This window comes from Phaseolus vulgaris, chromosome 2 (genome assembly GCF_000499845.2).
Source record: "Phaseolus vulgaris cultivar G19833 chromosome 2, P. vulgaris v2.0, whole genome shotgun sequence".
Taxonomy (NCBI): Eukaryota; Viridiplantae; Streptophyta; class Magnoliopsida; order Fabales; family Fabaceae; genus Phaseolus; species Phaseolus vulgaris.
In genome coordinates this window covers 46098300-46169979 of record NC_023758.2, presented here as the reverse complement: position 1 = coordinate 46169979, position 71680 = coordinate 46098300, and the positions used below count along the sequence as shown (strand labels likewise).

Genomic DNA, 71680 nt, shown 5'->3' with positions numbered 1-71680 from the left:
TAAAACAAATAGATTGCTTAAACAATTTGGATTGGCGATGAGCATGATGGCAATGGCCACATTGAATGATCGTGAGCCTACTCTTTCAACATGGATCATTTCATAGTCATCCTGATACAAAAACCTTGGTTTTATGTGCGATGTAACGGAGACACATCTAGAAATCCTATCATTTGTGGAAATGAATCTTATTAATAAAATAATAATTATCAAATTATACGTAATTATTGTATGTAATTATTGTACGCAATTATATGCAATTAATTTAATAATGATATAATCCCTACATAATTAGTTTATAATTTTGAGAGAGAAAGTTTTCATACACTTCTATATATTGTATATATTATATATTTCTTGTACATGAGATCATATATGACAAAAAGACACAAGTAACGAGTTCGATGGAAACCAAATTCAGCAATTGGCAAAGATTGTTTACTCATTCAACAATAATGGTAAAAGTGACCCGTTTATAGGTTTGTTTGCTCATAACTCGTCTATTAATTATGCTTTTACGAAACCATGAATTTTGGATAGCGGAGCCACCAATCACATTGCATCTGATTCACAACTTTTCACAATCACTTCATCATCATTTATACTTTTTTTCTCACTTCAAACATCTATTAAAAACCATTTTGCGCTGGCAACGGCTTGGAATTTATTTCGATGCGTAATTTTTTTATCAAAAAAGGTATTCAAGGTCAACGCACTTTGGTCTACATCCCTCAAAACAAAATGGAGTAGCAGAACGCAAACATAGACACATTTTAAACACAGCATGAGCCCTTTTATTTCAGTCTCATCCTATTTCAGTCTCATCCTATTTCAGTCTCATTTACCATTAGAATTATTTGGGGATTGTGTTTTAACCGCCACATATATCATTCGTTTGTCATCACCTTTATTAAAAAAAATAATAATCTTTTGATTCGCGCGCTCGGCAATGCATCTTCATTGGTTATCCTCTCAATAAAAAATAATACAAATTATTTGATATAGATGCACGCAATTTTTTTACAAGTCGATATGTCACCTTCCATCTGCCCTGCCAACAGCCTCAGCCGCAATCCTTACCTCATTACAAATTTTGCCCGCAATTGACATTGACTTACCCACTCATGTCCAACATTTACTATATTTTGATTCAAGCGGATTAAAAAACATAGTTATAAAATATTGATAAGTTTCAAGGGTTGGGATAAATTTAAAATTCTAGACATTTATTTAAAAAACAATAAATGCAAGGATCAATTATAAAAAAAAAATGATATTTAAAAATATCTATTGAATAGAATTATGTCTGAGAATTAATTAAAATAAAATGTTAATTTAAGGTGTCCATTTAAAACAAAAAAATATTTAGAGGTTACCCTATAACTATAACAGTTAGTTTTTTTTTCTATTGTTCTTACATGCTTATTCTTATGTGTGCAAAAGCAAACTCTTTTTTCCTAAGTATTCTTCAGTAATAATGCCTAACGTTGACATGATCAAAAACTTGAAACTTGTATATATATCTAAGATGTGATGTTTAAAGAAACTGATATTATTATTATTATTATTATTTTTATTCCTGTTCTTCAGTATTAAATATATTGCAAAGATTTTTTTTTGGAAAAGATAATAAAGAAATAATGGTGAGGCGTGAAGTGATGTCTTGCACGTTTCATTAGTGACCTATTTGATATAAATACTTTAATTTCATCATCCTTAGTTGTGGGAATGTAAGAGCCAGGTATATTCCACTATAGAACTTTTCATTTTTATTTAAAATATCTTTTCTCATTTTACTTGCAAATTCAATACATCTTTCGATACAATATACGGTCAAATATTTGTAGGGCTAAGCAAGTAACTTTTTTCTAACATATTTTAGTTTAAGTCATTAATTGATTTCATCTTTTTGTTACAATTCATTTTCTATATACTAAAATATTATAAAATAAGATTTTAAAAATGAAAAAAAAAAATACAATTAAAATGTCTCTTAATTTTTCAATCCTAAATTTTATTATGTTTTGATGTTTGTAAATCGTTATATGTTATAAAAACTACATATTTTATTATAAATTTGGAAATCATATTAGTGATATTTTTAATAGATTGTTAAAAAGTTATACTCGTATTTATATTCATTGAATTTGATGAATATTATACTATTTTTATATTAAATAACTATATTAGTTTGTGTGAATAGTATAGCATTGAAAATATGGACTCACTTGTATAGAAATTAAACAACAAAGTAATGGAAGCATCCATTTCAGGATTGTGTGCGAATTTAGTTATTTTTAATTTATAAAATCTTATTTTTATTATATAATATTTGTAGCAAACAAGAAGAAAATGATTGATGTCAATAAAAATTATCTTGAAGACATTAAAAAACCATTTATAAAAAAAATAAGTTTTAAGATTAATTGGAATATAATTAAATTTTAGATGTTCATTTTCAAAGATGAAATTACGAATTAATTGTATAAAATTAAAATTCAATATATTTATTTATGAATAGGATAAATATGGAGGATGAATTAAAACAAAATTGAAGTTTAGGATATTTATATGTAAAAAAAGAGAATTTAGAGTAGTTACTTTCAAAAACATGATACTAAAACAAAAGGACATATGTATATTGTAAATGTGTTTGAAATTAAAATAAATAAAAGAAGGATTATAATAATAAATAAAATTAGTTTTTCTCATTAGTTCAAACTTTACATCATAGTATAAACATAATTGAATATCATACTTAGTATAAACATAATTGAATATTTGAAATGATTGTTAGATTTTTTCAAAAATTAATATTTTTTTAAATTCATTATTAGTTTGACTGCAAACTCATATTAACTATTTTTAAGACGTCGATGAAGCAAATCTTAAATATAAACTAATTCCAATTATTTTCATACTATAAATATAAATATTTGAATAATCTAAAATTTGGATTAGATAGTTTAGTACATTAAAAAAAATATCCTCGGTTTAAAAAGGAATAATACAATATGAGATTGAAAAGCCTTAAATATTGGCTTCGTTATATTTCTAGTTTTACCTTGCTTGTTCCTGAGAGAGTTCGTTCTTTGCATGAGTGAGGAGGCTAATTTATAAAGCATTTGAAAATTACATAGTTAATGATAAATAAATAAGTTTTGGAATATAAATTGCAGCAAACAACACAGTATTATACCTGAAATGAATACAGATAGATAGATAGATAAAAAATTAAAACGAGTAATGGTAAGATAAATGTATATAATTTAAAGAAAATATTTAGAAATAAAGCAAGTTAGGATTTGTCTTAATAATAAGATTGAATGAATTTAAGTAGTAGTAGTTATAGTAATTGTAGGAGGAGGTTGTATTACTCAGCGTCACATAGTTACTTATGAGGCATTAGATAAAATGTGAAGAAAAGAATGGAAAAAAATGATATATGAAACTAAAGAAGTTGAAGAGGCAGAAAGAAGAAAGGAAAAGAAATTAGTGATTGCAGTAGTGATATGATTAACAGAGAAGGAAGAAAAAATGAAGGGAAAGAGAAAAGAGTTGGTTAGATGAGGAGGGTTCCCAAACCTGGAAAAAAATATAAAGTTAACCCAAAAAGGTGAATCAGTAACAGCAACCTTAAAGATCTATAGGGTTAAAAGGGGGAAAAAAGATGGAAAGGTGTGATAAAAAAATTAAACAGCGGGTGCAGACAATTTTCCAGCTTGGTCCAAGACAACAAGAAACTCGGTCCTGCTCCTCACAACCCTGTGAAACACCTCCCTAATCTGCTGCTGCATGGGTTCCAACCCTTCGTCCATTTTTTTACAAATTTCGGCAAACTCCTCAACGTTTTTCTTCATCTCATCCAAACGCTCCGTTTCGGGGGGAAACTGAAAGGACTCAGCGAACTCAATCAGCGACTGCCCCAGCTTCTCCATCCTCTGCATCTCTTCCAACAACCCCACGTTCCCCTTCTTCTCCTTCTTCTTCCACTCCTCCGCGATCTTCTCCTGCAACCCGATCATGGGCTGGGCCCAGCTCAATTGCCTCGGCAGGGGAAAGTGCGTCCCCAACCCATTCCTCTCCTGGCATGGAACCGCCGCCACCAAAGCCCACATCACGAACACCAGCACAGTGCTCATTATGTACACAGGCTGCGCCAATCCCGAAGACTCTGCGCCGCGAGGCGCCGCCAGATTCGACATCATCGCGTGGATCTGTTTCGACGCCGACCAGTTCCGCGCCATCGTCCACGAGAGAGACCGCACGCGGTCCTTGCTGCTAGCGCCGGAGCTGTTCCCGGTGCGCCGCCCGAAGGACCGGTTGCGCTCGGTCCCCTTCGCGTTGGCGTTGTCCTCGTGCAGCATGGCGGCGATGAGCGCGGAGAGCGCCTTCTTCGCGCGACGGACCTGGCCGTCGCCGAGCGGCGTCACGTCGAGCGCGGCAACGACGATCTCCGCGAGGCGCTGGAGGTTCTTGACGGCGTCGAGGCCGAGAGCGACGGCGTTGCAGACGTCGAGCGATTTGACGACGCGGTCGAGGAGCTCCGGAAGGAGCTTGTCGAGCGGCGGCTTGGCGATCTGGGAGGGGTCGCGGCCCATGAGAATAACGGCTTTGAACTCGGCCTCGCAGCAGAGAAACTCGTCGAGGAGGCGGCGGAGCCAGGATATGGAGAGGAGAGCGTCGCCGGAGGAGTCCTCGCCGGTGGTGGTGGTGGACAAGAGTTCGGAGAAGCGGTCTCCAACGTGCTTCTGAAAAAGTTCAAGGTCTTCCATCTCTTGGTCGTGTGTTCCATCCATGGACATGACTTGGTTTCGGCGGATGCTTATCCGGCCCAGGAATGAGCCTTGGTTCTCTGTTGTTGCAGGCATTTTCTGCTTTTGGAGTGGCTGAGGGGTCAATGAAGAAAACACGATGGTGAGAAAATAGGAAGAAGAAAAAGAAGAAGTCAATTGGGGAATAAAGGATAGAGCGTCAGTTTTGGAAGTTATTTACGCAGAGTTTTATGCCTCTCACCACACCCTTCCTCTTCTTTTTTTATTTCTTTTCTTTTCTTTTTTTAGTCCCTGTTGTCTTTTCTTTTCCTTTCCTTTCTTCTTTCTTTGTGTTATGCTCATTCCTTATTCTCCCACAATTACAACACTAAACCTGGAACCATTTATTACTCACGGTTACCATTATCTCATTTTCCTTCCACCTGTCACTGAAAGCAACCTAGATAATGAAATTAATCAGATAGATAAACGCGGCTCCATTTCTCTCACTCCATTCATTCAACTTCTTCACTTGACTCTCTTCTCTAGTAAATATTCCCATTTTTCAATAAATATATATTATCTTTATGTGCTACAAATAAAACTCTTGTTATAATATTTTTAGAATACATTATAAATAAATAAAATAATATTTTCTTTAAGTAAAAAAACATTTAGCTAGTTTAAAAAAAGATAAAATTGGTTAGCGCAAATGACAATCACTTGTATTCCTTAAACATGTCAACACGAGTTTAAATTTTGCTAAACTAAATTATTCAACCAGATATTTTTTCGACGAATATGCTTGAAATAACATTGACTTTCATTTTACAGTTTTATTTAAAACACACATGCAATACATTTAACCATCCAAGATCACGGCACATTCAAGTATTTTATTATAGGTTAGGTATATTTTGGTTTAGAAGAAAAACTAAAGTGAATTAAACTAAATTAGTTGTTTTCTTAGTAAATTGAACTAAACTATTTTATAAGTTTAGTTAATTGCATCATACTTTTTTAACTGAACTATTTTTCTTAAATTAATTAAATTATCTGAACTATATTCTCAATGCACTAATTAAAAATTAAATTAATAAAATACAGTTAATAGATACTTTTATGTTTAGGTTTTTATGTTGAAAAGTTTATTCAAGTGATAAATCAACATTTCACTTTTATTCTTAAAACATTAAGGATGACGTGTTATTCCTCTATTCCTTAACTTGTCTATTATTTTTCATTTTGATATTTTTGTTCCATATGTTTTCTTTATTGGTCAAGAACTGTGTTATAGTTCTTGCATGAATTCTTAACTCCAGATTCTTTCATGAGTTTAATGTCTTAAGGTACAAAACAGAACCACATCGAGTAGTATTACAAACTTTGGCTTCAACTCTTTGGATAAAAGTATTACATCACAATAAGTAATTTATCTTTTAAAATTGAGCTGTTCTTGTTTTTTCAAAACCATTTTTATATGTATAAGGTGAGTTATATCAGGTTTTAATGATAAACAAATATATAATTTGCACCCAAATGATAAGGTTTTAATGCATCAACTATTACCTATTTGACACTATATATAGATAAACAAATAACTTAGGTTAATGAAATGTGAACAATAACTTAGGTTAATGAAATGTGAATGAAGTTATTTTTAAGGTTTTAATTAGTGTACATTTTTATTAACTCTACCCCATAAAACCGGCTCATAGGATTAAGGTTTGCACCCACTTATATACAATAAAAGGCTCTAATCTCTAATCAATGTGGGATCTCCAACAGAAAATTCACTTGAGATATCTCTAGTCAATGTGGGATCTCTAACAGAAAATTTTCCATGAAAAATTCACTTGAGATTGTAGGACTGAATGTAAATAATTTCTTTAAATGTTATTCAAGTGTATTATTATATAAAATATATTATCATCATTTATGTTTTATTTGTTGGGTTCACATCATTTGTAAAATTATAAATGTGAGTATCATGTTATGAAACATAGACATAAAATTGTATGCAGAAAGTATAATTTTGACAAATATGATATCAATGAATAATTAAAATGGTATATCTCTGTCACTTAAGTACGTAGTTTGGATTTAAAGATGATAATATGGGTCAATCTCCTTTATTTTGGCTCACACCATATGAATGAATTAACATGCATAAGATTTACACGCAACATGTGTCCTACATAACTGCATGTCTAAAGCTCTAGAAGTTAATCACATATGAGAAAAAAATTCATCAAAGTTATTGCAAATTTTTCATCTCATATTTCAGTCCCTCTTAAAAATAATAAGGATTTAGTGTAAGTAATAATGATATTAAATTGATCAAGAATTTAAATATCAAAGATTTGTTATTTATTGCAAATAAATAAATAGGTGTACTAAAAAATATTAAAGTAAAATAATGAATAAAATTAAAAAAAAAGTTTTCTTTTATGAATTTGGAAAGGAGTGTTCTAAAAAACTTTAAAAAAAAAAGAGTTTTGATAGGTGTAAGAAAAAACATCCAAATATTATGTTCTATTTTGGGCCCATTATTATTTTTATCATATTTGTCATTTATCTGAGATGGGTTTTTTTTAGAAGACATCTAATAAAAATGTTTTGTGATTATTAGGGTTGGCCAGAGTCTCTGATATTTTCTTTTATTGTGATGACACATATTTTTTTACGCATCAATAATATTCGGTTAGTTTATAAAATAATTATTTGAGAATGAAGTAATTTTCAATTTAACACTTTCATTCCATTACAAATTTATGTATATGTTAAATTAGTTATTTTCTACAATAATTTTCATACCAACTCTGAAGTGTGATTAAAAGATAGGATAAAAAACTATTTTAGGTTGTCAGTGCTTGAATATTAAACATTTTATTTTGTAAAAAAAAATGATCTTTTAGGACAACCCTGTTATCCTATGCATTTATCCTTATTTTTTAAACAAATCTGTAATGTACCAGTCTTGGAGGAGATATTTTGTGGTATGAAATAAACTATTATAGATAATTTTCTATTTAATAATTAAGAACTTTTCAATGAAATGCTTAACTATTATTTCGTAATAACTGATATTCACTCTTTAGAAACCTCATATAAAAAATCAATTATTTAGGTTCTATTATTTTTCGAGATCAGAAGTTTAGCGTATTATTCTCTAACGACAAAAATGAATCATTACCCTAAATAATTGATTATTAGTCTAAAAGCATACATATGAGCTCTTTGAGCCATTATAAATGGAAGAAACATAAAAGAAAGAGAGAAAATAAACCTGGTGAGTATGAAATAGGTTTTTTCATTCGTAATCTTTAATGATTAAAAGATTAAATTGTTTACTTGTTATTGTTATTGTCATCATTATTGTTATCGTGTATATTTTATCGTTGTCACTCTTTTTGTTATTGTTGTTTTTTTATTGTTTTGTTATTTTTGTCTCGTTGTATCATAAATGAAGTGCAGAAAACAAATATTTCAAATTGTATAATTCATAAGTAATTTTAGACTTTTGAGTTGTAAAATCAACAAGTTATTTTGTATTAAAAAACTTTCAAATTGTATAATGCAAAAGACATTTATAAATTACAAAAGCTTTTTTTTTTTATGCAAACAATGAATTTCAAGTTATATAATCTGAAAGTAAAAAAAACTCATGAATTACACAATTTATAAATAAAAAATACTTTGGATTATACAATTTAAATTTTTTTTTTCACTTTCAAATTGTCCCATCAATAAGTTATTTTTTACAATTTTTTTAGATTGTACAACACTCATCAATTACACAATTTATAAACTTTTTTTAATATAAAAAATGACTTTGAATTGAATAATAAAAAAGTTAAAAAAAATACAATAAAACAATCTAAATTTCAAAAAAATTCTGAATTACACAATTTAAAAATTATTTTTAAATATAAATTGAGAATTTTCATATTTATGGAAGTGCATAAGGAAAGTATGGGGTGTAAAAGAAATACCCTAGTCCATACTTGATCATAGGCCCACTATAAAATGTACTGCATCATAAATTGGGCCACCGCGTCCTGACAAAAAAAGATAATGAAGTTCATCAAAAAATTATGATAACTGGGCAAGAATTTCCTGTGTCAAGTAGTTTTTTTTTTCCATCATATGTACTCGTAGAAATCTCTGTTATCAGTAAATTACTATAAAAATTGATTTTTTTTTCATAAAATAATGAATTTTATCAGTTTAACTATTAAACTATAATTTCATATTATCATAACTATTCATTTAAGTAAAGTTGATAAACAATAATAAAATAGTTAAATAAACTTATATTTTAATAATTATATATAGTTTTTTTTATTAGATTATATATATATATATATATATATATACATATATATATATAATAAATTTGATAACAGTTATGTCTTAAAAGGAATATACTTTTATACAGAAAATACAACGAATTAAAAATTTCTTTGATTGTCTTTATTACTTGGAACATTAATTTTTTTTTTTAAAAAAATAACTAGTCATATTCTATACAATTAGTATAGAAGTATATAAAATATTTGATTTTATATAATTAAATAATTAATTAAAATATAACTTCAATATAATATATATCTAATTGTCTTTTTTTTATATAATAAGTAAAACTGAATAAAATTATATATATAATTATACGTATAAAATAGAATAATAAAAAATGTGGACATACTACTCCTGGTGGCATATTTAGAATGCATTCCACATTTCAATTCTTCATTTCATGGTTTAGAGGAGAATATAAGTTTTTTTAATATTTGACTTTAACAAAATTGATATGAATTGAGCTGTATAAAATAATAAATATGTTTTAAAAACAAGATTAAATTAAATTAGTATATAAATTTAATTTTTGAAAAATAAAATGAATTTTAAATAAAATTATTTGAAATAAGTTGAATTATAATTTTTATGATTGGAAAATATATGTAAAATAAAATATTTATTGATAATAGTTCAAACAATCTAATAATTTAGCTAATTAAAAGACCATTGAAAGTAAATTAATTTGATTTAGTTTATTCTGATTACAAAGTAATTCAATTTATTTCATTTAAGCCACTACATAATTATGTTTTTGTGGAAGTATTTTTAGAGTCTAATTTAATTTTTATATATATTAAACTCATTTTATACAAATTTTGTCACCCCTAAGAAAATCATTTAGGCAATATATTATGAAAAAATAAGTTCAGTATTGATAATATGATTTAATTATTATATAACCAATCATAAATAATCATTTACATTAATTTAATTTATTTTTATGGTAAATATTTTAATATTATATAAATAGTAATTTGTATTGGTTACTGGTATTAAATTAATAATATTTTCATTACAAGATCATTAAATTTATATATGATTTTTTTTTTAATTTTACGTAAGCCCTTTAAATAAACTAGGCAATTCTAATTTACATTGACCATTCTTACAGGCAAAAGTACCTTCAAAAAATCGACAAATATTTCAAAACTCAATGAAAAAATAATTAAGCTTTATCAAATCCAACACAATTTGTATTTTGAAAAAAAAAATTGCATTCACACATAATATTTTATTTCCAGTAATTTATTATACTATATGTAATTGGTGCAAAATTATTTACTTGCTTCCATCAGGACAATTTTTTGTTAGAAAACACATTATATATTAATCACTTTTAGTGGAGTATCTTCCATTAATCACGTTTCTTTTCCGTTCACAAAACTTTGAATGTGAGCTTTTATTTAAATAAATAAAATTTAGTATCTTTTCGATTGATATTGTGTTTCACATGCAATTTAGCTATTTATAAGTATTTGAGATTCACATCAATCAACGGATTATAAAAATATTTATAATATTAAGTTAGATTTAAAATTATTTTTAATAATATAATCTATTTGTTTATATATCTTTCAAAAAAACAATCACTTATGATTTTTAATACGTTTAATAAAATAAAACGCTTTTCTATTTTCTATAAACAGCTTGGAGATACTTATCATAAAAAAAAACGACAGAAAGGAAAAGCTTAAAGATATATATTTTTTCAACTAATAAAACACATTAAAAATTCCTTATATAAAATCATTTGAAAATAAAGAAGTTTTTATTAATATTTTTTTAGAAAGAATAATGTTGTTGTAATTTGAAAGGTTTTTGGAGTTGGAATTATGAAAATATGGTAGAAAAAGGTATAATGATTGTTGATATTAATAGTTTGCAAGAATTTGAAGTGAGATAAGAGGAGCACTCATGTTGGGTGGACCACAAGCAGAGAAGCAGTGACTTAAAAGTGGAATTGGGAATGTATTCAAGGCTGTGATTTGGATAATAGGATGTACAACTTCATTGTCATGTCACTTAATCACTTATAACCACACACAACCAAACACTAAAATCACATGTATTTCTCTAAAGCTCAAAAGTGCTTTTCCTCACTCCACACTTTTAGATAAATGGGAATCAATTGTTCATACACCAATTTATTTTTATATTCAATACTATGAGGTTTAGATCAATAAAACTTACAAGTTGGAAATTTTAAAGACAATTATTTTGATAGCCTTGATTTTCAGGTGTAACGAAACATCCCTTGATGTGGCAATTGAACGATAGGAACATGAAAAAGCCTATTAGTTATGGAGGTGAGATCATGGTGCTATTACACAATGACACTGCCTCTAAAATCAGTTCCATGCAATGAACTCTCCTTCATGCTAATATAATCATTTTGCATATAAATTACTGAAGTCCAAGATGCTTTCTTTTTCTTTAAAATGATTGGATAAGACACTATGTTGCAATGTGCATGTGCATCTGTCATATATAGTAAAAAATAATTATATCAAAATAAAAATATTTTTTTTAATAAAAAATGAATTAATAAAATAAAGGTATTTCAATAATAATTCAACTCTTATATAAACATCTTACGTCTTAGCTCCATGCTAAAACAAAAACATACAACTTAAACAAACAAAATTGTCTTCCTTACTGATCTCCTATAAACCGCATCCCACAAAAAATCAACTAACAATTTCTGACAGATCTCATGCATACCAAAGGCTCAAGACACCAATCAAAATACGAAAAAACCTACACCACAGATTTTGGATAGTGTCCATGACCATACCTTAAGTTGCACCATTGTGAAAATTTCAATGTGGTCATTATGCCATTTTTAAAAATCTTCCTACTTTTATGGTTCCACACTCAGCTACCACGGCTACCCACACACAACCCCACATTTGGTTGACCCTTTTATTCGCCCTGCTAATCTTGAAATTTAAAAAAGGCATTTTTGGCTCTCAATGATCCGTCGGAGTTACCCCATCCACTCGCAACACTTGGATCATACTAACCAGGCAACTCTGCACGTGTAAAAAAAAGTGAGACGTAGTTTTCTCTTTCTCCTCTCACAGACAATAAATGCAACTATCCATCCCGATCCCTCTTTTTGCCAAATTCGCTCTAGTCAAAATTTTGTCTTTCATAACCCTTCAAACAATAACAAGAGTTGGCAATTGAGTTTTAATCTTCTAAAAACCCACATATAAATCCCTTTCTTCCCCTGGACATCTTCTTTAAAAAATTTATATTGCAGATCTATGTGAAATATACACCACTTCAAAATTCATTTAATATTCATAACACACTGATAAATAATGAGTTTTCAAACTTAGTATTATTTGCAGATCATGATTTTGAAGAAATATTATGAGTATCATCAAGATGTTATTTAGTAGAGTGATCTTTATCTAAGTGTTATACAATAAATTAACATCAAACAACATTTTTTCCATAAAGACAAAAAAAAAATACAGGAGAAACAAGACATTTTACATAAACAAATCGTAATTGATCAAACTAATTTTAAGAATTTTTTAATTAACAAAATAAAATGAAACATTAAAGATGCAAAAATGTTTTTGGATATGTAATATTGATGGAAGATTAAGACATTTTATAGTATATAAGTGTATGCGTATAATTCTTATTTTATAAATCAGTTTTATAAAATTAAATTAAGTTTGAAGTTCAATTCTTAATATAATGTCAAAATCATATAAAGTCTATATTAATAATAGGTATGTTGAAGATCTCACATCAATTAGAGATTAAAACATTTTATAATATATAAATGAATGCAAACTTTACCTATAATTTAATTTTATAAAATTTAATGATTGAACTACACAATTTTTAAATTAAGAATAAAAACAATTTTCTAAAATATCCTTTTCTCACATATGTACTAGCTATCACAAAATTATTAAATATTAATTAATTTAAAGATAAAAAATAATTAATCACTATATTTATTACAAAGTGGACTTTAAGTCTAAGTCAACCCCATAAAACCAGCTCATCTCCAACACACCTAGGCCCAACAAATACTCGCTAGGATAACCTCGAAATAGCTCTAATACCATATTACGAGGTGGACTTTAAGCCTAACTTAACCCCATAAAACCGGCTCATAGGGTTGAGGTTTGCACCCACTTATATACAATGAAAGACTCTAATCTCTAGTCGATGTGGGATCTCCAACAATATTTATATTTATTAAGTTATATATTATTTTATAAATTAAAAAATTATTAATATTTAAAATAGTTTATATTATTAATAAAATTTTATAAAATAATTTTTAAATTGACATTTAAAATTAATTACATATTTTAAATTATAAATTAGTCTTCAAATAAGATTATTCTAATAATTAATTATTTATATTACATTAATTTTTATATAAGTTTTACCTTTTAAGTCTCAAAATATATATAAGTAAAACATAGAGAGATAACCATCAAAGATAATGATAGTTACATAGATTAAATCACATAATTTGATTTAATTATTAAATCATTAATTATAGATATTATTTATCATGATATTCTTTTTCAGAAATTCTCCAATGTCCTTCCTTATCTCACTCAGTACTCTCTTTACTTTTCCTGTGGTTATGTCCAAACCACCTAAACCTATTTTCACACATCTCTCAAGTGTTTCTTTTCAATATAGTTTAATTTCTTCGACATTATTATGTGAAAAAACGTCTATTTAAACATTCTCATTTTCTTCATCTTCTCCAGTTAAATTCAAATTCAGACATTATAACTTTACAAAGTATAGTTGAATATATGAATATATGATAAAACAATGTATTTAATTTTGGTAATTATTTTGTCACAATTCTAGATATTTTACTCATCTCACTTACTTGCTTCTTACGTCTGTTTATTAATTTGCTTATTATTTTCCCAACATTTTGTAGTATAGATTTCATATAATGAAACTTAGAAAACATGAGAAATTTTTCTCTCATTTTTACTTGCAAATTATATTCCTTTTATCGTTTGATAAAATTGTAATTAATGTAATCTATCTTATTTCTACTTAAGAGAAAATCCTTTGTTTTGTCCAAAGTATCATAATGTCTTATATAATTTTTAGCACTAAACTAAATTGATTTTTTGTTAAGCATATAACTCCACAGGTTTTCTTGTATGGAGGTAAATGTTGGTGAGAGTGACTAATTAGGACAATTGTTATGATATATTTTATTGAATTCTGTTATTTTTTTAGGTTAAATAGATAGATAACCTATTTTTTTTAATATAATTGAGATAGTTAATTTTTTCTACTTGAATTTCTAGTTATTTCACATTATTAATTGATGTAGCTTACAAAAATATTTTATCCTTTCTCAATACGCCATGTTTAATTCAAAACTCTTATTTTTCATTCTCTATTATGATAAATTTAATATTTAAATTTTTGATAAAATAGTCGATATTAAAAAACATCTCTATTTTACCAAAAAATTAAGTATGCATCAATATGTTAAATTACTAAAACTTTTTGCATCAAAATACTCGTAAAATATGTGCTATTGGTACTCTAGTAGGACATTTGAAACGTTTTATTATTAATTTAATATGTAAAATAATATAGTTAAGTGAGAGTGTTGAAAGGGGAGAGGTGATTGATGCAAATGAACCACCACAATTGATGGAAAAGAAGAGAAAATGACATTTGCTTGTATGAATAGCAAGCTAAAACTTTGATAGTAATACATATATAAATGATTTTTAAAAGAGACCTTTGGGAGGAAATGAAAAGGGTAAATGATTATAGTTAGCTTTAAGGAGGAGCAATGGAGTGCAACTTGGCCCTACCACTTCCATTTCTATCTAGTAATTAGCTGTAAAAATCAAACACCTACAGCAACAGCATTTTATTCTCTTCACCCTCATGGATGAAATGTCTCTATTCCCCTCTCCAATTCCTTTTCAACTAATAAAATTAACCATATTATTTTATTTTATAATATATAAAAGAAAATAATTAATAGGCGAACTTTAAATTTAATTCAATCTTATCAAATTAGTTCATACCGTAAAATTTCTACTCATTATATGTGATAATCTGATAACGGGTGACCTAATAAAGTCAAGTGATCCAATAATGATCCGATTGTAAATAGATTTGAAATAACTCTAATACCATATTAAGAAGTAAACTTTTAACTCTAACTCAATCTTATTCAACCAATTCATACATTCATTTATATAGTATGGTAAATAACTTTTATTAATAATTGTTTCTACAAACTATATCTAGGTCCCTATGACATTGATACTTCATGCTTACATAAAATTTCACAAATATATAATTATTTAATTATATATTGAGTTTGTCCTTCAACTTTGGACGCATTCACATCCACTCTTTCCATGCAAAGGAGGTTCCATAGCCATTACTCCATGAAAAATGTGTCGGCGTTTCAGATAAAACCAAGTCAAAGTTCAACGAGAAATACAGCTACACAAAACAATAATACAAAATCAGATTGAAGTTCCATATTTTCAGTGAAGAAAAAAAAAAGATTGTGAAGTACTGGTGAAATTTAAAATAGAGAAAATGAAGTTTTATGATTTTTTTATAAAAAAAATAATAGAAACAGAGATAACTCAAATCTTATATAAAAAAATAGTTAAATCTCCTTACATTAAAAAATATAAACTTTTAAAACAAACAAAACAACGTAATCTAAAAAATACTACTCTATCATAGTCTACAAAACACACAATAACAAATCTCTACAAGTCCCCCATTTAAAGTTTTCTAATGGATATCAATTACCACTGTTTTAATGTTTATCATAGACTCAAAAGCTGCAATTCTTGTCATAAGCATTGCTTCTTTTTCACCCACGACCTTTTAGTATGATTAAATTTCATGTACTTATATGTATTTTTATTCTTATTTAAATTATTTGAGATTTATTAAATATTAGATATTCTTATTAGATTTCCCAATTCTTAAAAACTTCCAACTTAATCGTTGTAACATATATTTTTCATATATTATATTATTCCTTCATTTGTTATTTTTCCTTTCAATCACTTTTACTTTATTTTAAGTTAATTTATTAATTAGTTTCACCATATCTATGCAACACACATGCAGATACATATAATCTCTAAAATATAGAACACGTATTTATGTATTATATATTTATAAATTATATAAATTGACAATAAAGATTTATATGCACGAGTATGTTTTATTTTTTTAGCAAAAAGATACTTCTGATAGCTGGTTCAAAATGATTAAATAATCATAATAAAAATTTATACAATTCATTTAAGTTTTTAGAAAATTAGTGTATTTCTCCTTTTTTAAATTGTGTTAAAATCATGCTAGAATTGTAAAAAATCTAACAAAAATATTTTTTGAATCTGACACGTGTCATACAAGTGTCGATATTCGATACTTGTGTCTAATAACATACACGTCATTTAAGAGGCGAGTCCGAGCCTCATATCACCATACACTTTCAATTTAATTAGTTAATTTTTAAGTTTTCTTCTTCTATAGTTTGGCAGAATATCATATAGTAAAAATATGAAAATAAATATTTTTTATTTTCTACGTACCCTTAAAATAATTTCCCTTTAATTATAGAAACCCTCAACCTAAACCCTAAACAACAATTAATCATATGATTAAAGTGATCAATTATTAAATTAAATAAATAAGTGAGTGTGTCTAGGAAATATGAGTTATCTTTGTTTTTCTTTCCAACTGCCACACAGGTAATTAATTAATACCAATCACAAATACCAATAATTAAACTCATTCGGATGAATTTAAACTTTTCAACATATTATTGTAAAAAAACACTGTATATCACAAGTTTTCTTAATAACCTAAATTTAGTTGTTATTAAGATGAATTAAAATTAGTACGTATTTCTGGCTGAATTTCTCAAAGTAGATGTAAAAGGTATCGTACTATGATTAATATTAATATAGCAAAATTACCCGCTTAAACTTAAGACATTTGATTTGACCAATACTATATTGTTAAAGCCAATTTCATTATTATGTTTATTTTTTCCATTCCAACATTTTCTATCATTGAAAAGTCGAATGAAACTTAGATTGTGAAAATCATTAAAAACGTTTATATTGTCTAGTTTAAATAAAATTTGACCATCAATTTTTTTTTTCCGTGAATCCAAATTGAAAATAATAATTTGTAATTTAATTACCCGTAGGTTTAAGGTCCATTATTTATGATTTTCCTGCTATTTTGACCATTCTTAGTATTGCATATGAAACACTAGGGAAAAAGAAAGGAAAATACCCTTTATGAATAAAATACAGGCGATGAGTTGTTTTTGTAGACCATTTATATTTTCACGGTATCTTTTAAGAATATAGGGATCGTTTTATGTGCAAGACCTGTTAACTAATTCTTCGATCTATATAAAACACTTTAATAATATAAATATCAATTGTTATCTCATAATTCTTTTTGTAAACTATCTTTAGGGTTTAGGTTGGTCAGACAATTGATAAAAATCACATATTCACTTAAAAGTCGATCGATATAAATAAAATGATTAATCGAATCAAATCAGTGAGATGAAATATTAGGTAATATATTTTTAATTATATCCAAAATCTTAATATGATCCAATAACAAATGTTTCATGATAATCATATAAATAGTCACACATTTTGAGTAAAAAGTATGTCATTATCACGCATTAATTGCACCGTGATGGGAAAAACACACGCGGAAGCAACACACATAATCACGAATCAACTGCAGAAAATAAATAACACATGATTTAACGTGGTTCGGTCCACACGAACAACTATTAGGTTTTCATTCTATCTTGTTGAATATCAATTGCAAGTACAATGATCTCTTTAAATAGAGATTATAAAAGGGACACAATAATTAAGTTCACTCACTAAACATGTGTCTAGTCAGCCCAACCCAATTGGTCTTGCCTTCATACCCAACAATCTCCCACTTGAAACCACAAAACAATATTCACATGCGCTTCATTCTATTAGGTTTTCATTCTATCTTGTTGAATATCAATTGCAAGTACAATGATCTCTTTAAATAGAGATTATAAAAGGGACACAATAATTAAGTTCACTCACTAAACATGTGTCTAGTCAGCCCAACCCAATTGGTCCTGCCTTCATACCCAACAATCTCCCACTTGAAACCACAAAACAATATTCACATGCGCTTCAACTGTGTACAATGATTAAGCCCACTCACTAAACATGATATTTAGTCAACCCAACTCAATTGGTCTTGACTTCATACCCAACACACCGAACATCGGGTACCGAGATCTCACTTAAGCGTCGTCAGAGTGACTTATGCAAGTACCATCCGAGCTTGGAGCTTACAGCGACGAGGAGAGGAACAAAGGGAAAGTTGTGAAGTTATTTCGAGAAGAGAGGGGTAAAGGCGACCAATTGAAAAAGAAGACAATCGTTCTCTTGGTCCAAACCCCATTCGAGAACATGAAAGATTTTTTTTGTTCTGTTACAACCATATATATACCAATTTTGTCTTATTCCTAGTTTCTTGTGGTGTATAAGTTACTAGGACAAAATTATTGTTATCATTTTTTACAGTTTAGGATGTGTAATGTACCTGAATCTGTTAATGCTATTTGGGGGACAATTTGGATCGCTCTAGTAAGTGAAATTTGAAGGCACAGGAACAAGGTAATTTTTAAAGGAGAAGTGGTGGATGTTTCAGAAATATTTGCTTTTATTCAATTAAATGTTTAGTCTTTGGTCGCTTCTAAGGTACCCTCAACTTGTTTTTCTTATTCTCACTGGTGTCTTGATTGGTTTGATTGTATTTAATTTAGGATTGTTCTTGAATGTTAATTTTTTTCTACATGTTAGTTGAGTGTTTGTTGATGTATTGCGACGTTGGTAGGTTGGTAGGAGTCTTTATTTTAGTTTTTTTAGAACAAAAAATTCCGTTATTTATAAGGGTTGAATGACCTTTGTTGTTATTTTTTTCCTATCAATAGTTTCACTAAGTTCATTTGCACTGTAGATTTTGAAACTGTCGCAGTATTGTAAGAATTTAATAGAGAGAATTATTAAGAAAGTGTATGGGTTTAATGTGTCTAATCACGGTGTGGCAAGCATTAAATTAAAGTATTATTTTGATAAATTTGATTTGGTGTTGATGTAAATGAAAGTATAGTGATTAGGTTGGAGATAATATCGAAATAATCCTCCGAGTCAATATCAGAGAGATAAGCCACTTGCTCTTGATATCATCACGATGCTGTACAGTTGCAGCAGACAGGGCGAAGAAGGTGCATAAACAACCGGCAATGATGTTATTATACCTAGCCTCTCATTTTCTTCTCTACCCCTTTAAATATGTGTGGACACGTGTGTGCTGTATTTTTTTATCACTAAAAACTTTAACTTATAATTTGTTTCAAAGATGAGTGATTATATAACTACTTCTACCCTCACCTATTTATATTACTCCCATGTTGTTTTATTGGTAATATTGTTAACGTTGTCCAAATAAATAAGGTATAAAGTGTTTGTCTGGATACAAAAATGAGATCCCAGTCATGTAAGTAGAATTCAGATTTCCAAATATACATGTTACTTGTCTGTTTTGTACACACATTCGCCTTCCAACTTTGGATCTTCCATAATTCTCTTCAATGCCGGAGTCTTAGCATTCTTGTTTTACATAATAAAATTATTAAATAAAAATTAATTTTAAAAACAAAAAATAATTAGTTATTATATTAACTAAATTATATATTATTATAAAAATTAAAAAAATTATTAGTATTTAAAATAATTTTTATTATTAATAAAAAATTAAAATTAATTTCTAAACTGATATAAAGTTGATTGTTAAAATCTTGATAAATAATTAAATACTGATTTAAAAAATAGTTTATAAATTTTATTAATAATAGAAACTACTTTACATATCAATATTTTGTTTTATAAAATAATATTTAATTTAGTTAATATAATAATTAATTATTATTTTTTCTAAAATTAATTTTTATTTAATGATTATATTCAATATTGCAATCGCAACTTCTATGCAATTACAAGCATACATCCATTTCTTGAAATCGTTTTCATTCATTCGCTCCTTTCATATTTGCACTTGTTCTTGAATCTTCACTTTGGGCTTTTTTATGGCCCTTCTTGATCTACCTTTCATTAAATAGTTCAATCCTTGCAATTTTTACTCACCTTGCATTCTTACAACACATATTGTTTTATCTATCTATCCCTCATATTTCTCCGACCATGTATTTGAAATCAATAATCTTTTTCCGTAATCTTGTTGTATCCAAACCCAATCTCTATTTTCACTTTTAACAACAATGTCAAATTTCTTACCCCAAAGGCCTCCCACCTCTTTATTTTTACATATTTCATTCCACTTTACCTACAAAGTATTTTTAGTGTCCCTCCCTCATCCCCATAGGGGATTAGTATTTTCCTTTGTTCATAAATTGAAAGAATCTCACCATAACCCTTTTGTGTCCCACTTTATTCATCTCAAAATTGTTGTTAAGAAGTGAACTTTAAGCCTAACTCAACTCCATAAAACCGGCTCATGGATGAGATTTACATCTACTTATATACAATGAAATGTCTTAATCTCTAGTCGATGTGGGATCTCTAACACACCCCTCACGCCGAGGCTATACCAACTCGTGCGTGGAGATATATGTTATGGGTGATCCGATAACGACCCGATAGTGGGTGGTCTGATAAGCCCAACAAACACTTGTTAGGATAGGTTCGATAGGATAATTTGATAATTTATTATTTCCTTAATATGATCACTTTGTCTTAGTCTTTTAAAGAGTTTGAATTTCTTTGTGGACTCTCATTCAATATAACATATATTGTTGCATATTTTATATAATTCACTATTCCTCTTATCCATTTATTACAAAACTATTTTTGCATCATATATTCAAAAAATTCTCACATGATAGAGGCGTTTTTTCAAAATCTACCTTAATTATAATGCATTTCCTTTTTTTTTACTTCCTCTATTATTTCATTTGCCACCACTACATTGTCTAATAATAATCTCCTTTCTAAAAAAGTTGATTGTAAACAATCAATGACATTTGACAACATCTTTTTAAACCTCATTACTAAATTTTTTGATAAAATTTTGTACAAACAACCAATTAGAGATATAGTCCTAAACTCTAGATCTATAGATCTTGTGGGTTATTCACTTTGGAAATAAATGTTATGAATGATGTATTACACCCATTGCGAATTTCTCCCTCTACTTAAAATTCTTTTTAACAACTTTAACTAACACACCATTAATATTTTCCCATTAATTTTTTAAGAAGTTAAAATTGAACCTATCCATTATTTTTTTATTAAGTTAAAATTGATCTCATATGGTCGAAGCCTTTTGCTACTTTCACAATTCCAAACAACCTGTTTTATTTCATAATCAGTGAATTTCGTTGCAAGTCCTATATTTTCATCCTCCATTATTTTGAGACACTTACTCCGTCCAACCTAACACTACAATAATCCCCTACTTTAAATCTTTCAAAATATTCTTTTACCTTGTCCTTTACTATGTTCGGATCTCACACCACTCCTCGTTTATTGTTAAATCATTTAGCACATTCTATTTCTTCTCCATTTTATTATTATAGAGTGAAAGTATTTTGAAATCTCATCTCTCAGTTGTATTCATTTTTTTGTTTATCCAAGGTTGTTTGTTTAGGGCTTAACAATTTTAGCTCAACCAGTAATTCTAACTCTCTAATTTTATTAATATTCTTTCGCTTTAATGTCTGAATATTCCCAAATTCCAATCTGTTCCACTCCTTCAAACCCCATTTTAACTGGTTCAGTTTCTCCTTCCAAATCCTCATATCCCCACCACCCTCCATGTTATTCAACCACACTCTATGTACTAGTTAAAACCAAGAGGATCTTGCCATATGATTATGAATCTAAATGGCTTAAGCTCTAAATCAATGATTTTTTACTTTTATTATCACTAGAAAATAATTAAATAGAAACAATTTTAGATAAAAAAATAACTAGTTATTATATTTAAATTAGATAATATTTTAAAAATAAAAAAAATTATTGATATCTAAATTAATTTTTATTATTCATAAATAATTTTTAAATTGGTATCTAATTAGCTACCAAGATTTTACCTATATCAATTATTTAAATTCTAAAATTGGTAGTTTAAACCTTAGTAGCTAATTAGATACTAATTTAAAAGTTATTTATCAATAATAAAAACTAATCTAGATACCAATAATTTTTATAGTCTCTAAAATAATATATAATTAAGTCAATATAGTAACTAATTATTTTTTATCTTTAAAATTTGTTTATATTTAATGATTTTCATATAGTGTATATATGAATATGATCTAAGACTTCCCTGTCCAAAATACATTGTGTGCTTGTATAAACAACAGACAAAGTAGAGCCAGATAATATCTGAAATTGACAGTAACAATTGTTGTTGGTGTCGGTCGTTCTTCTCGTATTCACTCCCTTTCGTTCGATCGTTCATCTCTCGTGCTTAAGCTAATCAATTCTTCCACTCCTTGATACTCCAACTCCTCAATTTCTTAACACTCGGTTAAGAGTAAACATGCAGAAGGTTCTCTGACAATTAAGTAAATACTCTAGATTGAAAAGGTGTGATATAAAACTGATAAAAGCGTATCTTAGTCCTTCGTAGATGACTTATTTATAGTGTTTGGTAATTGACTATTTGATTCCTGGACTATATCTGACGCATATTTTAAATAAATTAGTGTTATCTGATTTCTCGGGATGTCACCCAAATTTATGAGTGTGATCCAGATTTATAGAGATTACTGTGATTTATATGATATTTTTTTATTTATCATTTATTATTAATTTAATCTTTAATGTAGTTAATCATCCCTTTAGTCGACCAATAAAACTGAATAACATAGCTCATTCAACTTTACATCCGATTAATGTAAACATCCCACTAGTGTTTGGTCAAACATCTGGTCAATCTTTGGATAATAATACTCTATCTAATCGATTTTTGGCTAATTCATAATTCTAATACCATGTATATTTCCTTGGTATTAGAGAATGTGTATTAGTTCCATTCTTTTTATAAACAAATTAAAGCCTGAACATCTCGTTCTTGTTGCACCTATCATCATTTTTCCCTTTCATTTTCACTGCACTAAAATCCCCTACTAATCCCAATGTTACCTCCCTGGTGATTATTTCATCCCACGTATTATTTCGTCTCCCTCTGATTTAATCTTCCGGTGAACAGCTTTATTTGTTTGCGCAGGTGTATGAGGAAGTTTGGTTAAGTAATTGGTGGAGAGGTACGTAGAAAGTGGCTACATACTAATGAATATATGGAGTTAAGTTGATGGAATGTCATTGTAGTGTTAGATGGAGATCTGGGTCCCTTGCGTGGACCCCACATGAGGTTCTGAATGTATGTCGGCTAGGGCATGTACTTTTAAAGGAGGGAGGAAAGAGAGTCTTTAACTATTGCACACACATTTGATCCAGGAAAAATACAAGCCACTTAGGGAACAAGAATATAAAAGAAGGAAAAAGAAGACGACAGAGCAAGAAGCCTAGAAATATGGGTCACCATTCTTGCTGCAACCAACAGAAGGTTAAAAGAGGACTTTGGTCTCCTGAGGAAGATGAAAAACTCATCAGATACATTACAACTCATGGATACGGCTGCTGGAGTGAAGTTCCAGAAAAAGCTGGTCTGTTCTTCTTTCTTTTTCCTTTTAACTAATATTTCTTCAAGACACTCAAACTTCTATTAAAATACAATGGATCAAAAAATAATATTATATTAAATCTAATCATTCAGATTCTCGAGTTGATGAAATTCATATATATTTCGTACTAATAAAAAATTCATGAAAAAAAATCTAATGAAGAATTTTGTTATGATTACTTTTTGAACTGATAATTAAAGTGTTGAACAAATCAAAAGGGAGAGAGAGTGTTTCTCAATCTTTAATTCCTTTGGGTACTTTAGAATTTCTTTTTGATCAGCTACTCTTGATTTGTTTATGATGAGATAGAACTGCCATCAATCCCTCTGAGTGTAGTGTTTGTGTTTATTTCTCATCTATGGTTAATTGGCTTTCAGGGCTTCAAAGGTGTGGCAAGAGTTGTCGCTTGAGATGGATTAACTATTTGAGACCTGATATTAGAAGAGGCAGGTTTACACCTGAGGAGGAAAAGTTAATTATAAGCCTTCACGGGGTCGTAGGCAACAGGTTTCAATACCCACAATTTTCAATCTTGTTTTCATCTTCCTGCATTTTCTGCCCTACTGTCATAATACACACGCCTTCTTCTCGCTCCTATATATATTCTGTAGTTGAGTTTATAGTTTAATAGCTCTCTATTAGGCCAAAAAAAAAAATTAATGGAATAAATATTGGTTATATATGTGTGATTAATTTTCATTGATTATTATATGGAGTAGTTTATAATCTGTGTATAAATGAAGGACTTATTATGATGATGGCTTATTAAGACATTCCTTGTCTATGGCTGATCTTTCTATTTCAGTTATATATGAGAACTTCAACTTTCTGATAAACAACTAACCAAATAAGGTAGGTATAAAAACAGCATTGCACTTCTAGTATCCATGATTCTGGCTAATAATTGTATTTGATCTACACAAACTATTTGAGCATATTTCTCAATTATCTTTATATACTGCGTACGTTCTTTTTTCACATACAACTACAAAATATCGTAGTCAAAGAGTAATGACAGAAGTTCTCCCGTTTTTTTCTATACATAAGCAGATTCGTTTCTAAGTAAAGGCTACCTGAACTAGCTATCGGCCTCTTAGCTGCAGTTTTAGGAAGTCAAGTGATCAATTCTTTCAGCCCTATATTTTCTTGTCCACCTTCCCAGGCTTACCATATATAGATGATATAGATCTGTATACTTCCTACAAAAAATTCGGCTACTAAAACGTTATCTTACAAAAAATTACAGTTCTTTTGGAGGGATGTGCTCTTGTATCTTGTTATTTATGGTATGTTAACATGTTAATGTTGAGTGATAAAAAACTTGTGTGTTGAAATTATTTGAAATGAAAAACTATATATCTTAAGGGTTTCATATACTCTTTTTCTCTCTCCTTCTTTCTTAACATGTCTAAACTTACATGTTTAATTATATATACATCTAAACATCTGGTATAGAACATATGTTTCTCTTGATTTAAACGGTGGGATTGTATTGATTCTTGAATCTGCGAAATGCAGATGGGCTCACATTGCAAGCCACTTGCCAGGTCGAACGGACAATGAAATAAAGAACTATTGGAACTCGTGGATAAAAAAGAAAATAAGAAAGAGTTCAGTGTCTTCAACCACTATTGCACAAAGTATCGATCAGAATTCTTCCCAGTTCAACTTCAATTCCAATCTGCTAGGCCACTTTTCTTCCAACCTAGATAATCTACAAACAAAACCACCACTTCAAGAAACCTTGTTTTCCTCAACATGCCCTTTGTTCATGTTTGACACACCTTCACTGGAAGGCCCAGCAACAGACTGCAACAGTGTACGAGCAGAACATTTTCAAGAGGCTGTGGGCTTGAGCACTGAAACATGGAACCTGAGCCACCATCAGGTTCAGGCACTTCCTCCTCTCACAGTGACTGTAGGCATGGACACCACAACTTATTTACCACCATTGATAGAGAACGTGGACAACATGGTCCCAATTGAGGTACAACCTTGTACCATGGAGGAGCAAGGAGATATAGCACTAGAGTGCTTGCAGAGGCATGGCTTAAATGAATGGGTGGAAACGCAGCAGCAATGTCCTAACTTTCTCTTTTGGGACGGTGTTGAAGGACATATTGGTGGGGAAGAACTGGGACCGAATTCGGCAAATGCGGAAGCAAACACACTTTCTCCTTTTCCTTCTTCTTTGTGAGATAAAAATGATTGTGGAAGATGTCCCCACTTTTCTATGACCTCTCTGACTAGCTAGGAAGACATTTTCATGAAATGGTCCAGGCCAGGCTTTGTGAATTTGCAGAGGATATGCACGTTTCTTTGATTGCTGATTTGTAAAGATTGTGAAATGTGATTGAAGGTAAGAAATATGTGTTGTATATGCAACCAGTGGTGATGTTTGTTGGGTGTTTTGACGTGGAAGAGGGAAAAAAAAATAAAGGTGATTGCAATTTGCAAGTAGCAGCAAAAGCTTTGTTTTGAACAGATGTAAAGCATCTTCCAATTGCTAAATATTTGACTGATTTTCAAATGATAATAATAATGCATGGGTTTTGCCCCATCAAATAATTCCGTGTCTTCTTTCATATAGATAGAGATGAAGATATAAAATGCATCTTTTTCTTTTGTTTCATCACAGATTTCTTGTTATTTATTAGGTAGAGATGAATCTTGGTATCAGCAATTTCGTTCTTTCGCTGTATAGTTTGACTGTGATGTGAGGTTGTCTGTGGAAGACAATAATGAGTTCTTGCTCTTTGCATTTACATGTCCTTTTTACGCCAACAACCTGTCTATGAAAAGGAGAAAAAAGTGAAAAAACATTGACTTATCACATGCATGTCCCCCAAGTCGCAAGTCCCAAAAACACCGAATGCAAAAAGAGAGAGAAAAAGAGATTCTGCCGAAGGCTGTGCATGCATTCATTACTTTTCCTCTTCATAGTGGCGGGTTAATTAGGTTTAATCAACAAAAATAACACCCTAAACCCTAAAATAAAATTATACATTAATAATGCAAAATAAGTTATGCTATATACTTTAAATTTACTGATTTTTATAATAGTTATATTAAAAATTATAATAACAATTTTCAGTTAGTTTATGATCTAAAGCTTTACATTTACAGCATATAGTTATTAACTCGATTTCATTACCGATTTCTCTATTTGTTTTCCTAGATTCAACATAGTACCAATTTGTATATTAAACATTAAAATTAATCAATACTCCAATATAAGAACTTTAATAAATTTCACAACGAGGATATATATTGGCACAGTCAAATACTATAATTTTTATCGAATTTTGAATACGTTTCATTCTTTATAGCAAGATGTTTTAAGTTAGTACTGAGCGTATGTTTAGATAATAATTTGACCACCCAAATCTTATTTAGAAAATATAAATGAAGTTAGTTTTATATACAAATTAATAGCTTGTTTGGAAGAACGGTAAGGCAAATATGGTTATGACAACAAAAAAATGTGTGTTCAGTTTCTATTGCTCTATCACAAGAAGAAGAAAAAGTAAAAAAAAGTACATGAAACTTTATTTCTAAAAATTAGATAGGAGATTACAAAGTCATGCCTTAAAGAAAAACATTCTTAATCAAGGCTTTAGTGAAAATATTCACAAGTTGATTTTTTTTATTATCGGTAAAAAATTTAAATAATTTGAAGTATTTAAATGATGTTTCAACTCCTCTACACAACATTGTTTTGTATTCATGTTTTGTTATAATAGAAGGTGGTGTTTGGTGTCACAACTTGTTTTAGAGTAGTTATTTCAGGAAGTCGGTTGATTGTGTTTTGGTGTTTCTTAGCTTGTAGTTGTTGGCAATCACTTTAGATTTGGATTTGTTTGGGTGAGGTGTGTTTTTTTATGTTCTACATAAGAGTTTGATCACTTCTTCATATTTATTTATTATTTCTTGCAGATAAAAAAAAAACTCTTATACAAAACATTCTAAAAGTCAAGTTCTCAAATATAAATATATACATTACTGTCTAATCTTAAAATCTTAGACCATATCTCCTAAGAAAAATATATAGTCAACTTTAATCTTTATATTTACTTTAGTGTCTAATCTTCCATAACTACATAACCTGTACTAGCCAACATTACACTAATAGAAAATCATTAAATAAAAATTAATTTTAAAGACAAAAAATAACTGGTCACTATACTAATTAGATTAGATACAATTTTAGAGACTAAATAATTACTGTCATATAAATTAATTTTTATTATTAATAACTAGTTTCTAAATTGGTATCTAAATAGCTACCAATATTTTAACTATCAACATAATTTTTTAGTTTATAAAATAATATTTAATTTAGTTCATATAATAATTATTATTTTTTATCTCAAAAATTAGTTTTTATTTAATGATTTTCTTCTAATATTAAGCATAAGAGTTTCACCAATAAACACAAATTTCTATAATAGTACCAATGACATTACACCTACTTCAACAGCACACATAACTTCAAATAACCAAAAAAAAAAAAAAAAAAAATCAGCTCCCACTTGGCATACCGTATTGATTTAGTTATCTCCTCTTGATGATATTTTCCTAGATGGATCAACTTGAGAATGCATGTGGTAATTTTATATATGATGAAATAGAGGTCAATTTTCAAATATTTTGTTATGTGAAAAATAGGATTAGAGGCAATGTGAAATGCAACTTTATTATCACATAAACAAAAGGGTGTGTTGATTTATTATCACAATTTTCTATTTTTTTAATTTTATACTATTTTTCATGTCATAACATGTATCTAGCATGAATTTTATAAAAAAACAATAATAATCCATTACTTTTATATATAATTTCTTAGTTTTACATATAATTGAGTATTCTGTGTTTTTAAAACTTACCAGTGATCAGTCAAACACGTGCAAATAATTGATTTGTCTTTAGTATTTATGAACACCCTACATGCATCAAATCAATTGTTTAAAAAATATATTCAATTAAATGTAACATCAACGGTTAAAACCCTTATTTTTCTTAAAATAATTGATTATCTAAATTACTTAGTGAATAAAGCATGCTTAAATTAACTATATGAATTTATTTAATATATTTATTTATTTTACCACACTTTATCATTATTCCTCTTAATTGTTGTTTTGGTAGTTATATTATTTTAAATATTTTTTAAATTGTGTGTACTTACCTGTGGAAATATTTATATAATTTTTAATTAATTTAAATCCTTATATTTTTTTCTTGAATTTTTTCAAACTAAAAACTTTTATGTATCCTCACATGCTAAAAAGATAATAAACTAAATATATTAAAAAATTTAATTTAATATTTCACAATTATTATTGATCTGATATAAAAAATTATTTTTAATTAATATAAACGGTTTTTTACAGTACTGATTTTTCATCTGCAACATATAACTCTTTAATTATTTTTCAAAAATAACCTATTTTAATATAACATGTCTGTGATTTTTTTTATAATAAGAAGAAATTCCCCTTCAATTGAATAAACCCATTTCAGGGTAAATGGTACATCCAGTAATTAGGTTGACACATCCTGTTATCATAAGTTCACTTGTTAACTGTTTAGTTTTATGTGGATTTAGATTTCGTTAATTAAGACCGTATGCATTTTTTTTTAATGTAGGTTTGTTTCGTACTTGGTTTATAAAAAATGGATTGGATTGATCCGTATAAAATCTCTGGATTGATTTTTTTAGTTTGTTCCATATAAAAACTAGTATGTGGGTTGACGATTAGTCCACATAAGAAGTATTTAAAAAAAAAAATTTAAATAAAAATTTTGATTTTTTTTATTTAGATGCATTAAAGAAATTGTCTCGTAATAGATGTTATTAAAAATTTGAAATGTGAAATATGAGATTACATGAAAAAAAAAATGACTCATTTTAAAGTTATGCAGATTATGTGGACCAACTCATGCCAGCTCCACACTTGACCCGCGTGGACTATGTGTTATGCGAGGTCGCTCTAAACGAGCCAGCGAGTTAAAATAAACAACTTGTCCTACGTTTTTTTTTTTCCAGTGACCGCGGACCGACCTGCACGCCCCGCCCCACTTTACCACCTTATCCAATGCCATATTTTATTATAATTATACTTTTTATTTTAGTGAGAATTTTAAAATATTTCTATCATATAATTATAATATTATAAAAGTTAATAACAAAATATTGTTATGTATACAATATTTTATAATTTTAATATAAATTTTAGTAATATTTTAAATTAATTTTATTATAACAACTAGTTTTTTTTTTAATTTTTATCATAAAAAAACACGAGTTTACCCCGGTTTCTATTTCTTTTTTATCCTGCACTTGTGTATTAATCCAAGCTACCAAGTGGCGATTTTTCCTTTTGTACCCCATAAATGTAATGGCTGTGGGAAGAAACACTTAAAGTTATTTCTTCCATCACCCATGGTTTCTTCATGTATGTCTATTGGAAAAATAAATGAAAAATGACTATACTTTAAATTTTTGAATTATAAAATTTTGAAAAAAAATTACATAAAAATTTGGATAATAAAAATATATTTTAACTGGGTAATCTAAAAATTATTTTAAATTATATAATCCAAAAATATATTTTTAAATCTAAAAATATATTTACATCTTTGAATTACATAATTAAAATATATTTTTGAATTACATAACATATCTTATATTATATAAACTATAATACATTTTTACATTATACAATCTAAAATATATTATATATTTTCAGATTATATAATTTATAATATATTTTAGATGTGAATATGTATTTAAAATTTAAAATATATTTTTATAAATTAAATAATATAGAATAATTTATGAATTATACAATTCAAAATATTTATAATCCATTGACAATTTATATTTTTCCTGCACTTAGGAAGGTACGTGAAGAAGGGTATTAGAAGAAATTGTATAGCAAGTATGTCATTCTTTTGTTTTTGCACCTTCATAGTTCCATGTGTACTCCCATAGAATGATTAAAAGATCAAACTGTGTCCTTATCGTTGCCCTTTGCCACCATTACCAGCTTGTTTATGTGTTGTGTTATAAATACTAAAGAAAAAAAATATTCTGAATTGTGTAACTTAAAAAAGATTTTTAAAGTGTACAATTAAAGAAAAAAATTGCATAAATATTTTTTTTGATTGTATAATCTAAAATTAAATTATAACTGAAAAGTCAAAATTGATTAGAAAATATTTTTTAAGAACATACAGAGAATTTTCATATTTATTGGACTGCAGAAAAAAAATATTGGGGTGCAAAAGAAATTCCCAAATATATGTCTATAGGTCGTGGTCCAACGAGGCAGTTTCGGCCCATGAATAGCCCCATTAATACGAAAATCAATCAAAAGAGAAATTAGGGTTTATAGAGAAGAAGGCAGCAAAGGATAACAGTGTGGACGCCGAGCTCTGTTTCCAGCCTCCATTGTTCATCATCCACCTTCTCACACCATGGTACGTTCACAAATTCCTAATCCAGTATTTTTCATTGTTTCGTTCAATTTTCACTCTGACGCAAACACTTGCGTACGTTTTTATTTGTTCAGATTATTTCAGAGAAGAACCGTAAGGAGATCTGCAAATACCTCTTCCAAGGTAGGTCCATTGGCGTTTATCATTAATCTTGTTCGTTCGTTAGGGTTTCATCTCGTGGAACAACGAGTCTTACCTTTTTGTCGGTGTTTATGGTGCAGAGGGAGTTTGCTTTGCTAAGAAGGACTACAATTTGGCGAAGCACCCCGAGATTGACGTGCCTAATCTGCAGGTGATTAAGCTGATGCAGAGTTTCAAATCTCGCGAGTACGTGAGGGAGACCTTTGCTTGGATGCATTATTACTGGTTCCTCACTAACGATGGCATAGAGTTTCTCAGAACTTATCTTAACCTTCCTTCCGAAATTGTCCCTGCCACTTTGAAGAAACAGGCCAAGCCACCTGGCAGGCCCTTTGGTGGCCCATCCAGTGATCGCCCTAGGTATGCGAAGAAAACCACATTAATTGATTGAGTAATATCGTAGTATAAACCAATTCAACGTGCATTTGTAGGATGAGTACAAGAGAAGCAGGGATTTGTTTATTATTAACTAATAACTATTATTTCTATTAGTTGATTGTAATAAGCCTGATTTGTGGCGTTTTTGAACAGGGGTCCACCGCGATTTGAAGGGGAGCGTAGATTTGGTGGTGATCGTGATGGGTACCGTGGAGGTCCCCGAGGTGGTGGAGACTTTGGTGGAGACAAGGGAGGAGCTCCTGCTGACTACAGACCCTCTTTTGGGGTAATCCTATTTTTCATTGCAATTCATATTTTGCTTATTGTTTAGTGTAATCATGATTGTCATTTGCTTCTGGCCTAGTTTTCATCCTCATTGTCAGTTGTCTTTCTTTAGATTGGATGCGTTCTACGTGTTATTGACTTATACTGCCTCCTGTTTGAAGAGATGATTTTTGTTTTAGCTCATTTTGAATTAGCCTCTAACTTATAGAGCTTTAGTTTGGACAAGTATTTGCTCTAAGACCTTATATACTATAGCTCCTTAGGTGGAGAGATTTTGAACATGTTGAAACACAAGTTAAAATTAATTAATTTATGTGAAGAAGATTTAAGACCTCACTTCTTTTAAACCCCTTCATTCCTAGATAATGTCTTATTTCTATTATCATCTTCGCTTTTAGAGTATATTTGTAACTAGGGCTATGCCTGTGCTCAAGTTTTAAAAACTACTAGAGTATATTTTTGACTAGGGTTGGGTTGTGATTATTGAACTTCTTGTTTAAGAATTATGGATAAATATTGGTAATGTGATTGTGAAGTTTTCCTGAATCATAATATTTCTGCCACAATGGTAGTTAAATTTGATGATGGTAGTTTGTGAAATCAAATGATTTATTAGAGTCCGATGTTTCTGCCTGTTGTTTGTATGTGTACTGTCATTTACATTTAAATCTTTGCACTTTTTTCTTTGCCATGTAGTGCAGCGTAGAATTTCTGATATATTTAATTACGGCACAAGTTAAATTATTTACGTGAAGGAGGTTTATAGGCTCTTATAAGTTGCCTCCAGCTGGAAGAAATGGTTTATAGTTTTGCTTAGTTTGGGTTATCTTTTAACTTAATAGAGCTCTTGACATAGATAAGTATTTGCTTTCAAGCACCTGTAAATCTATGTAGGTACTTGTGGAGAGATAATTTTGAACAAGTTGAGATATACAGGATAAAATTAACTTTTTCTAGTAAGGTTGATTCATTTTACTTTTTTTATGTTTTTGCTTTCAAGTTTTTAGTTTTAAATATTCGCAAATTGACTTAAGAGTACATGCTTATAATTTCCCATGATTCGCACCTTTTTGTTGTGGATAATGTGAAATCAAGCCCTTGTTTGGGAACTCATCCACGACTTGTTCATAAGCTATATATTCCTCCTCAATAGTGTCATGTAATTGATTTATCTGATCAAAAAATTTTGTTAATGTTACGGTAGTTGTGACCGTGAAGCAGTGCATTTATAATGTTCATAACCATACTTTCATGTTTAGAATTTTTGTGTGCAGTATAGAACATTTTTAACTGATCATAGTGTCATGTAGCTGATCATTGTTTTTTTTATTAAAGTTATAGTAGATGTATCCGTGAAGCAGTTAAGTTCTAATGTTAATAACTATTTGTACGAGCTTGGGACATTTGTTGTGCTGTAGAATTTTATGAGCTAATTGGTTTGCCATATTGCAGGGTCCTGGCGGAAGGCCTGGCTTTGGTCGTGGATCTGGTGGTTTTGGAGCAGCAGCCAGTTCTAATCTTCCCTAAGGAGAATGTTTTGTGTTTAATTTTTTGTTTAATTTTCTAGAGCATGTGCCTGTAGTTGGAGATAATGATAGATTACCCTCTCCTATTGATTGTTTTATCAGCTTAACAGTTTATATTCAGTTTTTCGTTCAATGGAGATTTTGAATTGAGTTTCTACTAATTGAGTGTTACATCCCTTGTTTTTGTTCACTCTAGAATCCAACTTCAAATGCTTGCAGTTGGTCAAAACTTGCGTTACTACATGGCATTTTTCGGACTTAATGCCAAAATTTAGCCCGCACTTGAAATAAAAGAGATCATGCCTACCAATGAGTTATGACGTTAAAATCCTTTAATCAATGCAGTGTTCACTACACAATTTTTTTTGAAATTCCTCTTTGTTATTCGTTTTTAAAATCTGCAAACTAATGTAAATAATTTTCATTGGTTAGCTGTCTTTTTAAATAAAGTAATTGGATTTATGTTTTCTTTATGCATTGTTTAATATATATATATATATATATATATATATATATATATATATATATATACTTTAAAAAGCAAGGAGTGTTTTTATAACATTCAAATCTTGTCTAATTTTTTATCAAGTCTTATAAATTGCTTAGTACAAAAACAGTTGCATTATCTTGTTTTATTGAACTTTTCTTTGAATTTTTTTATCCAGCATCCAGCTTTAGAGATTTTTTTTTCATGCTCAGCTATCGTGTCTGGGTATTTAATATTAGACATTAAAGTAATAAAATGGACAGAAAATCAAACGAAAGATTAAAAGAAAAACATCTCATATATGGGATTAAAAACTTAATTAAGCTATTTATTTTTATGTAGTACATGATTTTTTTTTAATTGCTAATAATTTAAAATAATATTGTATTACGATATAGATTAATTGTTATAAATTTAAAATTTAAAATGTAATTTATATATATATATATATATGTTTATTTGCAATATATAATTTAAAAATTATTATAATTATAATCTAATTTATATATCAAACAAATTATTTATTATAATTTTTAATTATATAAAATAAATATTTATTATAATTTATGAATAAATTGCGCTGAATAAAATATTAATTCTTCTTTTAATTGTATTCAAGGTATTATTTCCTCCAATTGTCTTCTAACATGGATGTTTCTTGTTCGCAGCTAATTACATATTACTTAAGCAGTGCCTTCTTGCTTCTTATGGATCTTCAATTCTCTGCAGATTTTCAGAATTTGAAGCCAGTGAATTCAACTCAACACCACCATACATTGGTTTTTTCTTAACAAAAGTTCAAAATATATGAAGAACATATATTTGAACAACATCTTGCAATAATTAATTACAATGAATCACACTAACACATCTCATTTACATTTAACAGAATATATGAGATTAAGAATCTTCCTCTCTAACACTGTCTCCTTTAGTTTCTTTCGCAATTATATAAATGTCAAAAGAGAAACAGTTTTGAAGGTAATAATTTCGTGTTGATTATACTCCATGTCTTTTTCATTAGACTGCTACAGGTTCGTATTCTCTCCATTTTTTGCAGCTACATATAGTGAGTTTTGTAACTTACACTTGACATGTAAAATTGCAGGATCTAAGTTTTTCTGCATTGCACAAATGGCTGAATCTGATGTATTATGAAGCAAGTCAAACGCTGATCTTCCACGTTCGCTTGCCACATTTTTTCTAACAATGCTTTGCTTCCAAGTTTTCAACAAGATAAGTTGCATCATATTTTACACACGCATTGAAAATTGGAATACAAAACCAACACTTGAGTGGATCACCATCCAAATCCTTTCACACACCACACCCCACTAACAATTACCACAGAATTTTGGAAGAAAAGAAGAACGGATTTCAAACAAAGAAGAAACAAATGGTGCACACTTTATTTGTGTTGAATTGGCCTAAAGCCACCAAAGCAAGCACAGAGGTTCCGATCGAGCATCACATTTTTTATAACTAACCTTTTTCATTTCATGTTCACTTAGTTCGTCCATTTTTTTCCCTCTTCATTTTTCACACCATAAAGTACAATACGTGGTGTACTTTCAAGCACGGTACACGTTTCACCATGCAACTTATCACATGCAAGTCGTGAACTCAGAATGAGACGTGGTTCTGAGAGGTACACACCTAAAAAGGAAAAGGAGCCAGGTTTCTATTTTCTAGAGTTTTAACAACGCATGAATGCAAGTTAACAAACATCTCGTGATAAATCCTATGCTTTAAGAGATCACGTTACATTTTATGCTTTTACAGGTAGAATGATCAATACCAAGTAGCAAGCACATGATCTAGAAAACGCCATTTTCAGATTTCAATTAAAAGCTTTCTTACAACTCACTTATCCTACAACTACTTTTTCCTTTATGATATGTTCTACAACCACTTTTGTGTATGTGTCCAAATTATCCTGAACTTTGGTCTATGAACACAAGTATCTTCTAGTTTTTTATACTAATTGGGTGGAAGGTAGTTCTATTTACGTACGTTCCCATCATCAACTAATAAACTCAACCAGTGAAAAATGCTATTTTCTGTTTACTATTGGGTGGCTTATTAGCTTTTGTAATTTTGATTGAAAAGGTGAAGACCCTTTTGCTCTTAGCGTCTGAACATTGATCATGGCCACAAAAGGGTCAAGCTCTTCTGCTGCTGCTTCAGCTTCTGGGGATGCAAAAATCAAAAGGGTTCTCACACATGGTGGTAAATATGCTCAGTACAATGTGTATGGAAACTTGTTCGAGGTGTCTTCCAAGTATGCGCCTCCTATTCGCCCAATTGGTAGAGGCGTTAATGGCATCGTCTGGTAAGTGTTTTATTTCCTTCTTCAAATTACATTTGATATCTGCTTCTTTAGTATGTGCTTGCAAATGGATTTATGTTCTCTTCAACAATATTTTTTGTTAGTGCTGCTGTTAATTCTGAAACACACGAACAAGTTGCCATCAAGAAGATTGGTAACGCATTTGACAATATAGTTGATGCTAAGAGGACATTGAGAGAAATCAAACTCCTTCGTCACATGGAACATGAAAATGTAAGTGCTCATCTCTGTGTACTCCTGCAACTGAGTACATGGTTTTTCAAATATATAACATTTTCCTAGTAATCATGAAGCATTTGTGTCAATGTGTTATTTTTTTTCTGCATATATCCTTTTAGACAACTATCTTGCTAGAAAATAAATTTTCTTACACATAATAGCACTTGTGTGTTTGTGTGCTCTAGTACTTGTGAGAGAGTTCACCTAATTCAATCATATTCAATTGAACTTTGATCTCTTCTTGTCTTTGTTTACATTACTGAAGCTTGTTCCCTATTTACAGTTACCTCTCTGTTTAAAAACTTAAAATTGCTATCATCTTTCACAGATCATTGCCATCAAGGATATCATACGACCCCCCAAAAGGGAGACCTTCAATGATGTATACATTGTTTACGAATTGATGGACACTGATCTTCATCACATAATTCATTCTGACCAAACTCTTGGTGAAGAGCATTGCCAGGTTTTGCTCAAATGATACTATTGGATCTTAATTACATGTGTTTTAAACCTTTAGCATATAATTATCCAATATTTTTATATAACATATCAGTATGTAGTATCTACCTCTGGTTACAAACAATATAGATATAACCCTTCTAGGCTTCTGCTGTTGTCGGTTGTTAGCAGTTGCTTTTTTGTTTAAATGTTTGAATTAAGAATAGCTTTGAGTTTGGATTAAGATCACAAACTATAGACTTAGCGTATGTGGTTTTAGCATTCTTTTAAAGCAATGGATAGTTTTTATTAAGATGTTAAACCGGTTAATGCAATTAACTTTATTTAATGTTTTTTGTTAAAAAGAATTAAAATGAACCCTTCATAAACATAAAATACAAAATTAAAACTTTTAAAATTTAATGTAACAAAATGAAAAAAATATTAAAACGTAAAGGAATAAAGTAATATTTTTGTATTTTATTTGATTGAGTTTGAAATTAAGCATGGAATTGATATTGGAAGAAACTCTTGCAGTACTTCTTATACCAGCTGTTACGAGGGCTGAAATATGTGCACTCAGCTAATGTTTTGCACCGTGACCTTAAGCCCAGTAATTTACTAATGAATGCAAACTGTGACCTTAAAATTGGAGACTTTGGGTTGGCAAGAACAACATCTGAAACGGATTTCATGACTGAGTATGTAGTCACACGATGGTACCGTGCCCCAGAACTGCTCCTTAACTGTTCCGAGTACACCTCTGCAATTGATGTTTGGTCTGTTGGGTGCATACTTGTTGAAATTAAGACCAGAGAACCTTTGTTTCCTGGGAAAGACTATGTTCACCAATTAAGGCTTATAACGGAGGTATGATTTTGGTTTGGTGCTTCCAATTATGATCATGCAAAGTTCCTAACTCATGTATTCCATTTCCTATATGTGTCATTACCTATATACCTTTTGAATGTTGTTATTATCAAACAACTAGAGAAATGCATAGATGCTCATAGTTTAAATACCTTTTTTTTGTCTTTGCAAATATATCAGTTTTTGTTATTAGTTCCTGTAAATTTATTTTTTGACACCTATATAGTTTAAGCACTTCGATCTGTTTTGTTGCAAAAGTAAAAAAGGTCAAGCATTGTCACATATTACCATCACATTACAAAAATGCTAACTCAACAATACTGGATGGAATCAATGCGCATTATTTTGTAAAAGAAGTTGATAAGGACCAAAAAGGGAAGTTTGAACTTTTTAGGATCATCAAAAGGAAAGTTACAAGAATAAAAAATGGATTGGTATATTTGCAGCAATAAAAGGATATTTAAGCCTAACACCATTCATACATTATGTTTTCCTTTTGTACAAAAGTTATTAGGTTCACCTGATGATGCAAGCCTAGAATTTCTCCGAAGTGATAATGCCAGAAGATACATTAGACAGCTTCCACAGTACCGGAAGCAAAAATTCTCCACCAGATTCCCTAACATGTTGCCTGAGGCATTGGACCTGTTAGAGAAGATGCTTATATTTGATCCAAACAAACGCATTACAGGTATGCATTAGTTCCATTACAAGACAGGTTTATGGTCTTCCTAGGTAATAATATAGATGGCCTCGTTTGTTTCATGTTTGTGAGGTATTTTCATTGTTTGCAGTTGATGAGGCACTATGTCACCCTTATCTTTCATCACTCCATAACATCAATGATGAGCCAGTCTGTCCCAGGCCATTCAGTTTTGATTTTGATCAGCCAACATGCACTGAAGAGCACGTGAAGGAGCTCATTTGGAGGGAATCAGTGAAGTTCAATCCAGATCCACCCTGCCAGTAATTCTTTCTTATTTGTATAAATGTAACAAGATGAACCTCTTTCCCCTTAAATATATTGCCTGTGCAACACCAAGACGATTTGCTAGGGACAAATTGAAGTTCTCTTTTCTTGTAATCTAGTCCTACACCAACGAAGGTATGGAAACAAATTTCTCCTGGAAAATGGGTAATCGTTAGAAATCTAGTTGGATGTCACAGGCCTTTATAAGAGTAATAAAAAAGCTGTGTTGTATTGTGCTCGCTCAAGTTTTCTTTTGGAGGTATAGGGAGCACGGAGCCTCTCTCTTATTTCATGACAATTATCTTTAAATGTCACTTTTCAGTTTCAATGTTTGGATATGATATGACACCGCTTGTTACATTTCAAGTCTAAGATGCTTGACTTTAACGTATGGTGATTGGCGATTCTTCTTGTGAACTGATTGACCGGTTGAGTGTGGCAAAGTGATATGTTAAAGTAACACTTAAGTAAAGAGTTGTAATGTAAATCAACAAGTCTGCACAATGAAACTATCTGCCTCAGCAATACCAATCAAAAAATTATGTTACTTTTACCTATTTATATTTTGCAATGTTAAAGCAAGAAGGAAAAACAATGAATTTCATAACAAGATTGAGTATTTATTAGACTCATTTATATATCATTGTTGCCATTGCCCTTGTACAGAGTCTTTATAAGTACACAATGTTTTAAATACAATTTTTGAAGTGTAACATCATTTGCATTGGACTGTTCCCTTGAGCTGCGCCATTCCCTTTACATTATCATAAATTCCTACTGTAAGTGCACGTTTGAACCTGGACATCTTCAATTGGCAAACTTTCTTCTGGGAAGGTACATGCTCCAATATTCTCTTCTCCTTGTTCTGGCAACAGATTACATGGTGCAGGAGTGACATCGCTTGAAATCCCATCAATATCAGTGCAAGTCCATGGAACTTTTTTAGCCTTCTTTGCCAGTTGAATGGTTACATTAGATATGCAGATTCCAGTAAAAGGGTCACCAGAGATACCCTCCAACCTCGCAGCCATAGTGACATTCTCAGCAACCATATCACGATAGTTTATGTTCTGAATCACAGGAAGTGCATTAGGATCATACTTGTCATCAGCATGGGACCCGTAATTTCCTGTCATCCAAAATGCCCATTTCATGGTTTTCATGGTCATTCTTCTGACATATATGTCCTTAACATATCCTCCTCTTCCTACAGCAGTTTTGATTCTAACCCCTGATTCTGTATTGATGGCTACAATGTCCTCAGCTCTCACATCTTGGATCCCACCAGACATCTCACTCCCTAAAGCAATCACAGCACTGAATGGAGAAATACAAGTGAGTCTTCTGATTACAAGTTGCTTTGTTGGCATTCCATAAGCTATACCATACTCATCCCAACCACTCTTCACAGCCACACAGTCATCCCCGGACACAATATAACAGTCTTCAATTCTTGTGTTTGTGCAAGAGTCTGCGCCAAAACCACAGACCTTAGTATGTTTGGCCAAGTTATTGATAGAAATATGAACTGTTGTATTATATAGAATAAGACATGGAGAGGTATTCTAACTTACCAGGGTTGATTCCATCTGTATTTGGAGATGTCACAGGAGCAAGAATTGTGACCCCTTGAACAACAACGTTGCTGCATTAAATTTCATATGTTAATTAGAAACAGGAAACAGTATAGTAAATTTCCCCTCAAGGGAGGTTGTGGAGTCAATTATTAGATATAATAGCCTATAGGTATAGAAAAGGATGAACCTGCTGTATACAGGATGAACATTCCACGATGGAGAGTTCACCAAAGTGAGATTGGATATCTGAACATTATCTGAGTACATTATTTCAATCAGGTAAGGCCGGGTATATTTGAGCTCCCCCTTGTGGAATTTTTGCCACCACAGATCACCTTGTCCATCCAATGTTCCATTGGCCCCTAAACAAATTTGGATTCAATAATTAAATGAAGTAAATTTTTAGTTGGACAATATTTGTAATATCAAAAGCTTAACTTTTACTACCAGTTATGATTACATCAGTGAGGTTGGTCCCAAAAATTAGGCTGCTAAACCTTCCACCTTGGGTGTCCCTCCCTCTACCGTAAGATGGCAAGGGATCAATTACTGGCCAGTCATTTTCATCCTGATACAACAGTTTCAAAACAAACACAATATCAATACACTTGAATTACATTAAGTGAAGAATAACTTAACATTAGCAAATTAAGCTACTAGACCTGAGAGGCGAGAATCACAGCATCCTTGTGTAGGAATAAAGTGAAATGGCTGGTGAGATTGAAGCTGCCAGTTAACCATCTTCCTGGGGGAACATAAAGTTGAGACCCTCCACTCGATGCATACTGACTCAGATGATCTATGGCTGCCTGAAAGGCTTTGGTGTTCAAAGTTGTTCCATCACCAACACCTCCAAATTCTTCCAATGAGGCACTATAAGCTCTGCAGCTCATAGCACAATACTCAAAGTAGTCCAGAACCGGAGCTTTGCGGCTCTCCACTACAGCCACGTTTGGCAAAGCAACTAAAAGAACACATAATGACAGCAACACATCCATGACCTGGCAAACTTCAAATGTCAAATAATCCATATGTAATCCAAAATGTCAAAGGTAGATGTTGTTTTACCTAACGCTAGGACAGAAAGATAAGAGTAAAATGGAGTGGTTCTTGTACCTGAATTCTTGAGGGGAGAACTGGTGCGGCGTTAAGCTATTGGTATGTTTACACAGAAGGCAATGTTTACATATATATATAGTGCTTATTCTGCTTTATGTTTGCTTTCTTTTTGTGCTACCCCACATAACAGATTTCTGATTCATCATGTGAATGTGATAACAGGAACGTGTCTTGTAAGGTGATGTTTCCAAATGTAGCCCGTCAATTTCTTTTGGATTCAATTCATTGGACTAGATGGTGTGTGAGAGATAAAGTTTGAACACAATTACTCATCCCATTATTACATTTTAGTTGGAATTTGTGAAGTCGAAGCTAAAAAAGGAACACAGCTCTATTGTCACGAGTGCAATATTTCTGCCAAAAGTAAAACAAAGAAATAAATTAGATGTTTTCATTATTGAGTTCGAAAACTGATAATTCAGCATGTGATTGTGATATTCCGAGGTGTGAAGGAAATAATGAATTGGCATGAGAATTTTGACAAGATATTCTCAACTGAAGAGTTTGGAAGACACGATCCATTATCAGTGTTGAGTGCACTGTGAATGCATAATCCACCTTACATTATTTAAAAATAATTATAGAGTGTAGTAAGGGTAGAAGGCCAATTAACCAATTTGAGTTCCACTATCATTTTTTTAAGGTTAATTTATTGTATGTTATAATGTGTGGTTGAGCTTCTCTAGTCCCCCACTTACATGCAAGGACAAATATGATGCATTTTGTTCCTTAGAAGTTAAAGTGGAGCACAAGAAGAGTGGCGTGGGCAATAAACCATGCTGTATCGTGCATCAATAAGTGTCTTTTCTTACACTGCTAAATAATATTCATACTTCACTTATCTCCCACTATTCATCTGTGTTTCATGGGTGGACATTGCTACATTATTGCTACATTTCATACTTCATAATGATAATAACATTGAAAAAGAAATAATTTTACATTGAAATTGAATAATTTTAAGATTATATTATTTTACATCAAAATTGTAAATTGGTGTTTTTCATTATCCAATAATCTATATAAAACTGTAGATGGAGAAGTTTTGAGAGTTTTTCAGTTTCTTTATCCTTAATTTTTAATAATGAAGAGTAGAAGTAAATTGATTGCATAAATTAATGTGGGAAGTTTCACATTGGGTGAAAATGGATTGGGTGGGAAATAGCATTCTTTTGTTGGGAAGTGGTCCCACATTGTCACGGAACTTTGTCGAACATGTCTGCATTACCTTCCATTGCCACTCTCGTGACTGAATTCCTAATCGCAGAAACAAGACGCTCACATGACACTCTTCCGTGACTGTGATGCCCACTTCCCCATGCCCCAACGTCACAGCTCAAAAGTGCTTTTCTTCACCCAATTTTTTTTTGTCCACTTTCCTCATTAATATTATCATCGGAAAATTTTCTAAAATCATTTTAGCTTATCATCTAATCACATTTCCCCATAATAAATCTATTCATTTTTGTAACAAGTATTTTAAATTTCATTTTCACTGCTTTGAAGACTGATGTGATTTTCATGTTTTAATCAAGAGCTTTCAAACGAAAGCGGATGGATGAGAACTACTCTATCATTTAAAAAAAATTGACTTTTTTTAACATGATTTGTTGCAAAAACCTTTTAAACTTTCATTAAAACTATTCAAACATAGTGTTATGTTAAAAAAAATACAAAGAATAATTTTATTTTATTGTTGCATCATAATCAAAGTTGAAAATGTAAAAATTGGGTCTGATTTTGTTGAAAGATGCATAACCCACCTTGAACATAGTTTTTGTCACACTCATATCTTCATTTGAGCTTAAAGAGTTACATCTAACTACGAAAAATAGTTTTCAGACATGATATTTTACTTTTAACAATGTAGAACTATTCGTTCTTTGAATATGATTTACAGTTTAAAAACTCAAGACATGAAAACTACGTCAACAGAACAAAAAAAACCTCATGTGAGTTAGTTTTCCACATTTAAAGATACAAAATGTGGGTTTCACTATATCACATATTCTTAAAAATTGTGGATGTCATGATTTTGGACTTGGCCCAGTAGGGGTCATTTCTTTCTGCACTCCTATATTTTCTAAATGCAGCCTTATAAATTTGAAATTTATAAATTCACCCTTTTGCAATTAAATTGCTTAGAATAGACCTTCTTGGTTGTGATATGCTTGGTTGTGGTTGGAGGAAGGATTGGGTTCTTGCACTGGAAGTGTGGTAAGCTTCTTTTTCGTTACAATCTTCTTTGGTATTTAATTTTCGGACCCTGTAATCTAAAAACTTTATCATTGATATTTTAAATAAGATTATGCGTTTGATGTTCGTTTCATTTCAAGTTTTTGACCATCAAAAAGTGAAGGTTGAAGAAATAAATATAAAGGATTAATAATATAAAATAAAGTATTTAAAAAAGAAAAAAAAAGGCTAAGCTACAATATGTAGAAAAGGCAAGAAACCAAATTAATTATAAATATATCTCAAAAAAAAAAACTTGTATTCATTAGCATAAATATGTATATTTTCATTTAAGAAATTATTTTTATTGTTGCTCGTTATTTTTGTAAAAATGAATTGTTATATATCAACCAATCATGGTTGTATTCTTCTTAATTTTTTCTTCTTGCGAATTTTAATCTAAGTCATGATGAGTTTGGTTGAGCAACTTCATAATCTTATTTAGGATTGACTTATATCTTTTGACTAAGCATAATTCTAATAGCTAGAAAATAAATATTTAAATAAACTTGATTGTACCTTCTTGAAAAATACTATTAAGATTGGGTTTGTTAAATGCTCATTACAATAATATTATTTAAATATTTTTGTTTAAATATGTGGAATTGAAGTGTATGAAATATTTTAGTTTAATTACTTCGCTACAAGAAAATAATGAAATAAAAACTAATTTTATATAAAAAAAAATAATTAGTTATTATAGTGACTATATTATAGACCAATTTTAAAAACTAAAAAAAAATTGTTTCTAAATTAGTTTTTATTTTTGTTAAATAGTTTCTAAATTGGTATCTAATTAACTACCAAAGTTTTAACTACTAGTTATTTAAATTCTAAATTTGGTAGCAAAAACTTTGGTAGCTAATTAGATACCAATTTAGAAACCACTTAGCAATAATAGAAACTAATTTAGAAATTATTTTTTTTAGTTTCTAAATGGTTTCTAATTTAGTCATTATAACAACTAATTATTTTTTGTCTCTAAAATTGGTTTCTATTTCATGATTTTTTTTGTAATGCTTTGTGTATGATTTGTATTAAAAAATTGAACTTTAAGCACAATTCAACAAAATTGACTCATAAGGTGAGATTTGTACTCACTTATATACTACGAAAATGTCATCATCTCTAGTTGATGTTAGATCTTCAACACAACTTTCTTACATCGAAACATGTCAACTTGTAAGTGTGATTATATATTTATGGGAGCGGGCTAAAAAGTTCAACAAACTCTCTCACTAGTATAAAATATACTTTAAATGACTTTGATATTAAGAGGTGAACTTCAATCCTAACTTAACTAACTCGCAATGTCTTCATCACTAGTTGATCTCCAACAATTTGTGAAATTGAAAATTTGTACCTTATTTTTTATTTATAGGCGTACGATTTGTATATGTAAGGTTGTAATTTTTATTAATGATAAATGTTTTATATGGTTATATTTTATAATATTTACGTTTCAATTTTTTATTTTAAAAAGCTTCTTGTAATTAAATATGATGTTAATTTAACTATTAAAAAGAGTAAATTTAATATTTTATTTTCTTTGAACATGTTATTATAAATCTATATTTTTTTAGAGAAAAAGAAGAAGAATTGGACAAATTGGAAGAAAAGTCTTTAAAGAATGAAGTCAAACTTAATGTGAAAATAAATTTCGAATTATTTATTATTCTTGGTTGTTAACATTTTGAGATTGAGCATTAAATGTCTATATGATACCTCACATTTTCATTTTTTTTAAGACTTAGTGTGAGAAACATGGTTGAATGTGTGAAGTCTGATATTATAAATATTGTGAGTTAACTAATATGACATAGTATTATACTAATATATATTCCAATAAAGAAAAAATGACACATTAATATAACCACGAATATAAATTCATAATGTTTTTATTACTAATTTATTTGGTTAAATTCAGTTCAGTTCTAAAAAATTCGATCGTGGACCAGTTCGTTGTTATTTAAACAGTGCAAATTGATTAATTGTGTTAATTCAAAATAAAAGTTTGTCAGTAAAATATCTCTTTATACCAATCATAAAGAGTGTTTAGCAGAAAGAAAAAAACATGTAGAGTGTTTAACTTAGACTTTTTTTAGATAAGTTTCTCTGTATATATAATAGTTTAATTTATTATTATTATTTATTTTATTCAATTTTATTCTTTTATTAATAAAATATATATTCAATTAAGTTCCACAATTTATAAATGCATTAATATAATTTTTTTAATTTTAAATTAAGTCTCTCAATTTTAAACATATTATTATAGGTTAAACATATTTATAAGAGAACTAATTCAACCATGATTATTAATCTTTTACTTGGCTCCGTACATGGAAGAAAAGGAAAGAGGAAAAAACAAAAGTTGTTGGAATTGAACATGATCCAGGAAAATGTAATTGAAGGACAAAAACTTAATTTTTCCAGCTGCTACATCATTCGATTTTGACTATATAAGATGATAACTGTTTTAAAAGCAAACAGTGCAGAACATGGGGTGCCTTATGATTGTACTTTCTGGAATAAACCATTTTCAAGTACAAAACAGAAAGCACACTTTAACCACATGTTTGCATACAAATTAAAAAGGAAGTGTACCTCGACAGACATTTATATAACAACAATCATCACTGTTAAAAATTAAATTCAAACCCAATGAAGTGAATGAATGTCAGAAACTCCGAAAGCTCAGTGTAACTCAAACAAGAAAGTTATCTGTAGATCATGAATGCTAATGTCTATTGCTAGCTTTTAACATAAAAAAAAGAGTTCAGTCTCAACCAACACAAATCTGAAAAGGAAACTCCCGTCTCTTATTTATTCTGTTGAAGTAAAGCAGAAATAATAATACCTTCATTTTTTGAAAGTGAAATTAACTTAACCAATCAGCACAAGGTGTGCGAAAGAGTAGAAACAAGGCAATAAAAGTACGAGAAAAACAGACCTGAACTTTATGCAAACCATGAAAATCAAAGCAAAGCAAATAAAGGCCACACTTAATTGAAGTAGGTGACAGAAAGCCCACACTGATGCATTACTTTTTCTGGAGACAGTACTTGCAATATAACATAACTGAATTTGAGAGAGGCACCCGGAGTAAGGGAGTTGGAGATAAAAGTGAAAAACCATCACTTGTCTCCGAACAAGTATCCTAGCGACAAGTGTCCACCGGGAACCGATTTGACTTTTGTGGATGGACGATTCTGATGATGAGTAATTTGCAGATGCATGTGGAGAAGCATAGATAAACAAAAAAATGAAGATGATGAATCATATAAAAGCATCATCATAATAATCTCAGCCATATAATTGAATAAGATTGATAAACTTACTGTTAGAAGATTTCCCAGGTGTTGACCCTGAGAAGGAGGAGGATGAGCAATGGGAGGGTTATTGTTATCCATTTCAATGCCATAAGGTGGCAATGAACATGAAACTGTCTTTGGAGGAGAAGGCTTTGGCTTCTCTTCTGACCCAAATAGGTAATTTAAGGAGCTTTGTCCACCACCACTTCTTTCACCTCGACTCATTTTTCAGAATCTCTGATCTTTGCTAAATAATTCACTCATTCTGCCCAAGGGCTATAACCCTATATATATTATTGAGTTTGAGGTAAGTTTATTATTACTCTAATAACATTTAATCATTTTATATACTGTCATTTTATGCCTTCACACTATCTGTAATAAGATCATCTTATGTTATATGTATGCAATTTAAACTCAAAAGTCTGTCAATTAATTAATTCAACTACTAAATGTATTAAAACACTTCATTTATCAACTCTATTAGTAGTGTTATTATAATTATTACCATCTACAACTCATTTTATTAATATTATATTGAATAATTTAAATTTTATTTTAATAAAATATCTTAACTTAATATTTCAACATTAAAATAGTTATTATTTTGGTTGTTTTAAATAAAGTCATTGTAGGTATCTTTTACTACATAAAATGAAACAAATAGTTTATGTTTAAATTGCCGTTATTTAAGTACGATATATTTGGATGGTTTATTAAGTTTTGTTTATTTTTGGGATACTACTTTTGTCGATGACCGATGTACGCGTACACCCCTGTTTGTTTCCACGGGATGGAAAGAAATTGAAGTGAATATGAGTTCATCTAAAAAATAAAGAGAAAGAAGAGACTACCTAAGGGAATGTCACGTCAGACGTATGAAGTTACGCATGTACCCTTGTTTTTTTCCTCTATACAACGCCAAACCCTTGTTTTTCTCCTGCATGCATTGTTGATTATATTTATTTTATATATAATATAAATAACATAATTTCAAAAAACATAAATAATATTAAAAATATCTAAATAAATTAACTTAATTAACAAAATTAATTTAAATTAATAAAATGAAAAATAATAAAATTATTTTTAAATATACAAAATTATTTTTTTATTTCTTTGAATTTTAAATTGTTTTTTCTTTTAGTTACAATTAAAAAATTAATTTTTTTAATTAAATATAGAATCCACAAAATTAATTATCATTTTTTTATATACAAGGATAAATTTGTAATCTTACAATTTACACAATTAAAAATAATTTAAAATATTCTTTTAACCATCACATCACTCACATATTTCAATAAACTTTTCTCACACATTCATTCTAACATACCTCAATCCAAACACCCTCAACTTTCTTCACAAATCTTCACACTTCCACTCCTCCATACCCTCAACTTTTCACTCCCCCACACCCTCTAATCCAAAGAAAGTCTAAATGCTTATTCAATCAATCATCACATTAGAGTTTGTATAGTAAGTTAGCTAAGTTAAATAACTTATTCTAACAAGTTTTTCAGGAATTTATTAAAATATGCTTAAAATTTATTTTTATAAGTTCGAATCATTTTCACATATATTTTAAAGTCACATTAATTGGACCACGTGTTATATTTATCATATGTCTTCAACCTTGCTCACGTTAGGTATCAAATATTTTCTTTATAATTAGCAACGGTGATTTTTGTTTACTATTTTCTTTTTTGTTAAAACAAGTTTCTTATAAACCAGTATTACTCAAAGTTTTTGGTAATTTATTTATCTTTAAACTTGGAATTTTTTTTATCCGAAATTAATGATTAATATTTTGAAATATTAAGATTAATTTAAAAAATAAATATCTTCAAATAAATTATTTTTCATATTTACATATTTGTAATAATCCTTTAACTATATATTTAAGATATAAATTTAGTTATTAATTATTTCAGTTCATGTTTATTGTTAACTGTAATCTACTTTAGGTGATTGATTAGTCATTATTGTGTTTATAGAAATTAAAACTACTTAAGAGCATACATGCATCTATATGCATTTACTGTCTCATATGCATATCTGTATAATGGGATATGCCGCGCGATTATTAAGGTTAACGGAAGAGTGAACTGAATTATCATTGTGTGATCTCAAGTGGGAACAAATATTAAAATAAAGTAAAAAATTATGTGAAAAAAAGAAGGAAAAAAATACAATGTAAAAATTAAAATAATAGGTTGTCGTGAATGACAAGATGTATTCTTCATCACATATTACTAAAATATCTATGACTTCTTTGGATTGGAGTGTTGATGAAAGGAAAAAGAATTTTGTATTAGATATAATTAATATAATTAACTTTTATAATAATATTATATTATCTGTTTATTTATTATAATAAAAAAATAAATAACAGTATAAAGAAATAATAAATTATGTTATATGTTAATTTAGGATTTTTTCATAGAGAATATTTTATTTGGTATAATAGGCTTTCACCTTGTGAATTTTTTATGAATAGGTATAGTCTACCTATGTATCATTTTTTTTAACATATGAGTTTCGGTCTAGTCCCCCGTATTTTTGTATGTGATCGTAAATGATTGTTGTTACTTGAAATATGAGTCTAGCTGAGATCTTAAGTGAGATCTTAAGGTTTAGGGTTTAACATAGTAATGCCTAACATGAAAGCTTTTATTTAAAAAAAAAATTAATTATGTTTTTATTTTTGCTCAAATCTTCGGTCTTATAAAAAAAAAAGTTATGTTATTATTTTATTATTGAATTGTGTTTAATCTTTTGTAAGTTTTTTGTTATACAGTAAATGTTACTTTTTATACCGATGATTATTAGATTATTAAATAAAATGGTGCATAAATTAATTATTCAACTATTAACTTATTTCAGTTTATCGTTCACTTACTATTACTAATTCGTCAACGAGTTATACATGCATACATATATATATATATATATATATATATATATATAAATTGTAAACCATGTATCCTCTATCCTTATAAATAATAATACACTAATTTTATTATTAAATAACAATTAATTTAGAAATAAAAAATAATTAATTAAGTTAGATATTATTTTATAAATTAAAAAATTATTGATACTTAAAATAATTTTTATTAATAATAAAAGTTTATAAAATAGTTTTGAATACAATATCTAACAATAACTATCAATATTTTAGTCAATAACTACTTTAAACTATAAATTAACCACTAATTTAACTAAAAAATTATTTAAAAACTAAAATACTTAATAGTTATAATTTCATAACTAATATTAGATATTAATTAATATAAATTATTTTAATTATATTAATAATTTTTAAGTTGATAAAATAATATCTAAATTTAGTTAATGATTAATTATTTTTTATTATTAAATTAGTTATTATTTAATAAAAAAATAGTATAATGAGATTTTTTATAACAAATAATATCTTCATCAACTCAAAATCTTTATAGAAATGTAATGGTTGGTTAAGTTTCCTCATTGTTAAGTAACTTATTTATTTATTTTGATCCCATATGATACTCACATCCTCACCTAAATTCCAAGTTCTTTAATAAAAAAAAAGTACAAATAAAGATAATTGGTGGTGAATTGTGTCATTCATGAACAAGCTAAACTAGGTGAGGTGCTTGTCTCTATCTTTACGTTGGGTATGAGACATTAATGGTGTTAAATCATGATGATGATAGTGGCACTAACCCAATCAATATATAATCTTTAATAAAGAAGGGAGAGAATGAAATAGGTTTGTAAGATTAGAGTTGGGTTGGTAGGGATGTTGTAGGGCACAAAATAGACTAGGAAGGGGTCAACCAAACGTGAAAAGTCCTTGTTATGCCTCTCTCTAGATACAATCTTTTGTCAACAATCAATCACCTTAGTCACCATGCCTACACCTCGTACTAATTCATTTTATTATTTCAATTTCCAAACTTAAAATTCTAAAATATATAGAATAGGTGATTTTTTTTTTAAATACTGACAATTCTTTTATTATTATTAATGTTTAAATTGTATAATAGACGACCATTTTTTAAAAGTAAAAATATTATAATTGTCAATAGTAGTAAAATCATTCATAAAACATACAATAAACAACAAATATAGGGATTTATGGAGAGAGATAATTAGAGTAAAAATATGAAGCACTAAAAAATACGTATGGTGGGAGGAGAACGTTAGTTGTAGAGTATGAAATAGGAAAATTATAAAAGTTTTGGAAAAATAAGTAATTAGTTGGTGTACCACTATTAAAAACTTCCCCAAATTGTATAATAATGCAAAGTTGAAGAATAAAACATTCATAGAATTAGGGAGTGGAGAGAATAATAATTGGGATGGTGTGTTGAGTGGGAAATAGTACAAGTTAATACAGTGATGTAAGAATTAGTAGGGAACACTTAAAAAATAAAAAAAGATGATAAGATGATAGGAGGGTATGAAATTATATTGTAATAGTAAAATACACATTTAACTCAACCTTTACAAAATAACATGGAAGGGGAGAAGATGATATGTATACAAAATAAATTCACTTCAACATTTTGCTTGGAAAATAATTTTAAATAGAATGATCGTAAAAGAACAATTTAATTGATGTTTTGTTTGTATTAAGAGTGGATTTGAGATAATTTAAAGAAAAAACCTGAAAAAATTAGGATTGTTGATTAAGGTAAATAAAATAGAAAATGTAAAAAAAATGTATAAAAGTTTGTAAGTGATGTAACGGGTGCTATTGAAATTGTGTTTTTTTTAATTGATGAAAATGTAAATTTATAAATTTAATTTTGTATTTGAAAATTAATAAAAAAAATTGTTTTATTTTTTTAGATTATAATTATTTTTAATTAAAATATTTTTTTTATTTAATAATTATTATTTTTATAATCTTATTTATATTTTTTATGTTTAGATTGTAACTTTAGTGTACATAAACATTATTATGATTTGAGTTTAAAATGAAAAAGTTAATAGAGTAAATTATAAATAATTATATATATATAAATAAATTCCTTCTAAAATATGAAGAAAATTTAAAACTGGAAACGGTATTTGTTTTCTGTGATTTTCACACTTTATTCTCTTGGTCGTTGTGTTTTTTTCATGTAGAATCTTCTTTTCGCTTCTTAGAAACAAATGGACCATAAAAAATAAATTGTAAAATAATGCATGTGTCATGTGTGGATCAATGAATGAAACAAGTTATTTATTTTTTACGTTCCAAAAAACTAATTAGATATAGAATATGTGCTATAATTGGATATTTATTATGTTCCTATTACCAACCTAAAAAACAATTCCAAAATTTTAGTGGTCACCAATTTAATAAGAAAGAAAATATAATTTAGAGAAGTGTGTGGATGTCTATTATTTAGACATTGTGATAATATAAAAGTTCTATTATTTTTAGAAATTGAAAGATTGATGTAACATAAGTGTCTAATGTATCACAGTTGAAGATGTGAGCCTAAATTAGAAACAAATATCTAATGGTAATTTTTTCTTACCCTAAACTAGCATTTTAATCTAGTCGTGTGTAAGATCAATGTATAAGTATATTATAAATCACAACAACCAAAGAGGTAAGCAAGGACACACATATTGCAGTATACAAGTTGGAGATTTATAAAGTAGATCAAATTAGGTAAAAATAAAACACAAACACAATTCAATCGGTGGAGGCTAATAGGAATAAGTGGGAAGTAGTGTTAAATACGAATAGAAAATGATAAAGTATTTTTTTTTTTTTTGAGAAAGCTTGTTGGTTTTTATTTTGCAGGACAAAGAATACCATGTTTAATCTTAAAAGAAAAAAAAAAAAAACTTCATATGCTAACTAAGGTTGAAATTAAAAAAGATAGGAATGTGAAGGTAGAAACACTCGACATAGTCATACAATAATGGAGCTAAACTAGTTGGAGCCAATAATATAATGAAAAGTGTAGGACAAACACTTTTGAAATGACATCCCAAACATTTGAACTTGGAAATAGTAAACAGAGATATCACTCAAAGCATATATGTTACAAAACAAATAAGTAGAATGACACATGGAAGAAGACAACAATATTAACGTTGTAATTGAATGGATATGTGGAGTTCTATCTACCTAAAAAGACAACATCTCTAATATAGGAAATTGATGTTTTTAAAAATATAAGAATAAGATTTAAGTGTTAACTCTTAAATTTCTGTAGTAAATATTGTGTAAAAAGGTTGAGACATCTTTATGTAATTTGTTTATTAGTACACATATATATTCTTTAATCAATAAAAAAAAGTAAACAACAAAATTAAATTTATAATAGGTAATACTTTAAATTTTTTGAATTAATGAGTTTTTTTTTTTGTGTGTGAAATATATGCTTAATCTTATTTTAAAAACTTGGATTGAACAGAGACTTTTTGACCAATTAATTACAGATTGAGATCAATCCAAATCCAAGTAGAACCTACTAAGTAAGAATTGATTAACGATTTTGAACACTAATTAAATGAGTCATTCTATAGTATGTGATTCACGTAAACTTCGTTGATGAAAGAATAAATTTAAAGTTTAAATATTAAAAAGCAAAAGTAAAATTCAGAATTTAAATATTTAAATTTGATTTCTACATTTTCACCTCATTTAATTACGATTTCTCTACACCTAATCGTAAAAGTAAAATTGAATATACATTAGGCTCAAATAATTTTAGAAGTCCAAATTCAACTTGAAAGCTTTGGTTTTATCCATTATGATTCGTCGAGTTCATAATTAATTCAACTCCAATATGCTAGATGAAATATACTAGAATATGTTTTAAAATCAATAAATTAGTTAAACTTGTTATGTTATTTTTATTTTATTTTCTTATGTCGTTAAAATTAAAAATAATTTAACATCACAAATTGAAGCATACAATAAAAATTGTAAATAAATAAATAAATAAATAAATGTAATAATAATTTAAATTGAGAAATAAAAAATTGAGAAGTTTAAAATATGAATCAAACTTGATGAATACTCATTAGATAAAATAATTTAAATATAATTACTTATCCAAATAAAAAAATATATACAAATTTAAACATAAAAATAAAAAAAAACTAAAAATTTTAGTAAGAATTTAATTATTTTTCAAAAATATAAATAAAAAATTACACAAAAATATATTTTTGTCTAAAAAATACAAAATTTATATGATCATATTATTTTATGTCATTTTTTTAACAGCTAGTTTATCAGTTAGATATATCAAACACGTATAATCCAATAAGATAAGTTCTTAATTCAAAATTTATAAATTAGAAACTTATCAGCTTAATATAAAATAACTTATAAACTACTCATTAGTTTATAATTTTTTATAAAAAAAGGATTTACATTTCGAAACATACACTAGAATAAATTTATCCAGGGTAATATGATTACAGTCCAATTTAGATTTAAGTAAAAAGTTTCTGAAAACTAAAACTTTTTTTATAGTGAGGTCCACATTAAAAAAATGATCGAGAACATGTTTTTAAAACAAAAAAACTAAAACTATATACTTTTTTTTTTCTTAACTAGTTATAGTTTTTAAAAGATTTAAAAGATTTAAAATCTTAAAATAAAAAGTCCCCCAAGACTTTCGGATCTCGTAACTTTGACTCAGTTATTTTATCTAATTACTAAAGGTTATTTAAAATCAGTCCTGGGAAATTATGGTAACAAATGTAATAAAATTTGAAGTTTGCCAATGAACAATGAGTAACTTTTCGAGTAACGCTGGAAACAAAAGTGAAAATGTTCATCTTAGCAACTTCACTTATACAACATTTAGCAACCACATATTAGAAGTTATAATTTTGTTTAAAAGCATCATTAGTAAAGTAAAAATGGTGTTGCAGTCCTAAACCAGTAATGGTTGAATTATGATGTGAAACTCTTCAAGGAATGCCTCACTAAATGTATTATCAAAATTCCTTTTATTTGTCTACTTTTAATTTTTTTAATCTTCAGACAAAAATAAACACTGTTTTGCCAAAAACATTCAATGCTTCTTTGACCAGACTTCCCCAAATAATTATACTGAGCAAGTGCCCCCAGCATATTTTCCCATCATGATTGGCATTACATATGAACATTAATAATTGCATTTTATTTTTTTCCCGTTTTATATATCTTCTTATTTCTATGGCTGTGGTTGATTAGTATTATGTGTTCCGCATGCATGGAACTGAAATTATCTATAAATTAAGTTGATGATAAGCTCGTAAAAGGAACTGTGAACAGGATTTATTGTCTGTGCGTGGAACATACATAGGAATTTCATAAATTATATACGTTGGATTTCTTCCTGTTTGAAAATAAAAAGTTTGATTGTACGTGCAGCTTTATGAGAGATCCAACACTTTCTTGGATCATAATGTGTATAATAAAATCATCTGAATGTAATGATTTTATTATAGTTTTCTTTCTTTGACAGATATCGCCCACCGAACACTACATTCTTACCCAAAAGGACAGTGAAATAATGTCAAAAGAGACAGAAAAAACATAATGAAGGGTATCCTCTTCTCTCAACTCTCTTACTTATTTCCATTAGTCAGATTTCCCAATACATGAATTTTTTTACTATAATATAATGTGATAGGGTGAAAGGTGAAAACTACCTTGATCTCTTGACCTTGAACAGTTGATATGCCATGAATCACAAATTTCATATCCAACAAATTTACCTTATCTCATGTTACATTTTATGTTGTTTCAACCACTAGGTTCACCATTATAAAGTTTTCCTAAAGGTCCTATGATTTAGTTTGAAGTTTGTATGGTTATGGTCATCAAGCACAACTCTTGAGGAGTTTCCCTTTAGACCCCATGATTTTAATTTGAAGATTGTATGAATATGGTCATCAAGCCCAATTGTGGTGTGGTGGATTCCTAGAAGTATGGAGGCATGTTATTTAATTTGTAGTGTCATTATGAAAATATACTTAAATATTTACTTACAATTTAAAATTTAGGTGTTATTTGTTATATTTTCTTACATGTTTCGAGCTCACTCTTAAAGTTTCTAAACCCCAATATAAGTAATCATATTGTGCTTGGTCAGTTTCCCAAGTGCCAACTTACAAAATCTTAAGCAAAATTCAAATAACTTGGAGGGATAATTACTCCTTCTTTATGTACACTGTATATAAAGAATTGAATAATTTTTGCATCTATATCTGCAAGTTAATATTGAGAATTCAGTTACTCTGCTGGAGATGTCATGTGAAGTGATCGTTGCTTGCTTAGTCCAAGTGTCTGAGGCGTCCAAGTATGTGAATAAGCCCATATCGGTGGGTTTGCTAAGAGCTAATACATTACATATGCTATAAATATATGTTCAGCATGCGAACTATTCTTTCGCCTTTTACTAAAGAATACCGTGTTTCTGTCACAATTTACGGCATACATTAATTTTTGGAAGAGTTTCCTTTATTGGAAGACTCTGCTATTGTAGTGTAAATTTTAACGTTTATCATATGCACCTAAGAGGTTGTTATTTGATGAGTTTCACTCTAGTAGACTCTGTTCTTTAAATTATCTTTATCATGCATTCAAGTCTGTTTGTTATTTGATGAGTTTCACTCTAGTAGACTCTGTTCTTTAAATTATCTTTATCATGCATTCAAGTCTGTTCTCCAAATCTCTTTGAAAGTACAACGCTACGTTTTAATTCATTACATGGTAGTTTTCATTTTTGTTTGTACTAATTATGTAGTATAATTTTCATGAACTGATCTTTTTATTGTAGTGATGTTATAAATTGGTCTGCTGAAGTTTCTAGTTTAAAATATCTTTAATGTGCAGTAATTTCATTTTGGCTGTTACAATTCTTGACAAATCTTGCTCTAAGACTTTCGTTATTGTTGTGGTTTTTTTTATTTATTTGTATCCAAATTGAGTGATGATATGACCTGTAAGTTGAAACTCATTCTATGAAACTGATTTATTTTGATAACTGAATAGTTGTTTTTTTCTCATTTTTTAACCTATATTAAAATTCTTTTGAAGATATCAGAATCAAGATAAAGGACAGTTTTACGAAGGGAGAGGTATTATTGCAGAAAATTAAAGTAATTATTGTCTATTGCCTTCTTAGACAAATTGGTTATTTAGATTGTTGTTGTCAAAGTACTCTATGAATTAAGCTTACTAACTAATTTTGGTGTTACATATTATTTCAATTGATGACAGTGTTTTTGGTAGACAGATATAGAGTATTGTAAGGGGCGATAGACAAATGGGAAAAAAAAAGATATATTTCTTTTCCAATTTGATTTTGTTTTTTTTTGTCAGATGTTCATTATATAGGAAACTATTCAATCACAAATAATAATAATACATAATATCAGTTAAAGGAAGAAAATGAAAAACTAAATGACTGTAGATACAATATACAAACAACCAAATTCTTGTGCATCATTCAGCCGTGCTCCAAGCTAAGTGACTATTTCTGAATGCAAATCTCCTGCTGATGAGGCTAAACAAATTACAGAGGCAATGAAATGAAAAACACTAACCACTATCTTGGATTTAATCTGTCCTCTTTTCAGAGATGATTTTGTGTTTCTGAACCTGTTCCTGTTGGAAACTTCTGCAGCTGAAACATGCTGGAGAGGGTTATTCATCCTGTTAAAGGATCTGAAGTAAATGGATGGTTTGATATGAGATATTTATCAGGTAGTTGTGTTTGAAAAATACCAGGATGAGAAGAGTACAAGGTTTAGGAGTTTATATAGATGTCCAATTATCTTATTAGAAAATTGAAACTACACTAGAATTTATGTTATAATAAACTCATCCATTTCTACTTCACATGTGAGTTATTGTTTTTTTAATTTATGTCATAATAAAAAATAATAACAAATAGGTGTGTCAAGTAAATTAGTCAGAACTTCAATCCTACAATAATTTCTCATTTGTGGGATACATTAGTTATTTTACTCTTAAGAGTGTTCATTAATAAAAATATTAAGGATGATAACATTTAAGCTGACATCATTTTTCAATTGATAAATATTATTGTTCCTGCTAGGGAGATGGGACCTAGAGAACTGTTGAAGTCTTCTTCTCCTTCCTTCTGTTGGTCAGGTGACTGGGTAGTGAACTGAGGTTCTCTTCGTCCTCCTGCTTCTCCTTCGGCCCTTGGCCTCGGCTGAACACCGGATGGTGGGGGTACCTGCGAAGGCACTCCGACGCTCAAGTCAGTAAAGCGGGTGGTCAGCTCTCAGAGTGATAAATGACATCCCTTACTCCTTGGGATGCGTACTATTTATATTATTCTAGTGGGTCTACCTTGTTGGGCCCATTTATCGAGGTGGACATCTCTTAGGTTTGCATTACCTAATTCTTAATGATAGATTAGCTTCACTGATCTTGGTTTGAGCGTTAACTGTAATAGGGGTCGGCCATCGGCCAAATCATCATGGCATGGGTCGGCCATCGGCCATGTTCCAGTGGTATCGGTCGTCTCGGCCAAGTCTTTTAGGGTCTCGGTCTCTCGGCCAAGTCTTCTAAGGTCTCGGCCCCTCGGGCAAGGCTTCTAAGGTCTCGGCCCCTCGGCCAAGTCTTCTAAGGTCTCGGCCTCTCGGCCAAGTCTTCTCAGGTCTCGGCCTCTTGGCCATACCGGTACAATTATAAATGTTATATTATTTGTCAAAGGTTTTGATTTAAAAAATTTCAATTTAAATTCAATCAATAAAATTTTGAACATTTGTTTGCTTATAGTATTGATGCAATTGCTTTGCTTTTTAATTAACACGTGCAAGTGGTATTGCGACTGACTTTTAAACCTTCGTGCTGGTTTCTGGTATGAGGTTTTGGTCATTAGTTTTGTTTTCTTTATTCCTTTAATTGGGACCAATCAGTTAATTTTGTTTGCATTTCTTAATAGCAGCTGCAGTTGGCGGGGACTAAAGCATCAACTTGTGTATATATTCAGATATGTAAGTACTTTATATTATAAAAAGTGCTGAAGACAATTTTGCTGCCAGAGAATCAATTCATCTGCTTATTTTTCTCCCAATTTCTCTTTGTTTATGTAATATCATTTGTTACAGTTTTAATTCTCACTTGTTATCACTCACTACAACTATACACTCAATGAGTGTGGGGGGTACAATTCCGGCAGTAAATTATGAACTTTCAGTTCCTGATCAATCTCTTATACGAGCTTGTCTTGTCTATTTAGTAAATTCCTATATTAACATATAAGGAAGAATCTCTATATGATAGATAGCAGTTGAAAAAAGACACTGTATGCTATAAAATATGAAGTTACAAACTCTTATAGAGAAATAGAGAAAACTAATTTAATGCTAACTAACTACCTCTGAATCCTTGAAAACCATTAAATCAGAAATCAAACTCACCCTATACACCTATGGATCCCTTGTATCACGAAATTGAGTTTAATTTAATCCCTCTTTCAATTGTTTATCCACTTTCCTGTATTTGAAATCCATCGAACTAAACCAACTTATGTGTCTCTAGGTCGCTTCTTAGTGAGTCAAATTAAAACATAGACCAATTCCATATCAACTTGTACAATTCTTGAAACTGTAGATTTAAAATGACAGCAATCTTGTTGATACCAATGAAGGAAGAAGGTGGATCAGTTTAATAAGTAGCACATAGATTTGGAGAAGAAAAGACAAAAACATTTGTAAATCTGCATCCTCCAATTTTGTGAACGTCTAATTCTTTGCTTGAAAAATGAAATACTAGGTGCGTCTTCAGTATGATAGGAATTTTTTTTGAGTTGTGACAGAATTTACACCAACTCTTTGTTTTCTTCAAATGATTCTCTTCACCTAGACCTAGAACGAGTTTAAGCTTAATTATTCCTCATAAAACTAGTTTATAAGTTTATAATTGTTTCCTTTAGATTAATCTTATATCTAGTTTATGTGAGATTTCCAAGATATTCTTCAGTTAAAAATAAGACTTGTCTAAAAATAAGACTTGTGTGACACTTGTAGCATACTTCACGTCCTTACAAAAAGAACCATTTAAACCCATGGTTCATCTTTCTCCTACTTTTCTAAGACAAATTTTAAGAAAACCAGCTCTGCTGTATTTCTGAAATAATATAATACCCGGTCTAAATAAATGATTACTATATTTGTATTAGCAAAAACAATCTGATTTTCAATTCAACATATAGTTATAATGGAAAGTTAGAAAAAAAGGAAGAACCTTAAATGAAAAGATAAAAGGTTGAAGAAATACAAGATAATTCATTCTGTTAATAGTCATTGCATCCATTCTTATGTAACTGAGTGTGTTATTTTTTCACCTTATAATAAGCCTACGAAGTTCTATTCATAATGTGCAAAAACACAGTCAATGTTTTGAAATAAAACTTCCATTACTCCTCAAAATTGAATCGAAGTTAATGTTGTTATAATATAACCTCCTCTCAATTTTCTTTGCTTTATAATTTGGTTGTCGATTTTATTTAAATTCCTCTTGAACTGAAACTTCTGGAAATGATTGATCCCTCTTAAATTATTGGTTCAAAATTAATCTTTTATATATACTTTGTTCAATTTCACTTTCTCGAGATAGATAATATCCTTTAGGCTTTCTCAATTCTTAGGCCTTTTATACTCTCGGTTTTGGTCAAGCTTTGGTATAACTTTTATTTTCACCCTAAAAGTTGCTTAACTCAATTCTAACCAACTTAAATTATATGTACAGAATTGGAACAATCAGATTCTGTTTAATACTTCCAGTTAATAAGTTAAGCCATAGTGATAGATAGAAATGTGATATCATTAGTAATAATTGTCTCAGTTACACACCAGTACCCCTTATTTATAAAATTATGCAATCATTATTTACAATACCATCTTTAAGGCTATATACAAGTTAAGAAGATTTGTTTTGATTCTATTAAAGTCAATTATGGTCATATCAATGCACTGTTGCCAACAGTAATGGTTCAGAGGCACAAAGCCTTTGGAGAGGGCATAGAAAATCCAAGATAATGCAGTCAATGCTTTTCCTTCCACTATTTTGACAATTTCAAAAAACCTCATCAACTTAAACAAAGTAGCTAGCAAGTGAATTAATGTTTAATTCAACCCTCTACAAATAATTTATGAAAAGATTTGGATCAGTTATATAATCTATATTAACTATATCTCGGACATATGTGAGATCTCTAATCATTTTATAGTACAGTCCATGTTTACTCTTTTGTTATTAGTTGAGATTCTTCACTGTAAAACAAATGGGTCTCTTTTTATCGGTATTTGACATAACAAGGAGGTAGCATTCATTCATACCCTTTCTATAGTCAACACTCCTTTATCAGAGTGTAGTAAGAGTTAATAACTTAAAAAAATTCAACCAGATGAACATTCAAGTCCTGAAGACTCTTAGAACAGTAAATTTGTTAGAGGAATGACAAAAAATGAGATGCAAGAAGTATTCAATATGTGAGTGAGAGAGAAGTTGACAGCAGTAGTCTTCAATGAATCAGGAGTAGCACACATTATTCAAGAAAATTAAGTGAGTCTGGTTTCTTTATAGAGCCCACATCGTTTGTTATTTGAAGGGCAGGTACTGTCTGCAGCATAAAATCGAAGGGCCGCTCCTTTTCTAAACCATGGAGCCACGTGTTATAAACAAAGCGAACTATTCTTTCGCCTTTTACTAAAGAATACCGTGTTTATGACACATTAAGTGGCATACACCAATTTTTTAAAGGATTCTTCTTTTGGGAAGGATCTTGCAATTAGTTCTTAACTATTTAATTATTTATATAAACTGCAGAAGTGACTAGAACAAGATTTTTGGACTCTGGTTAGATTAGTAGGTAGTTATAAGTCTTTTAATTATGTAGGATCAATCTTATTTTATTTTTGGATATTATGATGGTTAATGACTGTTGTACTGGGCATTATGTACATAGATTCTGTGGTTAATTTTGTAAGTGGCTCAATCTTGCTTAATTTTGTAGGTTTAATCGTTTTTTCTAGAAGTGACTAGAAAAAAATGTATGTTTGTATTATGATTTTTTGGATTTTATGGCAGGTAATGATTGTGTGTAGACTGTTGTTAATTGTGGGCATCATGTACATAGACTGTTGTTAATTTTGTAGGTGGGTCAATCTTTTAAAATGTTTGTTTCTGTTTTTGGGCTCGGTTATAGTTTGGGCTTTTTCCAGCTTGGCCCATTTTTCTTCTCTTGTTTTGATTTTTATATTTTCCATCTTGCAACACCAATTGTACACACTTTTATGATTAATGAGATTACTTTTTCTTTTTCTCTTTGCTTCTTCCTTCCCTTCTGTATTTCTTTCTCCTTACTAGTTTTTGATTCTAGGATTTTATGCTTGACTGATTCTAAGGTTTTACGCTTCTAAATTTTAGGGTTTTACACTTATAATATTGTCTCGTGTGATTATCTCTGTTATAATCTTTAATATTTTATGACTCTTAGTTGTTGGATGCGAAGTGGTCATTTGTAGATGGATTTGGTTGTTAAATTTTGTTGGTTTAATCTTTTAGTATGTTGTATCTTAGATTATAAGGAATCTTCATGCTTCATCCCAGACGATATGCTTGGAAAAAATAATAGTAAGGACAAAATAGCATCTGAGTATGAAAGGTAGGTAGTGAAACTTGACATAAAACAGTTGAAAGTACCTAAAACGAAAGTTAAAAACATATATAGGATTTAAAATTTCAAAACTTTAAACATGACAATTCCAAAAAAAAAAAGGCAAAACCTGCTTAATATGACCCAACAAGTGGGTGCAGTGAAAATCATTTGTTTGTTTCTTTTAAATAACAATTGTAATGGGTTTGATTGCTTTTACTGTGTGATCACAGACATCAAACATAATCTTCTACTGCCAATACTGCACATGGTTAAAGACCCAACTTCATAATATATATTTTAAGATTTCAAGAAAAGAAAAACAAGTTCTTTAACTTGTCATCCTCCTAAAATTCAACAAACAATACTAGAATACATATATACTACAGTACTTTAAGAATAGTTCTATAATTTGTGCTTAAGAAGGATGGATATATGTAATATTATATACAAGGTTAAGAAGATTTGTTTTGATCTATTAAAGTCAATTATGGTCATATCAATGCACTGTTGCCAACAGTAATGGTTCAGAGGCACAAAGCCTTTGAAGAGGGCATAGAAAATCCAATACAATGCAGTCAATGTTTTTCTTTCCACTATTTTGACAATTTTAAAAAGGGTGCTGATATGTTCATACTGTGATCAATAAAAACATAAGTTAATATATATTTCAATAAATTAATATTTTATTTATTTTTAATCCAAAGTATTATTATATAAGTATTTGTTAAATGTATGTTATTTAGTGTTGATGGTGTTAAAAAAAAATCTCTTTAAAAAAACCTCAACAACTTCACTACTCTTCAGTAAACAAAGTAGCTAGCAAGTGAATTAATGTTTAATTCAACCCTCTGACACTAATTAATGAAAATATTTGGATCAGTTATATAATCTATATTAACTATATCTCGGACGTATGTGAGATCTCTAATAATTTTATAGTACAGTCCATGTTTACTCCTTTGTTATTAGTTGAGATTCTTCACTGTAAAACAAATGGGTCTCTTTTTGTTGGTATTTGGCATAACAAGGAGGTAGCATTCATTCATACCCTTTCTATAGTTAACACTCCTTTATCAGAGTGTAGTAAGAGTTAGCAAATTAAAAAAAAATCAACCAGATGAACAATCAAGTCCTGAAGACTCTTAGAACAGTAAATTTGTTAGAGGAATGACAAGAAATGAGATGCAAGAAGTCTTCAATATGTGAGTGAGAGAGAAGTTGACAGCAGTTGTCTTCAATGAATCATGAAGTAGCACACATTATTCAAGAAAATTAAGTGAGTCTGGTTTCTTTCTATAGCCCACATCGTTTGCTATTCAAAGAGCAGGTACTGTCTGCAGAATAAAAACGAAGGGCAGCTAGCATTATTAACCATGGAGTCACGTGTTATAAACAAAGCGAACTATTCTTTCGCCTTTTACTAAAGAATACCGTGTTTATGACACATTAAGTGACATACACCAATTTTTTAAAGGATCTTTCTTTTTAAGAAGGGTCCTGCAATTAGTTTAAAATATTTTTGTTGATTAAAAAATAACATTTCATAGTTTGTGACTCCTAAATAGGAATTTGTATATTTAGTTTATTATATTATTCATTTAGTTCAGTTTCTTTAATTGTTACATATTTATTTTATGTTAATATTCAGTAGTTTAAAGTTGTTTTATTTGTAATTGTTATTTTCTATTTCATATGACTCTTGGTTATTGGATTTCTGTTTGAAATTTGCGTATTGATTGTTGGTGTTGTCTTCTTTTAAGGAACCTATGTTTCAACAAAATAATAGTAAGGACAATATATATATATATATATATATATATATTTATATATTGCACACCTTATTATTAGTCTTTAGTGTAGCATAATGAAAGGTAGTAAAATAAAGCAGTGTGAAGTACCTAAAAAGAAAATTAAAACATATATAGGATTACAAATTTTAAAACTTTAAACATGACAATTCCAGGAAAAAGGCAAAACCTTCTTAATATGACCCAACAAGTGGGTGCAGTGAAGATTGTTTGTTTTTTTTTAATAACAATTATAATGGGTTGATTGTGCGACCACAAACATCAAACATAATCTTCTACCGCCAGTACCTGCGCATCCTTATAGCCCAACTTCATGAAAAAACTAAAAATAATATATATACTATAGTACTAAAATAGTATTGAAAACATGATTGTAACAAAGAAAAACAAGCTGTTCAACATGCCATCCTCCTAAAATTCAACAAACAGTACTAAAATACAAATATACTATAGTACTTTAAGAATTGTTTTGTTTTTCTTAAACATGTCTATTGTGGAAAAACTATTTTAATCAACTTCTATAATTTGTACTAAGAAGGATACATGGAACATTATATAATGCTTGTGGTTGTTCTCTAATTTAACAAAGCATAAAATTTCATTTTACATGAAGTTGGTTAACGCGGACACGCGGAATCTTGGTTTAAGTTTTTTTTTTCTTTATTATAATTTAGATTTTTTTATCCACAATAAAAAATAAATAAATATGAACCATTTTAGGAGTGATCAAATTCTTATACATAACCTTTAACCTCTCCTGAAGACATACTTTCATAAATGTCTATACAGTACACTCCTAGATGATTTCAGAAAAAAAAAAAAAATCATCTAGAACAATCAAAGATATACTTAAGAGAGTACATTATAAAATCATCCTCACATGAACTTGAGAGTCAAGACACCAATAAAAAAAAGAGAAATACACAGAATGTGACTTTGATGTAACCCAAAAAAAATTTATTTGAACAAAAACAAATACTTCCAATACATCTACTACATCCCTTTTAAAGATTACACTCTTTCTATACTTCAAACCTCGTTAACTACTGCAATCTAAATCGCTCCCAACTTCATTATCCTTTTAATATCAAGTAATAAGTTTTATATTTATTTTACTAATAATTTATTACATATTTTTTTTCTAATCAAATTTAAAATTTATTTTACCTGGTTAATTCTATTTGATTACATGAAAAATCATTTAAAAACAACGTCATCACTTTTATATTCTCCGCACAAAATTAGAGCGGTTTTGGATAAATAATTATTCATTTTCTTATTGATTACATCTGATTAAGACAAATTATTAAAAAAATTCTTTTACGGAGACATTATTATTTCTTTTATATATTCATGGAACCTATTTGATTCATTAAAAAATTATATATTAATTGCAACACATGTGAATAAACATGGGTTCACATAATTTATGAAGGGAATAATTTACCTTGAGTCATATTAATATCTTAATTAAATAACACATACGAAGGAATATTTTTCATAGAAGTACGAGCGAAAATTTAGATTTAAATTACCAAAAACTGAAATAATAGAAAATAAGGAAATGTTTATAAGGTGGCAGAAAAATTATACTTAATTTGCGGGATTAACTTAAAGATTTGCATCCAATCTTCAATTATATATTTCCAATTTTAATTGTATGTTTGGGGAAATAATTTATATCAGAGGATGTTTAGGAAAGATTAGGATAAATTAATAATAGATGTTCAGTTTCTATAGATGGAATATAAATATAGTTACAGTACATATATATGCATAATACTTATAATATTTACGTTAAGAATTATTAATTATTCACTATTAATTATAATTATAATTATTAATATTAATATCTCAAAGAATAGTAATTAATAATTTTTTGTATAGTTAGGGTAGTTTCATCCAATATTTTAATGTCATTATTCATTTGCTTAATTTATTCAGAAACTATATGTGAAAAAAATATATTAAAATGGCGATAATGTAATACAATTAGAATTATGAAATATCAATAGGTATTATTATTATTATTATGTAATTTAAAATTATAATTATTTTAAACAGTATCTTAAATAAATTCTATTTTAATTCATTCATATTACTGAGAATAATCTTTTTTATAGAGATAGTAAACCTAGAAAAAAGAAGGTTTTAAGAAATAAAAAAAGGAAAGAGAAAGAGCATTGTTTATAGTTTGTTCCCTCCCACACGCAATAATGTGAGAATATGATCTAACCCTTGGATTCACTGAATTGACCTGCATTACCTGACAGGTGGGCCCCAGTAGAAATAATGGAATACATGCATAGATACACATACCCATATTGTATTTATACGAGAGTGTAGAGTTGAGTGTATTGGAAGGGGTGAGAAAAGCTGTGTTGGTAAGTGGCAGTAGGCTCATACTCCATAATTTGGTTCCTCTTCCTCTTTTAAGATCCAAGTGTGGGCTTTTTTGTTATTTGTTTGTGGGCTTTGAAGGCCCTCTATCGCTTCTCTCTGCATCTGCAATTGCAACATCTGCAATGGGTGAGAAAGAGTCAGAGAAAGTTATTTGGGAACAGATGAGAACGCCTGCTACCACGCTCATTGCACCAACTGCACACCACCGAACCTTACCTAAGCTTTTAGTCATTCTCGTCCTTTTTGTCTCCGTCACTTATGTCGTCTACACGCTCAAGCTCATCTCAACCCCACGCGCATGCGACCACGTTTCATTCGCCACCGCCACCTTCTCCAGAACCCTCCCCACCGTCAATGCCACCACCACCGTCCCCGCCGTTCCCTCCGTTCTCCGCCGGGAATCCCGCGAAACGAGCTCCGAGGACCGGACGGAGCTCCGCCATGTGGTGTTCGGAATCGCCGCGTCGGCGAAGCTCTGGGAGAAGAGGAAGAACTACATCAAGCTATGGTACCGTGCGCAGGAGATGCGCGGCGTGGTGTGGCTCGACGAGAAGGTGAAATCGGAGGAGGACAGCGACGCGCTGCCGCCGGTGAGAATCTCCGGCGACACCGCGAGGTTCCGGTACACCAACAAGCAGGGGCACCGGTCCGCAATCAGGATCTCGCGGATCGTGGCGGAGACGCTGCGGCTGGGGATGAAGGACGTGCGGTGGTTCGTGATGGGCGACGACGACACCGTTTTCGTGACGGAAAACCTAATTCGCGTTCTGAGGAAATACGACCATAAGCAGTTCTACTACATTGGGAGTTTATCGGAGAGTCACTTGCAGAACATTTACTTCTCTTACAACATGGCTTACGGCGGAGGAGGTTTTGCAATTAGTTATCCTCTCGCCAAGGCTCTGAACGAAATGCAGGACCGCTGCATTCAGCGTTACCCTGGTCTCTATGGTTCCGACGATAGAATGCAAGCTTGTATGGCCGAACTCGGTGTTCCACTCACCAAGGAAATCGGTTTTCACCAGGTTCGTAACTCGCTCACTCCCTCACTCATTGTTTCAAACTCACTCATTGTTTCTGTTACTGTTAATTATTATTTGCAATCAATGTTTTATTTATTTATTATTTGTTTATTACTGTCATTGTCCTATCAAATTTTGTCGGCATTGTTTGGGTTTGGTGGGAGTGGGGACTTGTTTCTTAATTCTGCTTTTTATGCTTAATTTCCCTTAATCTGTAATTATGCAATCCATTGTTAATATTAATTATGGATTTAATCAAAACTTTGGGCGTGACCAGAATTGGGGACTGGGGAAGGTTCTAGTTTTACTTGCGGCTATTCTGGATCCGAGTAGGGATTGAAGTGCTGTCTTTGCTTGTCGGTGTGGAATCGCATTAATTTTTTTAATATATTTGTGCTTTCTTGCTGGAATTTGCCTCCTGTGTTCAATTTCTGTCTAATGGATTTTAATTATCCGCGTTGGCTTGCGGGTGATTTACACCTCCCAATAACTTCTTTCATTCGGCTAATAAGTTTTTGTCTAATATATTGTACTCGTGTGTGTACTTGTAAAAAAATAGTATAGTGTATTAGACAAAACCATGTTTCTTTAAATGATTTTATTGGTAGTGACTAGTGTACAACCAATTGGAAACCTGAATTAGGTGCACTTCATAATTACGACTGGGGCCCATTTAGGGTGAAGGAATTAAGAAAATTAGCAGAACAAGGTTAAGGGTTTGGAAATTTGACAAGACTAAAATATAATTGTAGAAATTAACTTCTCTAGGTACATGACATTAAAAAGCGTCGCGTAGAGGGGGTGGGTCATGGTGCTTCTGCCGTTTCCTTTTGGTTTCTAAAATTTGACTTTAAGCTGCAGATTTATTGGGCGAGCTCTATTCTATATGGTGTAGAAAGTTAGGCGCTACAGATTTTGACTAAAAACAAACTAAGTTTTCAGTTGTTTTCAAAGTTGTGGAGACAATTAAGAGTTTTGAGTTGTTTTCAAAGTTGTGGAGACAATTAAGAGTTTTGAGTTGTTGTCAAAGTGGCGGATGGTAAAATGCTTTTTCTCCTAACTTCATATTGCACTTTAAAGAGTAGAGACAGCTGCTTTAAATTGTCATTGATTTTTCCGTAGTTTTCTTCCTAGGTGATTTTAATGGGTTTTTGTTAATATGGTACTTAAGGGCATTTGTTAATTAAACAAAAAAATTATTACTATGTATTAAACTATTCTAATTGCTCCAAAAAGAGAACATTAGTTTATTTATAATTTTCAAAACATGAATACTTTGATCATTCACAACCAACTCTAGCATTTCATAATTTTCATTTCGTTGAACAAAATGGCAAAGTCATGATGATTACTGTAATGGTTATGGACAAGGAATTGGTGTGTAGTCTTGCAAGTGTATATTTAAATATTTAACCATTCTGATAACTTCCTCACTGATTGCCGCTGATTTATTGAAACAGTATGATGTGTATGGAAACCTGTTTGGCCTTCTTGCATCTCATCCCGTGACTCCATTGGTGTCACTGCACCACCTTGATGTGGTTGAGCCAATCTTCCCCAACGTGACCCGAGTGGAAGCCCTTCAACGGCTCACTATACCAATGAAGCTTGACTCAGCAGGGCTCATGCAGCAATCCATCTGCTACGACAAATCAAAAAGCTGGACTGTTTCCGTTTCGTGGGGTTTTGCTGTTCAGATATATCGTGGTGTGTTTTCACCACGTGAGATGGAAATGCCTTCGAGAACATTCTTGAATTGGTATCGAAGAGCAGATTACACTGCATATGCATTCAACACCCGACCAGTTAGCCGAAATCCATGCCAGAAGCCTTTTGTATTTTACTTTTCCAACGCAAAATATAATTCTACAATGCAACATATAGTGAGTGAGTATGAGAGGCATCGTGTTCCTCACCCGGAATGCAGATGGAAGATGGCTAGTCCTGCTGCACTTGACAAAGTGGAGGTATACAAGAAGCCAGATCCGTATCTATGGAATAGAGTATGTTCTTCTCTGACTCTCCTTAAGTTCAATATTATACTACTACCAACACGTGAGGGTGATTATAAAGTTTTTTTCCACAAAATTAATTGGTAATGTTAGATCTGGATCTATAGGGGTGGCTTACTACTTAATACTTAACTCCTTTACTACTTTTACTTAGTACTTAACTCCTTTACTACTTTTCTACTAACCTGTTTTTAGTATTTTTTTAATTAACTTGCAAATACTTGGCAAAATTTGTTGGCACTGACATGGGAAATTGATTTGGGTTGGTTTTGATAAATATTTTGGCAGTCTCCGAGGAGAAACTGTTGCAGAGTGAAGAGGTCGAAGGAGAAAGGGAAGATGGTGATTGATGTGGGTGTGTGCAGTGAAGGTGAGCTAAGCGAGACATAATAGTGATGTTAATGATAGTGATAAATTACATTAGGGAGGAGGTATTCTCGTGGAGTTTCTTGAAAAGCTTATTTCTTTATTTATTGGGTATCTCAGTCTCATGTTGAGAAATTTTTGTAATTTTTCCCTGGGATTCACTGAAAAGGAGTGATAGTTGGGGAAAGGTCAGTGACAATGTACAAAAAAATTTGTCCTTTAAACAAAAAATGTAGAGGGGATGACAGAGCCAGATGTGTAATAAAACTTGTAATTTACTTGCCATTCAAGAGAATCATCATGCTTAATGCCTCTTCCACACTTCACTAAGTTTGAACTTTTATTGCTCATGTCGCTTCTTTTTCATAAAAAATAAAAAATAGAAGAAAGTTCCAAATCTTATGCAAATAAATCATTTACTTTTCCAAATTTTTTCTTTCTTATATCTCCATATACGAGTATCTGATTCTTCATTAGTATTACAGGGAATACAGATCACTAAAATAAGATGGTAACAGATCTGCTTGCCTTGCACACTAAGTTGTGTTGTCTTCTATAATACAGCTGTTGAGTCACATGATGAATCAAAACAGTATATTATCAATCACTAGGAATCTTTCAGAGACAGAGGGCCAGTTTGTTTATACAGTATAATTAATTTTCATAGAATTTTTTTTATATTACTGAATTAAAATGTGTATAAACTTTTTAATCAATTAATTTCAATTCAACTATTTTTCTATTAAAAACAAATGAGAAATAAGTTTTGAACCACAAAAGAAGAAAACGCGCAATCAAATATACTACGTTCTATTTAAACCCTAAACTCCACCAAAATTTATGAATACATAAATGGCAAAAGAATCTTCAAGATTGAAGGACTAAAAGTTGCCTCCAGTGGAACCCACCTTGTCTCTAATTTCAATCATTCACTTATTTTTGAAAACAAGTGCTTATAATTAGTTCTGAGTTCTGCTGGATTTAAATGGTTTCTGTTATCTTAAACAAATGAAAGTATAGTTTAACAAATACTACTTTCAAATGCAAAAGCAAAATCACCTTTCCTTAAAAAATAGTTTTAAAAG

The 71680-nt window shown here is 29.8% G+C and overlaps 7 protein-coding genes, 1 long non-coding RNA gene, 2 other non-coding genes and 1 pseudogene across 12 annotated transcripts; 7 read left to right on the top strand and 4 right to left on the bottom strand.

The window, feature by feature from the left end:
* Positions 1 to 3475: 3475 nt before the first annotated feature.
* Positions 3476 to 5199, bottom strand: LOC137812674 (protein ROH1A). The gene has a single exon (XM_068614825.1). The coding sequence runs from the start codon at positions 4869 to 4871 to the stop codon at positions 3693 to 3695; it is 1179 nt and encodes a 392-aa protein (XP_068470926.1). The 5' UTR covers positions 4872 to 5199; the 3' UTR covers positions 3476 to 3692.
* An 18480-nt stretch (positions 5200 to 23679) lies between these two features.
* On the top strand, positions 23680 to 26496 carry LOC137812673 (transcription repressor MYB4-like). Its single transcript, XM_068614824.1, has 3 exons — positions 23680 to 23910; positions 24306 to 24435; positions 25447 to 26496. Exons 1-3 carry the CDS (start codon positions 23778 to 23780, stop codon positions 26123 to 26125), a joined length of 942 nt encoding a protein of 313 aa, XP_068470925.1. The 5' UTR covers positions 23680 to 23777; the 3' UTR covers positions 26126 to 26496.
* Positions 26497 to 31209: 4713 nt separating this feature from the next.
* LOC137812672 (small ribosomal subunit protein eS10z-like) lies at positions 31210 to 33922 on the top strand. The gene is made up of 5 exons (XM_068614823.1): positions 31210 to 31413; positions 31506 to 31554; positions 31653 to 31932; positions 32104 to 32236; positions 33688 to 33922. The coding sequence occupies exons 1-5, from the start codon at positions 31411 to 31413 to the stop codon at positions 33760 to 33762; spliced, it is 540 nt and encodes a 179-aa protein (XP_068470924.1). The 5' UTR covers positions 31210 to 31410; the 3' UTR covers positions 33763 to 33922.
* Positions 33923 to 36078: 2156 nt separating this feature from the next.
* Positions 36079 to 39426, top strand: LOC137812671 (mitogen-activated protein kinase homolog MMK2-like). 2 transcript variants are annotated; one of them, XM_068614821.1, is made up of 7 exons: positions 36079 to 36257; positions 36358 to 36580; positions 36682 to 36811; positions 37146 to 37283; positions 37796 to 38128; positions 38636 to 38819; positions 38923 to 39426. In XM_068614821.1, the coding sequence occupies exons 2-7, from the start codon at positions 36396 to 36398 to the stop codon at positions 39096 to 39098; spliced, it is 1146 nt and encodes a 381-aa protein (XP_068470922.1). In that variant the 5' UTR covers positions 36079 to 36257; positions 36358 to 36395; the 3' UTR covers positions 39099 to 39426. The 2 variants fall into 2 exon arrangements, with proteins under 2 accessions (XP_068470922.1, XP_068470921.1); XM_068614820.1 differs by having other exon boundaries at positions 36080 to 36243.
* Positions 39427 to 39697: 271 nt separating this feature from the next.
* On the bottom strand, positions 39698 to 42345 carry LOC137812670 (probable polygalacturonase). 2 transcript variants are annotated; one of them, XM_068614819.1, is made up of 7 exons: positions 42291 to 42330; positions 41792 to 42148; positions 41338 to 41676; positions 41123 to 41243; positions 40863 to 41037; positions 40673 to 40743; positions 39698 to 40569 (listed from the first exon to the last, which is right to left on the bottom strand). In XM_068614819.1, the coding sequence occupies exons 3-7, from the start codon at positions 41671 to 41673 to the stop codon at positions 39863 to 39865; spliced, it is 1410 nt and encodes a 469-aa protein (XP_068470920.1). In that variant the 5' UTR covers positions 41674 to 41676; positions 41792 to 42148; positions 42291 to 42330; the 3' UTR covers positions 39698 to 39862. The 2 variants fall into 2 exon arrangements, with proteins under 2 accessions (XP_068470920.1, XP_068470919.1); XM_068614818.1 differs by having other exon boundaries at positions 41792 to 42345.
* Positions 42346 to 46869: 4524 nt separating this feature from the next.
* Positions 46870 to 47602, bottom strand: LOC137812669 (protein SPIRAL1-like 5). Its single transcript, XM_068614817.1, has 2 exons — positions 47371 to 47602; positions 46870 to 47241 (listed from the first exon to the last, which is right to left on the bottom strand). Exons 1-2 carry the CDS (start codon positions 47566 to 47568, stop codon positions 47167 to 47169), a joined length of 273 nt encoding a protein of 90 aa, XP_068470918.1. The 5' UTR covers positions 47569 to 47602; the 3' UTR covers positions 46870 to 47166.
* A 9086-nt stretch (positions 47603 to 56688) lies between these two features.
* Positions 56689 to 56816, top strand: LOC137813179 (U5 spliceosomal RNA; annotated as a pseudogene).
* Positions 56817 to 61989: 5173 nt separating this feature from the next.
* LOC137813176 (U5 spliceosomal RNA) lies at positions 61990 to 62107 on the top strand. The gene has a single exon (XR_011081405.1). It is a non-coding gene; the product is annotated as a U5 spliceosomal RNA (small nuclear RNA).
* A 2254-nt stretch (positions 62108 to 64361) lies between these two features.
* On the top strand, positions 64362 to 64480 carry LOC137813178 (U5 spliceosomal RNA). Its single transcript, XR_011081407.1, has one exon. It is a non-coding gene; the product is annotated as a U5 spliceosomal RNA (small nuclear RNA).
* A 2475-nt stretch (positions 64481 to 66955) lies between these two features.
* LOC137812667 (uncharacterized) lies at positions 66956 to 67551 on the bottom strand. Its single transcript, XR_011081272.1, has 2 exons — positions 67412 to 67551; positions 66956 to 67312 (listed from the first exon to the last, which is right to left on the bottom strand). It is a non-coding gene; the product is annotated as an uncharacterized lncRNA (long non-coding RNA).
* LOC137812666 (uncharacterized) lies at positions 67312 to 70880 on the top strand. The gene is made up of 3 exons (XM_068614815.1): positions 67312 to 68220; positions 69678 to 70220; positions 70518 to 70880. The coding sequence occupies exons 1-3, from the start codon at positions 67318 to 67320 to the stop codon at positions 70617 to 70619; spliced, it is 1548 nt and encodes a 515-aa protein (XP_068470916.1). The 5' UTR covers positions 67312 to 67317; the 3' UTR covers positions 70620 to 70880.
* Positions 70881 to 71680: the final 800 nt, after the last annotated feature.

Excerpts from the sequence above, each read along its gene's own strand:
- LOC137812674 (XM_068614825.1), bottom strand. The coding sequence starts at position 4,871 with ATGCCTGCAACAACAGAGAACCAAGGCTCATTCCTGGGCCGGATAAGC.
- LOC137812673 (XM_068614824.1), top strand. The coding sequence starts at position 23,778 with ATGGGTCACCATTCTTGCTGCAACCAACAGAAGGTTAAAAGAGGACTT. Across the intron at positions 23,911-24,305 it reads TGAAGTTCCAGAAAAAGCTG|GGCTTCAAAGGTGTGGCAAG; the intron begins GTCTGTTCTTCT and ends ATTGGCTTTCAG. Across the intron at positions 24,436-25,446 it reads CACGGGGTCGTAGGCAACAG|ATGGGCTCACATTGCAAGCC; the intron begins GTTTCAATACCC and ends TGCGAAATGCAG.
- LOC137812672 (XM_068614823.1), top strand. Across the intron at positions 31,555-31,652 it reads CTGCAAATACCTCTTCCAAG|AGGGAGTTTGCTTTGCTAAG; the intron begins GTAGGTCCATTG and ends TTTATGGTGCAG. Across the intron at positions 31,933-32,103 it reads CCATCCAGTGATCGCCCTAG|GGGTCCACCGCGATTTGAAG; the intron begins GTATGCGAAGAA and ends GTTTTTGAACAG.
- LOC137812671 (XM_068614821.1), top strand. The coding sequence starts at position 36,396 with ATGGCCACAAAAGGGTCAAGCTCTTCTGCTGCTGCTTCAGCTTCTGGG. Across the intron at positions 37,284-37,795 it reads TTGGTGAAGAGCATTGCCAG|TACTTCTTATACCAGCTGTT; the intron begins GTTTTGCTCAAA and ends AAACTCTTGCAG. Across the intron at positions 38,820-38,922 it reads TCCAAACAAACGCATTACAG|TTGATGAGGCACTATGTCAC; the intron begins GTATGCATTAGT and ends CATTGTTTGCAG.
- LOC137812670 (XM_068614818.1), bottom strand. The coding sequence starts at position 41,673 with ATGGATGTGTTGCTGTCATTATGTGTTCTTTTAGTTGCTTTGCCAAAC. Across the intron at positions 40,744-40,862 it reads GTTCATCCTGTATACAGCAG|CAACGTTGTTGTTCAAGGGG; the intron begins GTTCATCCTTTT and ends AATTTAATGCAG. Across the intron at positions 40,570-40,672 it reads TACAGATGGAATCAACCCTG|ACTCTTGCACAAACACAAGA; the intron begins GTAAGTTAGAAT and ends GTTTTGGCGCAG.
- LOC137812669 (XM_068614817.1), bottom strand. The coding sequence starts at position 47,568 with ATGAGTCGAGGTGAAAGAAGTGGTGGTGGACAAAGCTCCTTAAATTAC. Across the intron at positions 47,242-47,370 it reads ACCTGGGAAATCTTCTAACA|AATCGTCCATCCACAAAAGT; the intron begins GTAAGTTTATCA and ends ACTCATCATCAG.
- LOC137812666 (XM_068614815.1), top strand. The coding sequence starts at position 67,318 with ATGGGTGAGAAAGAGTCAGAGAAAGTTATTTGGGAACAGATGAGAACG. Across the intron at positions 68,221-69,677 it reads AGGAAATCGGTTTTCACCAG|TATGATGTGTATGGAAACCT; the intron begins GTTCGTAACTCG and ends TTATTGAAACAG. Across the intron at positions 70,221-70,517 it reads ATCCGTATCTATGGAATAGA|TCTCCGAGGAGAAACTGTTG; the intron begins GTATGTTCTTCT and ends ATATTTTGGCAG.